At 38.2% G+C, this 70,109-nt stretch overlaps 7 protein-coding genes across 22 annotated transcripts; 2 read left to right on the top strand and 5 right to left on the bottom strand.

Moving 5' to 3' along the window:
- Positions 1-2,496: 2,496 nt before the first annotated feature.
- Positions 2,497-3,351, bottom strand: LOC131327841 (NAC domain-containing protein 41-like). Its single transcript, XM_058360969.1, has one exon. It carries the CDS (start codon positions 3,349-3,351, stop codon positions 2,497-2,499), a length of 855 nt encoding a protein of 284 aa, XP_058216952.1.
- Positions 3,352-17,317: 13,966 nt separating this feature from the next.
- On the bottom strand, positions 17,318-18,104 carry LOC131325898 (uncharacterized). Its single transcript, XM_058358377.1, has 2 exons — positions 17,665-18,104; positions 17,318-17,631 (listed from the first exon to the last, which is right to left on the bottom strand). The coding sequence occupies exons 1-2, from the start codon at positions 18,013-18,015 to the stop codon at positions 17,602-17,604; spliced, it is 381 nt and encodes a 126-aa protein (XP_058214360.1). The 5' UTR covers positions 18,016-18,104; the 3' UTR covers positions 17,318-17,601.
- A 5,749-nt stretch (positions 18,105-23,853) lies between these two features.
- LOC131325895 (tubulin-folding cofactor B) lies at positions 23,854-34,673 on the top strand. Its single transcript, XM_058358375.1, has 9 exons — positions 23,854-23,986; positions 24,900-25,091; positions 25,349-25,500; positions 26,509-26,627; positions 29,203-29,264; positions 29,543-29,584; positions 30,497-30,630; positions 33,034-33,103; positions 34,365-34,673. Exons 2-9 carry the CDS (start codon positions 24,990-24,992, stop codon positions 34,410-34,412), a joined length of 729 nt encoding a protein of 242 aa, XP_058214358.1. The 5' UTR covers positions 23,854-23,986; positions 24,900-24,989; the 3' UTR covers positions 34,413-34,673.
- Positions 34,674-36,135: 1,462 nt separating this feature from the next.
- LOC131325209 (putative lysine-specific demethylase JMJ16) lies at positions 36,136-47,388 on the bottom strand. 9 transcript variants are annotated; one of them, XM_058357330.1, is made up of 13 exons: positions 47,253-47,388; positions 46,540-46,607; positions 45,003-45,298; positions 44,798-44,869; positions 44,370-44,447; positions 43,662-44,189; positions 43,334-43,558; positions 42,368-42,529; positions 40,773-41,141; positions 38,917-40,279; positions 38,707-38,810; positions 37,532-37,729; positions 36,136-37,232 (listed from the first exon to the last, which is right to left on the bottom strand). In XM_058357330.1, the coding sequence occupies exons 3-13, from the start codon at positions 45,294-45,296 to the stop codon at positions 36,948-36,950; spliced, it is 3,678 nt and encodes a 1,225-aa protein (XP_058213313.1). In that variant the 5' UTR covers positions 45,297-45,298; positions 46,540-46,607; positions 47,253-47,388; the 3' UTR covers positions 36,136-36,947. The 9 variants fall into 9 exon arrangements, with proteins under 9 accessions (XP_058213313.1, XP_058213317.1, XP_058213319.1 ...); XM_058357334.1 differs by having other exon boundaries at positions 47,277-47,355; XM_058357336.1 differs by lacking the exon at positions 47,253-47,388 and adding an exon at positions 47,069-47,191 and having other exon boundaries at positions 46,523-46,607.
- Positions 47,389-52,126: 4,738 nt separating this feature from the next.
- LOC131326576 (uncharacterized) lies at positions 52,127-58,753 on the bottom strand. 7 transcript variants are annotated; one of them, XR_009200055.1, is made up of 6 exons: positions 58,256-58,728; positions 57,268-57,346; positions 55,479-55,547; positions 53,252-53,425; positions 52,985-53,050; positions 52,127-52,778 (listed from the first exon to the last, which is right to left on the bottom strand). XR_009200055.1 is itself a non-coding variant. In XM_058359408.1 (4 exons), exons 1-4 carry the CDS (start codon positions 58,621-58,623, stop codon positions 53,318-53,320), a joined length of 624 nt encoding a protein of 207 aa, XP_058215391.1. In that variant the 5' UTR covers positions 58,624-58,728; the 3' UTR covers positions 52,797-53,317. The 7 variants fall into 7 exon arrangements, 2 of the variants coding, with proteins under 2 accessions (XP_058215391.1, XP_058215390.1); XR_009200054.1 differs by lacking the exon at positions 52,127-52,778 and having other exon boundaries at positions 52,797-53,050; positions 53,134-53,425; positions 58,256-58,753; XR_009200053.1 differs by lacking the exon at positions 52,127-52,778 and having other exon boundaries at positions 52,797-53,050; positions 58,256-58,740.
- LOC131326577 (uncharacterized) lies at positions 55,497-56,293 on the top strand. Its single transcript, XM_058359409.1, has 2 exons — positions 55,497-55,628; positions 55,768-56,293. The coding sequence occupies exon 2, from the start codon at positions 55,808-55,810 to the stop codon at positions 56,198-56,200; it is 393 nt and encodes a 130-aa protein (XP_058215392.1). The 5' UTR covers positions 55,497-55,628; positions 55,768-55,807; the 3' UTR covers positions 56,201-56,293.
- Positions 58,754-60,380: 1,627 nt separating the features above from the next.
- LOC131326788 (probable sodium/metabolite cotransporter BASS6, chloroplastic) lies at positions 60,381-66,696 on the bottom strand. Of its 2 annotated transcripts, XM_058359667.1 has the most exons (9): positions 66,429-66,696; positions 66,275-66,322; positions 65,875-65,975; positions 63,854-63,984; positions 62,802-62,995; positions 62,478-62,730; positions 61,978-62,231; positions 61,809-61,891; positions 60,381-60,850 (listed from the first exon to the last, which is right to left on the bottom strand). In XM_058359667.1, the coding sequence occupies exons 1-9, from the start codon at positions 66,544-66,546 to the stop codon at positions 60,785-60,787; spliced, it is 1,248 nt and encodes a 415-aa protein (XP_058215650.1). In that variant the 5' UTR covers positions 66,547-66,696; the 3' UTR covers positions 60,381-60,784. The 2 variants fall into 2 exon arrangements, with proteins under 2 accessions (XP_058215650.1, XP_058215651.1); XM_058359668.1 differs by lacking the exons at positions 66,275-66,322; positions 66,429-66,696 and having other exon boundaries at positions 63,906-63,984; positions 65,875-65,937.
- Between the last annotated feature and the right edge of the window lie 3,413 nt (positions 66,697-70,109).

The following is a 70,109-nucleotide window of genomic DNA, read 5'->3' as shown; positions in this document are numbered from 1 at the left end:
ACACATATATTCACACAAAAACATGCATATAAATCTTGTTGTAGGCACGTGTTTTCATCTTAGGTTCAGCTGCACGATACTTGGTATGGGTTTCTGTAATTGAATATTGGAGTTAGAGCTGGCCTATGAAGCACCGACACACCTACGAGTCTCCATATCTGTATCGGACAGTTTGGGATCACGCAACACACTAGGGAGAAGCCAAAATACTTTTTTAATTTTAATTTTCTTTATGGTGGAACAATCTTGAGACATGGGGACACGGCGGGGTAGCTTTCGTAAATTTTAAAGCTTTTCCGGGAATACCTATTAGAACTTCAAAAGTGTGTTATTGTTACTTTTAAAGCTATTGTTATTTTGAACATCGTTAGTTTCATTAGAGCTTGTATAGAATCTGACACAAGGTTTTATCTTATGAGGAAAATAGGAGAATTTGGAAGCCTTTTCGAAACATCTACCAAGTTTCTGCTTTAGCTGTGGTGTTTTTGATATGTGTATGTGGTGAACCGTCAAGAATCCTGGCTGCAAATGCTGTAGGTTTGATATCTGTTTTTGTCGTCACGGGTCTATTTTTGTCTTGCTTGTTACTTGGTTTTGAGGAGCATTTAGGAAAAATTTTCCAGCCCCTATTAGTGAAATATTTGGCTTCAAGCTGCAATCTTTCTTCTTGTTAATACGGACCAGCATCTACGCATACATTGTTGCTGCCGCCCTCTCAACAGCCTCATTCCATTTATGTCATGATTGCCGCCAAATTCATCTGTAACCACATCTTGTTGGCATAAACTACCATGAAGAATTAACAGAAATCCTATTGGTACCGACGGTACCCATAGGGAAAATGCACCGACGGCCACCGGACGGCCGTCTCCGGTCACCGGACGGCCGATCCGAGCCGTCCAAAAATTTTAAAAAATAAAACCGAGTGGCCTTACGCGAGAATCAATGGCATCCGAGGTGTGTAGGGTACTTGATCCGAGTACCCCTTTTTCGTGTATATACACGTATATACAAATATACACGAAAAATGGGTGCTCGGATCAAGTACCCTACACACCTCGGATGCCATTGATTCTCGCGTAAGGCCACTCGGTTTTATTTTTTAAAATTTTTGGACGGCTCGGATCGGCCGTCCGGTGACCGGAGACGGCCGTCCGGTGGCCGTCGGTGCATTTTCCCTATGGGTACCGTCGGTACCCATAGCAGTACTCAAGAATTAAATTACACAGTGACTCCTTCCTATCCCTTTGCATCATCTGAACGTAAGTCAAAGATGTTCAACCTGAAATTGTGTCCAAGAATAAACTGACAGTGAACATTTCAGAAAGAGAAATTCAGTGGCTATTTTAAAATGTTGAATGCATGCCTCTATGCAGCGATTGTGTACCACATACCGTACAAAAGAAGCAAACCATCAAGCAAATAGAAGCAGCTCTACATTCCAAAGCAAAAACATAACTTCTAAAAAAATCGCATTATTCGAATTATCATATCAGCAGTTACTTGAAATTCTGATTAATTACAAATGAAATAGTGAATGGGCAAAATGAACTACTAATAAACTAACATCTATAGCTCCAATTTCTTTTGTTTTTCATTCCCCCTCCCAAAACACACGCAAGCCAAATGATCACCGAGATAAAGAGCGGGAATTCAGTCCCAAGGGGTCTACGTACAGGCTTCACAGGTGGGTGTCATCGATCAACTCTTAGCTTATGTTATGCAGAAAACAATAGATTCATAAGGCTGTAGCATTCATTTCTTAGAGGAAAAAGACGAACGCAAGCAGAATATCCTCATATCCTGAGATGAGATCTGTGAACGTAAGAGTAATGTGTGATGGGCATTAGACATGGATGGCTTGAATACAGGCTATAAAGTCTTCTTAACATAACTGGGTTGGCAACTTGTGCAGGAAAATGAGTTTGTGGGTCTTTAGACGCAAGTACAAGGAGAGGGGCAGAACATCTAGGAAATAAATGCTTCTAAGGTGTGTTTTTCGTGGAGAAAGGGTCGAGAGAGGCCAGGAGCTACTACGAAGAGGAACCCGTTGGCAAGCTGGTGATGGGTTCTCTACTAAATTCTAGGTGCACCCATGTTGGCATAAACCACAATGGTAAATATAAATGACACAGTGACCTCTTTGTATCATCTCATCTTAAGTTAAAATACCTTTACATTTCACTAACCTAAAGCTGAAATTATGTCCAGCAATAGCTTTATGAACCATACTTTCCAAACTAAATAGATGGCAAACATTTAACAAGGAGAAAATCAGTTGATATTTCAAATGTCGAATGCGTGCCTCCATGGAGAGATTGTGTAGTACACGACGTACAACAGAAGCAAACCAATAGGCTGATGGAAGAGGCCCTTACATTCAAAGGTATAGAAAACTCTTAATTGATAAATAAATAAAAAAACAATCAACATTTAAACTATCATTTCTGCAGTTTGTTGAAATTTAGAGTACTTAAAAATGAACAACGAATCGTTTCAATGAACTAGTGCAGAATTATCACAATGCCAAGGTGAACAACTTTCTTGCTCCTCCTGTTCCCAAATAGCTTCAAGTTCTTCAATGGTTAACTCATTCGCATCATCACTCATTAGAAAATTCTGATCTTGCACAAATTGTTGATCTTTTGAGAAGGGAACAACTTCTGTATCCGGTGTCGCAGTAATAACACACTCCATCTTCTTTTCTTGCATAACCTCAGGTCTAACACGCTTTGCAGATTTCGGACGCTTTGCGGATTTCGGAACTACAAGGTCATTATCAGTAGTGGCAGCCTCAACAATCTTTCTTTTTCTCGGAGAAATCTTGGTGTACTTTGCATCAAATCTTTTTATCCTGCAAAGAACATATTTGCCTTTACTTTTATCAGTATTGCTATCACGGAGAGAATACTCTTGCATGATCCAGTGGCCTTTTTTCACAGGCCCGTCCATTGCAATAGGTTCGTCGGCGGCAATCTCAAAGTACAACGTTGTCTTGTACCCTATTGCACATTTACCGTTCTTAACTTCTTCACGAGCCGTCTCTCCGTGCCATGAGCCACAACCGGCTTTTCTGGCAATCCTGTTTTGGCTGGCCTTGATCAAGGTCGTGAAAACGTAGATTGTACCTTCTGTCTTCCATAAATCTGTCTTCTTGTCTTTGGTTTTGGATATCTCCCATGGGTCTTCTTCTTCGTCCATAAAAATCTGCCACGGGGCTTTGTCGCCGTAAATCTCACGATCGATAACGACGTCACAAGGCAGGGCTTCGTTCGTACACTTCTTGTCGAGATATTTTAGAAGGAGTTCTTGATCTGTAGGCGTAAAGTGATAGCCTTTTGGTACAGTCATGTTGCTGTTCCTCTCTCTCTCTCTCTCTCTCTCTCTCTCTCTCTCTCTCTCTCTCTCTCTCTCTCTCTCTCTCTCTCTCTCTCTCTGTGACTGTGTGATACTACGTTCGAAAATTGACAAAGGAGGTTATAGGGATATATATATGCGCAACAGAAGCTAGGGCGGCGGGACTTAATTGAATGGGAAAATCATTGAATGCACCAAGTTTACACAGGTGGGACGCGCATCGAGATTCTACACAATTGATCCGAGCAATTCAATTTGTCCAAAATATTATTTTAAGGGTTCTAAGTCGATTTTTGGTTTCTGAATTTACAGGAGTCAAAAGTTAAAAAAATTGATAAGATCTTACCGGTACTCAATTTGAACTAAATTTTTTTTACAACAACATCCTAAAAGCTATTTTAATAAAATGCAAGGTTCAAATCATTGGTATGGAAGTCCGAGGTGGATCCCACTCAACTCAGTGTACATTTGATCCCACACAATCTGTTTTGGACCTATCACGAGTCTTCAAAAATGATCAGGGTCGCTCATTTTGTTTAAAATATTTTGACAAGCTTTATATAAAAGATTAGCTTAGTCGGATATCGGTAAGACTGTTTACAATCCATTCAACTTTGCAAGTCCAGACCTGAATTTTGAGTCAAAGTTGGATGCTGCGTAAACGTCGTTATTGATATTTGACTAAGCTGATATTTTACGGGAATCCTAAAAAAAATATTTTAAATTAAATGAACGGCTCCACTTACCCGACAAAAAATGAACGGGTCCGGTCATCTTTAGAGGGTCCGAAACGTATATGTAGGGTCATAGGATTGATGGGAATCTAACAAAGAGTTTTAAATGAATACATACAAATATTACTTTTTCGATTCCTCTTTTTAAGATAAATGAATACAACCTCGAACCCAAGTGGTTCGTTCATCAACCCTTGTTATGACAAGATTTTCATTTTATTCTATGCCGGCTTGAAAATATGGAATTCACGCTAACTTTGGCTCTTTTTAGTGTTTTCAACAATGTAGAATGATTCACATATATTCCAGTAAGCACTGAATTAAATTGGTGACGAAAATCCGGTGTTGTAAAGCTTTTCAAATTTGAGATAAAATTTGAAAACATATGCAGAAAGTCCACCTCACAGCTCGAGATAAAATTTGAGAAGCTAAGAAGCATGGGGAGTTAGACATTAGACATGGATAGCTTGAATACAGGCTATGGAGTCCTCTAAACAAAACTTGGCGACTTGATTCTGTTCTTGTAAATACCCTGTGGATGCCAACATTACCTGCCTCATGTAAATACCCTTAACTCCTGGGGAGTGGCTAGGGGCCTTGTGATAGGATCCTTTTGTTTCGGTAATGTTTATCGTTATTTTGCCTCATGTAAATACCCTTAAATACCCTTATCGTTGTTTCTTGTAAATACCCTTGTGATAGGATCCTTTTGTTGCAGCTATGGTATCTGTTTTGTGTTCCGATCTTAAATTCATGACGCGGGTTCAGTAAAAGGCGAAAATAATTCGCTCTTTGGTCACCGCATGGCTGCGTTGCAGCTTTGGTGCTTTAGCAAAGACTCATTCTACTATTGGAGCATAGCATTACATGTTCAGTAACTCATTCTACTATTGGAGCATAGCATTACAAGTTGGGTTGACATTCCAGTAAGGTTTCCTTCTTTTAGTCCCTCGATCGGCAGTTTGTTTCCTTCATTATTTTTATCGTCGAGTGTTGGAAATGTTTTGAATTGCCTACTTATCTCTTGAGTTTGGAAAGTTGCATGGTTGTGTTGCCCATTGGAGAGGATTATAGGCCATCTTTGCTATTTTGAGCAGGTTCGTTTATTCCTTTCATACATTTATCCCTTGTAAGCCTCTTTAAGCCTCTTGCATAATAACCATTCTCTTGTTGAGCTCCGCCATCCATATTGTGTCTTGAAAAGGGCTAGTTAATGATGTGAAGGTGAGTTATTGAGAAAAAAAGGAGATGAGTGGAGTTGAGAATTATGCTTGACTAGTGGTGATCTTTCCCATTCAAAAATAGAAAGAAAAAAAAACAACAAAAGAATGGGCTTGTAAGGAATAAAAACAAAACTAAAAGGGAAGACACCAATTTATTGTGAAAATGAGAAACACTTGTTCTTAATGTGGGATTGTGTTAAAGGTAGAAAAGAGAGATGTGGTGGAGTTGATAAGAAGGAAAAAAATTAAAGAAAAAAAGAGGGCACGCATCGTTATATTTGCCCTATATGAGCAGTTGTTGGCCTATTCTCGGACACTTGAATATTTTACCCTAACCTTGAAATACTTTCCCTTACCTAACGTTATCACCAGAATTGAAGTCCTATTTGATCCTGGGGGCAATGGGCTGTGAATTGGTGGATCGAGAGAGTTTTCAACACTTGATATTCCTTTCATGAGATCGTGTGTCCACTTTATAGAGCGTTCTTTTTGTGTCATTATGTGCAGAAGTATTTTGCTTTCATTTATATAACGTCTGCCCGCACATATTGAGTGTAATATGAACTTTGTTTCGAGTGATTTCATTTGTTGAGTGCATGACACGGTGAGATTTTAAGTCGAGACTCGGTCCGGAGAGAATTTTTGGTTATTTTTCACTTGTGTATAGGTGTCGTGACTCATTTTTATGACTTGATAGTTTCTAGAACTGCTTATGTCGTTATCTCTTTGCGATGGCTTCATATTCTTTGCTTGAGATATCATTGAGTTGTCTTACATGTTTTCAAATTTCATGTGAAGAGGATTCACGATGTTTTGTGAGTGATCACTGTTGAAAACCCTCACGAGACTTTACTCGTCCTACCGGGGCCGCCTGGGGGTTTAAAAGAACTATCGATTTTTGTTTGTGTTCTTTAGTTGCATTTTATTTTCTGTGCTCAGGACTAGCAAAGTGTAAGTTGAGGGGTGTGATAGGCACGTAAATGTTCACATACGCGCCCTCTAATTTATCATTGTTACGTTTATTTATATTGTTATTTGGAGTTTTATGGGTTTATTTTGTGTTATAGGTATTTGGAGGGTTATCATTGTAATGGGCGTTACTATGGCAAAATTGACATATGAGTTGGCAGATTGGTACGTGGAGTTTCAGCATGGCCAATGATACTAATTTAATTGAGGGGTCTATTCATATTTTATGGGTTTAACTCCCTTGGGAATAAATCGGTTATGTCTTGGCAAGCCAATGGAACTTGCAACATGTACTGCTGAAGTAAAGAGGGAATTGGGTCAAGCCCCAATTGGGTAGAAATTAGTTGCCCAGTTATTGAAGGAATTGAATGGGATGATGTCGGCTACATGGCTTATAAAAGGGGACTTCGGCGGGCTTTTAAAAAAGGGGGGTTTTTTTTTTCCACAGTAGAAACGAAGAACGGGGCTGCCGCGAGATTCAATATTGTTTAGTTTTCAAATTTTGTTTCATTACTTACACTTTGGTAACTCGTTTTAATTTCAGTTTTTTATAAAAGTTATTCATTGATATTTAATTAGTTGATATTTCTTGTTTATTTTTCATCTCGCGTAATAGAAGCATGTCTCTAATTAGGGTTTCTTTTGCTTCTTATTTAATAATGAGTGAGTAGACGTCGAGGTGAGGTTGCGGGGTGATTAGCACACCGTGACTAGGTCGGACACGTTCTGCTCCTGTTTTCTGACATAAAAATTGAAAGATCAATTTTAGGTTAATTAAGAACATTCGTAAGACGAACCTGGACATTGTTGGAGCCCATGTGAACGGGAGAATGAGGGTCCAAAACTCATTCTCCGTTGCTAATGGGTAAACGGGGACCATAAGGCCGGGTTCACATCTTGCGGGGTATCTTTTTCAATCTAAAATCAAACGTTTTAAAGAACACTGAACGGAGCAGGTTAATCCGGACTGGTTACGAGTGCTATGACCCCTACGACCGTACGCACCTCCTTTAAATTATTCAAAGAGAACAATCAATTTCTTAGGTTTTAGTTAATCTCAATCAAATTGATAAGAGATGGCTACCTAAGAGCCCGTTTCTAATAGTAATAGCCCGAGTTTTTAAGGAACACACATCACCGTCTCTATGGATTCGACTCCGGACTCACCGGATATTATGCTACGTCGGTCTCAGCCCTACGCTTGGGATAACCCATTAATTTAGGACTAGGAAATCGTTAACCAGCAACCGCTCAATAAGCGTGAGATCATCTCTGTGATCTTGTGGTAGAGCTGGCCTTGCGTCTGATCTCCTTCGGTGGTTGAGATGGGATTGATTGATTCCAGAAGACTGTATAGGCTTCACAAGCAACCTGGGTAAAGCATCACAATTATCTATGGCCAGAAGAGCTACTATGGTCCTATCTATACAAGTAACTATATAGAAGCCTATGTATGCAGATCAGAGCAAATTCCGCAGGCTTCAGTGGTGTAAAAGGCAAAAATAATTCGCTCCTTGGTGCAAATTCCGCATGGCTGCGTTTCAGCTTTGGTGCTTTAGCAAAGACTCATTCTACTATTGGAGTATAGCATTCCATGTTCAGTAACTAATTCCCTGTTATGTTGGGTTGACATTCCAGTAAGGTTTCCTTCTTTTAGTCCCTCGATCGGCAGTTTGTTTTGTACCCCTGAACTTGTCATATGATAGAGAACAAGTTTGTTCCTAAAGCTTTCCTCCAACGGTATCCTTTGGCTAAAAAATGTACGCTTGGCTATAAAACTGATTTCGGGAAAGAAAGAGGATAGCATTGTATGTGCACGACACATGATTTTGAACTTGTCATTGTATCGGCAATGATGGCACTAAGCAGTATGAAAATGTATTTCCTTTGCACGCGTTGCTTCTTGTCAGGTATTCAACACTTCTGGATTCGAAATCTCCTGCATGATAATACGATGTGTGATCGAGTGTGGTAGCAGTTGTTGGGTCACCATTACGACTTACAATCCATTCTGATTCACAGTCGATTTTCCTCCGTTCTCACCTGGTCGATCTCCAGATTGTCCATGGTAGCACATCCTTGACTTAAAACTAGCAAATTCAATTTGCCCCAAGTATGAAGCATCCCCACTAAAATTAAGAACAAATTGTTCTTCTCCAAACTAAGGAGGGCAAACAAAGAAAAATCCCCAAACTTTAAGCACGCATACACCGATTGTTCTTCTCGCTCTGCACCAAGATGGAATCGCCATGGATTGTTCTTCTCTCTCTCTCTCTCTGCACAAATGGATCCAGAGGCCGTACGTCCAGACTTTTCTTTCTTTATTTTTGGCTTCAAATACTCTTTTAGCTAGGGACTTTTGTAAATCTGAAATGGAGATTTCAGTTATGAGATTTCGTAATTATCATTCTCCTGTTCTTCGTTGAAATGATTTGCTCTTGTGAGTGTAGGTTTCCTCCTGTGTGTGAATATGCGTGGGTGAGTGGAGTCGAGGGCGGACCTACACTTCAAGTCACCTCCACATGTACCTGTTAATTTGGCAAAAGAATTTGACTCCACAATTCTAATAAATTTGCCCCAAGTATGAAGCATCTAGGCGTTAGATCACCTCCTAGCGCCTAGGCGGCCAACTTTTAGAATTCTAGCCTTCGTATACAAGTAAATGATAATGTAGTGGGTCGTGCATTCACAAAGTTTTTTTTTTTAAAAAAAAACGAATTGTTCAAGTCTGAAAACAACCTCTCTGCTTGTAGAGGTAAGGTTGCCTACATCAACCATTCCCCAGACCCAGTAATGGCAGGAGTCTCATGCACTGGTTTTGCTCTTTATTGTTCATCAGAAGGTGTTGCACGCATGGAAGGTGTTGAAACGGGTCATGAAAATAACCACTTTTTCACCAACGTCCGTAACAGTTTCGCGCCCGTTCTAACTAACTTGGAGTAGTTTTTTTTCCCGTTAAAAATTAATAAAGCTATCATATCTCTCTCTCGTCAAGACCCCTCTTTTCATGTTCTAATTGGTTTATCACATGATTTGTTAATGTTTTGAATTCCAAATGCTCTGTTTTCATCTGTTCTTGAAGACCCCTCTCAGCATTTAAATTGTTTCTTTCGGTTCCCTCCATAAATTACTCGACCCAAACACAGCCTTAAACAAGAAAGATAGTAAATTCGAAAGAGAGAAATGGTTGGAGATACTAACTGGTGGCGAAATGTCATCGTGCTTGTGCTCGCGGAGAAACTGCATCATCAGGAGGATGAACGACGTCGTGATCTCCTCGTTTCTTGTTGAATCGCCTCATCGTAGACCTGGTAATTGTTTCCACAGAAAAATGCTTCCCTTAAACATTAGAAGTCAAAAACACCTTTTTCCGTTGTTCAAGATTCTTCGGAATGTATCGAAATTGACGGATTATGTGTGGAAAACTCAGAAGTCAGAACACATGATTAAAAGTTAGGGTGTGACAAATATATATAGCTAATTCTACACACGTTTAGCGGAAAAGTGAGTGGCTATAGGAATGAAGTGGCCTTTTAAGATGTAGTTTGGTCTGAAATTTAAAGATGTTGATGCGGATAGTCTACCCCCAATGCTTATTTCCACCGCTCCACCCACTGCTCGCCTACATGGCGTTGGGCCTCTCCTATTTTAAATAAAAATACTCCAAGAAAAAGGCAGAAAAGGGAAGAACGAAATCCTCCCAATTGCAAGTGAGGCGGAATGCAGTTGGTGCCTACTTTATACTCTCATGCATATGGGCAGAGTTCAATTCCCATAAACACCCAACCCTTCCCCAAGTCTCTAGTGGTTGGATCTAGACACTAGTTTTTGCGACTGTTTGTCATTGCCCCTTTGTCACCTTTTTTCTTGTTTTTCTTTCGGTGATGGTTTGCTATAGGTTCTCTTTCTCTGTTCTAGGATGGATTCGCTGTTTTAGCCTATTTTGGTTGTTATGAAATGGGTTTTGGATCAAAAAAAAAAATTTCATTTGACCGGCCATCGTGTCGTTTCAACACCAAGTAAACTTCAACTTTGCCTCTTTTTTCTACAACATCATCCAAATACCTATAACACAAAAATCAAGCATCAGACCCCGAGTAACGATATAAATGAACCTAGCGGGAATAAATTACGGGGCATTTTTGTGAATATTTACGCAACCATCAGAGCTAGGGGTCCAAACCACCACCATCATCAGCACCTCCCAGATATCAAGGGGGTTGGTATCCCCTCGGGTCCGTTTCTCATTTTTTGGCCATTTTCTGATCACATTTTGATGATCGGCTCCATTCATTTTGTAGAGTTCGGTGAGAACCATATTCATACCAAAAATTCTATTCATCGGACTTTATTTGATATATGATCGGCACATATGAAAATTGCAAAAAAACCAAAATTGGGTTTCTATTTAGTGTATTTTTTGACCAAGTTTTGGTTTTCTTCAATTTTCATGTGTGCCGATCATATACCTACTAAAATTCGATAAGCACATTTTTTGGTATGATTAAGGTTATCACTGAACTCTACAAAATAAACGGAGCCGATCATCCAAATGTGATCGGAAAATGCATGGCCAGAAAATGCAAAACGGACCGGAGGGGATATCAATGTCCTTGGTATCCCCGGTATACATAAAAGTTTCTCTCGTATTGAATCCTCCAAAGATGACCGGATCCGTTCAATTTTTTTTTTGGGGTAAGTCGACCCATTCGTTTTATGTTTAAAATATTTTGTTTAGACTTTCCGTAAAAAATCAGCTCATTTGAATATCAACAAGGACGTTTACGTAACATCCAACTTTATCTCTGAGAAGCAAAGTTGGATGTATCGTAAACAATATTACCGACATCCGAATGAGGCTAATCTTTTATATGAAGCCTGAACAAAATATTTTAAACAAAATGAGCGGCCCTTGTCATTTTTTGAGTCTCAGGATAGATTCAAAACGGATTTTGAGGGATCAAATGTACACCGGGTTATGTGGGATCTACCTCGGGCTCTCATACAAATGATTTGAGCCCTTAAATTTTATTAAAATAGCTTCTAGGATGTTGCCGTAAAAAAAAATTAGTTCCAATTGAGCATTGGTAACATCTTATCACTTCATTTAACTTTTGGTTCATGTGAATTCAGAAACCAAAAATCAAATTAGGACCCTTAAAATAATACTCCTATTTACACAAATTGAATTGATCGGATCAACTGTGTGGGACCTCAATGCACATCGATCCCACTTAACCGGTTGCAAACTTGGTGCACACATTTTGGCGTACCCATGGTACTTTAGATAAATTTTAGGGCAAATTTTCATAGTCGTCCCTCTAGTTTTACAGTTATCTCAATTTCGTCCATCTAGTTTCAATTGCTACCAAATAAACCCTGTAGTTTGTTTTCTATTCCGAATTGGTAAAATCGTTAACACCGTTTATGAAACTAATGGAAAAATATGATTAAAAAATTATGTGCTCAAATTTTCAATTCAGTTGAACCAGTGTGAAGATCTTATTTTTTTGATCATTTTATCCTAAATGGTCGTAATGAATTTTTGGCTTTAAGGCCTTTCAATGAGCACCCGAAGACTACTTATTTAGTTTTAGGGCTCTTTTAGGGTGCTCATTGAAAGGTCTTATAGCTAAAAATTCATTATAACCATTTAAGATAAAATAATCAGAAAAATAAGATCTTCGCACCGTTTCAAACAGATTAAAAATTGGAACACTTAATTTTTTAACTATATTTTTTACTCCCTCCGTCCCTTTTTAAGTGTCCTACTTCGTAACTCCAACTTATTAAAAAGATATCATCATTATACCTTTCACATCAACTTTTTCCTCCACTTTCCCTACTTACCCATCATCATTACACTTTTACTCACTAACTTTTCAAAATGGAATCTACTTTTAGGGCAAAATGAAAAATTCACCAACTTTTACCCACTTACTTTACAAAATGGACACTTATTAAGGGACAGCCCAAAATGGAATACTGGACTCTAAAATAGGGACGGAGGGAGTAATATATAAATGGTATAAAAAATAAGTGTTCCAATTTTCAATCCGTTTGAACCGGTGTGAAGATCTTATTTTTCTGATCATTTTATCTTAGATGATCATAATGAATTTTTGGCTCTAAAGCCTTTCAATTAGTACCCTAAGAGAGCCCTGAAACTAAATAAGGAGTCTTCGGGTGAAAGGCCTTAGAGCCAAAAATTCATTACGACCATCTACGATAAAATGATCAAAAAATAAGATCTTCGCACCGGTTCAACCGAATTGAAAATTGGAGCACTTAATTTTTTAATCATATTTTTCTGTTAATTTCATTAACAGTGTTAACGATTTACCAATTTAGAACGTAAAACAAACTACACAGTTTATTTGGTAGCAATTGAAAGAAGATGGACGAAATTAAGACAACCATAAAACTAGAGGGACGACTACGAAAATTTGCCCTAAATTTTAATTTCTTATCATCTTATGATGTAAATCCTTTAGTCCGACATTTTGTCAACAAACAAGGAGTGAGTTAAGAGTCCAAGACTTTTAACTCAAAGGACACCAAGATATCACCGAGGAAAGCAAAGAATGTAGATCAGGCTGTTACAACTGATGATGACCTTAGAGTTCCGAAACCTGCAAAGCATATTCGAACGAATTTGATGGAAGAAAAGAATATGGATTGCCATATTGTTGTGGCACCAGAAACACAAACAGAAGTCGCTCCTTTCTTGGAAGAACTACTTGTGCAAGAACAGAGTTTTGTGATGAGTAATGATCCAAATGAGCTTACAGTTGAAGAATTTGAAGCCATTTGGGAGGAACAAGAGAATGCAAAAACTTGGTTGAGTGCGGAGCTTCTTCCAAGCGATCACGAGAGTGAAGGCTTCTTGTCTCCAAACTTCATGTTTCATGCCACAGTGGAACCATCATCGATATTCTCTTTTTCCAATGATTTGTTTTTGGATTAACAGAAAAATAACATGTCAGAACATCTTCCCTCAATATGGTGGTGAGATTGATCATTCCTGAAGAACGAGAAATGGAGCTAGCAACATCAAGAGCAAGAGAGTGCACATTATGGTATGTTTGTTGTGTGTCCGTCCAAGGGGGAATGAAGAACGAAAGAAAATGGATCCGTAGATGATAGCTTAATTAGTAGTTCATGGAGCCCATTCATCATTTGGTTGTAAGTAATCAAAATTTCCACAAGCTGCAGATATTATAGATTAAAGATAGTATGTTTTTTTATCAGTTTTATGATTATTCTAGGTTGTGGAATGTGAATCTTATTCTATTTGCCTAATGGTTTGTTTCTCCTATTTGCCTATTGGTTTGCTTCTTTTGTATGACACGTAGCCCAAAATAGCTACATACCAAAGGGATAGGAAGCAGTCACTGTTTTATTTATTTCACTCTTTGTAGTTTATGACAACAAGTTTTTGTTATATGCCCGTAAAAAATAAAATTTAATTCGATCAGGTGGCAGTGTGATGAATGGAATAAGGTTGTTGAGTGGGCGAAAACAACGTTTGCATAGATGTTGATTCTAGATTAAACAGCTGACTAGTCCCACCTAGGTGCTAGGCGCACCTGTTCCGCCCGATTCGCGCCTAGCGATTTTTAGAACATTGACTAACAGGATTCACTCACTACTGATTTGACTAACTGTGAACTTATAACACGTAAACTCAAGAAGGATAAAGTCCCTAACAGCTTCAGTCTTTAGAAATCCATCCTTCTCAATATGGGCTTGATACTCAATTTTTTTGGGTCTCATCTTTCAATCAAGAACCTCATATCCCTCATTAATTGATTGGTTGCCTCTTGTTACCTTTTCCAAAAAAACATAAGTTGTTGTCAAGAGAATCTCAAATCCGGATTGAAATCCATCAGCATATGTTGATTTAGAATCTCTAACCTTTTCCAGTTGGATTGTTCTTTACGGGACACGGACAAAGGCAAAGGTTTGATCAGAAATGTAGCAATATATCAAACTCAAACATCACAAATAGGAACCAAATTTTTGTGCAGTGGCAATATGTTGAATGGCATGATATTTCTGGATATTCCATATGGAAACTTGTTATGGGGAAAAGAAAGTTCAGTAAGCATGGAACCTACTGTCATTGAAATTTTCAATTAATGCTGCCTATAAGAGTTTTAATTCTCCAATGAAACATGGAGCTGCTGATTATGTGCAGTTTTAGAAGTTTTTTTGCAGGTTTCCATTGCTCTGTGATCGACATGATTGTTTCGCTTGGAATACTTTAGCCAATTGCCATGGGAAAGACACCAGAGAGAAGCAATAAGCATCATGTTGGACTTCTAGTCACGCGATCCAAGCAACCAAGATTTTGTCAACTTGAAACTAAACGCTACTCAGCCAAGTTCTTTTTCATGTTACTAATAGTACTTAGGAAGATATCTGAAGACCAATAGACAATACAAGAGAAAGGACATTAAACACTAATAACATCCCAAAAAAGTACAACAGAGCAAAGAAAAACGGTTACGCCAAAAGGACGAGGATACTCTTCAGACAAATGAATCTATAAAATTCGTTAGACTATCAAAAAGAAGCATCTATCTCACATAAATCGCACTATACAGCATTACCAAAAAAATAACTTCTCAATCTGCTCACCAACAATTCTATCCCTGTAAAAGTCCCTCTGTCGCGTTACTTTTCACTAAGGAGGTGAGAGTAGCTTAGCCTTTCTTCTAGCCTAATACACTCTTCCAAATAAAACATCAGCCCATATTCTCCGGTAACACCAAACTCACCCCAAAACAAGCAAGAATCAGAACAAAGATCCCTTGACAATTCACAATGCACGATAGAGTGCAAGACTACTCTCCCCCCTCCCCCCGACACATGCAACACCAATTGACAACCCTCCTCCTTGTAATCAAATCGTCTTCCATAAGAAGACTAGCTAATTAGCGGTCCTAAAATAGAATGCAGCAGGATACGGGCCCCCCACCTTCCAGATACCTTTCCATGGGAATCCATTCTCCCTACTTCCCAACGGAGTCCCCTAAAAGACTTCACATGAAAACTGCCACTACTTACTTAGCAAAGCCTCTATTCCACAGCTCGTGGATTGGTTTACTACGAAGTACATGCCGTCAAAATCTAGAGTGTAAGGTTATTCATTCCACAAACTCAGGTATCGTGCCTATTTCTGAACCAATGCCAGGCCTATAACCCGCATCTTTCATCTTTAAGGCTAATTGTTCTAATGTTTCATATATTTCATCACACTGAGGATGCTTTTGATTTTTTAGACACAAAAGAGTTAACACAACCCACATTAACCCAACGGCAGCCAACATCCTTTGTCAAACCCTTTTCCCGCATCCCTTTTCTCACTTTCAATGTCTGAGCGTCTGTGTTCCAAACATTTTCCTTATTTAATTACCTACTTTTGTGATTAGCTATATAATTACCTGCTTAACAAGCCCCAAGTTGAGAATGCCCCAAGAAGTCCGAGGCCATGGCCTCTCTTTGGCTTTCATGAGGACTCTATCCCAAGCAATCCACAACCTTCCCATGACATTCTCTTGTCCCAAGGGCTGCCCCACTCTAAGTTTCTAACAGTGTCACCCTTACACAGCTTCCCTCTCTCCTTTCTCAAACCCAGCACTACAATTGATAGCTACCCAATACATATCCCTAGAAACCATGCTGCCCTTCAAAAAAAACAAAAAACATTTGGATCATGTCCATACTAATGAGAGCATGGGCACAAGCACAAAACATATTACTTATTCATTCGGATAAGTACATAGCTAATCATAATTCTCCCGTACCCTAATTTTAGCCCTTTATAAAAATATTCATGCCAGTTTTCGAATAAGAAAATAAAACACTTCTGTGCATTAACCTTTTTTCATTCCAATTTAAAAATCACAATTAATTTTTAAATTGATGAAAAATAATGACAAACAAACTATACACAAAAGTGCTTTATGTTTTGATCCAATAAATAACACAGTTCATTTTTAAAAACGACAATGACAAATTATAGAAAGGATTGAGCTTTTTTCTTCTTTTTTTCAACAAATGTATGAACATCATTGATATAAGGTAAAGTATATTCCTTCTAAAGTCTTTCCTATTGTTCTTCTTCTTTCCACTTATGGGACTTGAGCAATAATGATGTTTAATCTTTGAGATAAAGGGAATTGGGGGTACCATTTCTTTTGATATTTCTCAGTCATGGGGTAAAATGCACTACCAAGTTCTGAGATAGGCCCAGAACAAGTACGAATACCAAGTTCTGTTCATTAAGTATTAACGAAATTTGAGCTGTAAGTACTTCCTAATTTCCAAAAACTTCATTCCCAAGTGCCATCTGATTTCTTCTTACTATATAACTACTTTCAAGCATATATATATCTAAGAATCCCACATATTTTACCAAGATTTCTCATTGGTCACAAAACCGAAAAAACCGAACCTTTCCTTTCGCTTGTTTGTGCTTCAAAAGATCTGTGCACAATCTGTCATTTGGTTGTGCTTCTCTTACTGTCAAATCTTGTATTCTTTTTTTCCCTTTTGGAAAGCAAAGTTTTCATTTGGAATTGAGCTAAAAGGTTATTTCGTGACAAAAAAGTTTGTATTTTGCTGATGCTGCTCTTTTGATTCAGTACTAATGATAGACCTTGACTATGATCATTCTCTGTACCTATCTGTATATTTATTTTATACAATGACTTGAGCTTGTCCATAACACCAACAGCAAATAAACCCTTCAGCAGATCAGATGATAGTAACGATTGTTGTTTCTGAACTTGTCCATAACTAAAAGTGTTGAACACTAGGCATATATCTGTATTAGAGAACAATGTCTAACCATATGAGGAGAAAACATAACGGGCATACCAGAAACCATGCCTAGCAGTATAAATAACTGGTATAGGAAAGGGCATAATGAAGTATGGAGCCAATTCCCTCCAATACCGGAGGCATTCTTAACTAGATAGGGGAGCTACCCAATCACATTTGAGGCACAACTGAATACTCACTTCCTAACATTTCAAAGCCTCTATTTCAATATCCTCGATCAAAATATGTTCCATTTACCAGAGCCAAACTAATGAAATTGCTACCGACAGCTTGTTGGAAGCTCATGTAATATATGACATGTATATACAACTAATCAATTATTAGAAGGGACAGAGTGGTTTCTATGTTGAAAATATACCTGATAAGGCTTTGAACTTTCACCTAAAGAAGCTTCACTGTGTCTCCGAATCTGTCCTCCGTAATTAGGAGAGACGAGGGTCTCGAGGTACAGGTCCCCAATATAAAAATCAGTTGGAATGCCAGAAACAACTATGATCCTCAGTGTTTTTTTTTTCCGAATTGTATAGAACCAGTTTGTTTCCCACAGACTCATCCGCTATCTCTTTGTAAAAATAAAATATCTTTCCCCTTATTGCCAACACAAATTTGTCTTCAGCTGATAAATACGACACATAGAATATTCCCGACCAAGGATTAGAAATCGTAAATTTGGTCCACGAGTCTCTTACTCCGTACTTCTTCATCATCCAAACTTCAACTCCGTAGTCATGACTCGGCCACAACAACAAAGAGAAAGAACCCCCAATAACCGCCATTTGATGATCAGTGAACTCACCAAAATACCTATACTTATCAAAAGAAGCAGGCAGCTTGATTTCCCTTAAAATCTCACCCGACATATCAAAACCAGCAACAGTCATAGGGGTACCCACAGTAAGCCAATGGAGACGTTCATTAAAATAAAATCCGTCCGGAACCTCTGGATACTTGTAATCTGTAACTTGACTTACCCCCAAGCATCAGATTTCAATGAATACACAGCACGTAGAAGGTAAAGGAGCACCACAACCTTGTAATCATCTGTCGACGAGTCATAACCCACTCCAAATAGAATAAATTGTATAGTAAACAGATTCCAAGAGATTGGGTATTTGGTCAGGGATTCCACAAGAAGTTGGAATCGTTACCTGGGCCGGAAACCAGAACCAAGCCATGGCAAGATCCCAAAACCTTGGGCCACTCGGTGAAAGGAAAATCAAGCTTCTCCGCGGTGGGATTCGCGGCGGCGAGATCGACGGAGTAGAGCGCGAGAGGAGGGGGGAACGAGAATGATTTTTTGGGGTTTGTTGGTGGTATGGTTGGTTAAGTGAAGTGGGTTTGGCCGTTTGGGCCAATTGTGGGGAAGAGAAATACAAGATTCATTTCTTGGCTATAACTAATTTTTTGGGTGAGGCAGTTATTATTGTGATTTTACTGTTTTGCCCCTACAATTTTTGCAAATACTCCTATATTGAAAGAGAGAAACTTATTCATGGAGCGGCGCAATCCCAACCATCCATTCGAGCAATCAATGGCTGAGATTCGTTTTCAATTTTGACCAATCACAATTCAATTCAATCCGGATCGTCAAAAATACTTTGGAAATACGTGATTGGCTATATAAAGCGTTCTTTACGGAATGGTCTGCAAATAAGATTTTTGGATTATGAAAATCAGTTTCTATATACAAGGCAATTTCTAAAGAGGAGAAAAGTACATTCAACTTCATTATGGAACAAAATCTATTAGAGCATCCGTAATGGAATAATCAAAATGAAATGGATGAGAGCATCCGCAGTGGAATAATCAAAAGTTGTACATCATCCTTTGGTTATTCATATAAGGGTTGCTAAGGTTAGCAATGTAGAGGTCTACAATAATACAATTAAAATTGAATAACCAAAACTTGACACAATACTTTTTCAACTTATAAAAATCTAAAAATTGTGATATAGAAAACAAACTTTTTAAAATAGTTTTCTAACTAATAAAAACAGGTTATTAGAAAAAGAGAAAATAATTTTTTAAAAACTTTCATTTCTAAAAAAGGTTTTTGGGAAAAAGATTTTGAAAAAAAAAAAAGAACAGTTTATGAAAATAAAAATGTTTTAATTAAAAAATTATTTTGAAATAAACTATTTTTGCAAAAAAAAAAAAAAAAGTTTTTGGGAAAAACGGTTTTAATAAAAAAAAGTTTTCACAAAAAAAAAACAGTTTTGAAAAAAAAACAAGTTTTTGCAAAAAAATAAAAAAGTATTTTTAAAAGTATTTTTCTTAGAAACATGTTGAAAATAGAAGAGAGAGTTTTTGTATTCTATGAACCTTTCTCGGTGAGCTAGTTGTTTTGCTACCCATTTACCAATTCACCCATTTTTTTCAATCCTCATATTTCAGGGCCAAGAAGTAATCGATCATGAACAACTTGATTTTTACATAAATTAACCCAAATTAAAAACCAAAACAAAAGGAAAGGGGAAAAAAATTATTATCAATCAATGGTGTTGTTTTGGCATACCTTTAGAATGTGGGAGAAGGAGATTTAGCTTTCAGCGATGGAGAAGTGGAGAAGCACCCGAAGTCCATAAGGGAGGAGGAGGAACGATTTTGGCGGGAGAAATAGGAGTCGATGAAGGGTTTATTGTCCCAAAAATCTGAAACGGGAATAAAGGGGCAGCACCAAGGATTGGGAGATGCTGCCAAGCAGAGGTGCTTGGCAGCGGTGCCGAGCGCATCTCGGCCGTCCAAAAGTGTTTTGGATGGCCCGGATGTAAAGGTACCGAACGGATTTAAAAAAAAAGAAAAAGAAAAGGAAAAAGATGTTTCGATTCGGGCCGTTGATTCCGAGATGAACGGCCGGATTGGCCGCTCGGCACCCGCTCGGCAGGGGTGCCGCTCGGCAGGGTCCCCGGGTCCGCAGCACCAAACAGAGTGTTCTACGTGGCTTTGTGGTGGCGCGTGGTGATCTAGTGTTGTGCATAGGGATTTTGAAGATGTTCTACGCACTGGAAAGAGTTCTTAGTTTAATAATTTTGATACCAATTGCAATATTGATTTCGGAATAAATATTGATTTTGGACTGATATGAGTACATGTTCTTTATACATGATTTAATGGTGAACAAAGGTGAGTAATTTAAAGGGGTAGCAGGTGGTGTCATGGTATTGTTCTTGGAAAACAAAGAAATCCTTGGAGTTTCCGTGGATGGATTTTGGTGGCTGCTATGGGTATAGTTAATTAGGGTTTTGGGTTCTTAGTTGTCTAGCGACTTGGGTAATTAATCTAGGTTAGTTAAATATTCTTCTAGACAGTCCTTCATTGTTATAGACAATATTATACACGATACAGTTAGTGATAATATTGTTAAATGATTCTTTGTTCAGGTTAGGCTTGTTCCGCATTATTCGATTGCATTAGCTTTGGACCCAAGTGAGTAGTTAAGCATGTTATGTACTTGCGAACTTCCCCGTATCCCTTAAATTATTGTTTTAGAAAATTAATGATTGAAATTGGAAACATGTATTTGTTTTATTTGGTTCTTGAAATTGGCATACAGATTGGTGAAACTATTTATTGTTCGGATAATCTTTTGGTGAGAACTTTGTGGATATTTGATAGGCGCGCGGAATTCATGAATTTAAGCGCCTAAGTAAGAGAAATTAGCGCGTTAGACGTGCTATTAATTCTCATTTTCCATTTAATACGTGCACATGGTTGGATTTTGTGTTTGAGCTTGATTTGCAGGAAATTGAGATGTTTTGGCGCTAATGAGAAGTATTCGGAAAGACCATGATGGAGTTAGAGCGCTAGGAAGGCTTTGGAGACTAAGTGTTGAAGTAGAACTCGAGAGGAAGTGATCAGAATCTCCGTGAGCTCTACAGGGGAATGAGTTCAGCGCTCAGAAGTGGCATAGCGTGTTGCACAAAGTGATCAGAGAGTTGGCTAGCGCTACACCCTTTTTGGTGTAGCGCTACCTAAAGGTTAAGAGAGAACAACAGCCAAAGCTAGGTCAACGGAGTCAACGCCTCAAACAAGTTCGCGAGCGCTATACCATTTGTTGTATAGCGCTACCGAGGGGCTTAAAAAGGGCCTAAAACGTTGACGTTTTGGGTTAAGCCGGTTCCAATTCCGATTAATTTTAGGATTTTTATTGTTTTTAACGGGGATTAATATAAATACCTCGTTTTAAGTTAGTTTTAGGGTAGATTTTTCATTCCAGACTTTTACGTAGCAGCTTTTTCACTAACGTTGTTTTGTTTTCTCTCAGTTCTTAAGTTTTCTGCACTATTTCTTTCAATCGCTTGGATTCTGGTAACGTTTGTCGAATTTCTTCGTTAATTAAAGTTGTTCGTTATTATCTATTCTACGTGGATCTTTCTTTTATTTTTTTTCCGTCTCTTCTGCAATAGATGATCATGTTTCGATCTAGGGTTTTATTTTCTGTTATTTCAAGCATGCGTGAGTAGTTCCCCAGGGTGCAGCCACGGGACGAAGGCGTCCTGTGACTAGTTTAATCAATGTTTTACCTCGGGTACGAATTAATTCGTTTTTCCAACAGTTTTGGGATATGAAAGAAAATCCCTTTCTAATAAACAAAACCCAGGCATCATCAGATTTTAAATGCGCATGAGAGCTGGTGACAAGTGGTGGGCATTTATTAGGAACCCCTTTTTTTCTTATTCTAAAATCAGTGAATTGAATAATTGTGTCCCGAGTAAATATTGGTTAGGCTAGTTGCAGACGCTGGGTTCCCACGGCTGTACTCTCCTTTAAATTTATAGTTAATTAAATCAATTCAGTGATTTAGGTAGTAAATCAATCAATCAAACAAAGGGTGGCTACCTAAGAGCCAGATTAAACTAAAGTTCATCACAATTGAGTCAACACCGTCCGTCCGTCTCTGTGGTTCGACTCCGGTACTTCCGGAATTATTGTGCTACATTGGTCGAGAGTCCTACGCTTGGGACGCGTTTTTAGTCTTTATTTATTAACACCCGGTCGGTCAAGCAATATTATTGGAAACATATTTTGGAAGTCCAGAGAAATTAATCATCTGTGTGCATGTGACTCTGGCCATTAGGGAAGAGACCGGATTAGGCCGGTGACCCTAATGCTCAACGGTTGTTATTGACCGGATCATTCTTAGGGAAAAATTCTACGAGCTGCCTACTCGTGGTGACTCTAAGTTTCGATATTGGATCCAATTTAGAGATATTTATTCACTGGCACTTGGTACTATTGATTTTGGTTGTGGTTTCCCATTGTTGTTGGAGATTGGATTGATAACACCATTAAGACTTATCGAATGAATCGTTAATTGGATTAATGGATTATTTTGTTGTTCACTGCATATGCCAAATTATGTTGACTGGTAAATTATTTAAATCCCTGTTTCAGAACATTATTCTAATATACATGCTTTGCTACTCACTGAACTCGTCAGCTGACGGATTTATTCCAACTTTTTTTCAGGCAAGTTGGGCCATTAGGAAGACTCTGGTGGTATCTCAGGGTGTTCTGTTGTTTGGCCTCCTTAGGGTGTCTCATCATAATTTAGTATTTTATTTATCGCTTCCGCAATTGAAATATTTTGTCAGATGTTTGGATCTTTTTGAGATTGTTTGGTTCATGGGATGTTTGTGCCCCATGCTTATGATTGGAATTTATTTAATGACAAAAAAATATTTATTGATCAACGACTTATTTTATTTTAGGCTGCGTGTTTCATGAGCTGGCCTTGTGGTTCACGGCCGGTCACTTCTCATTTTGGGGTGTGACAAGGCCGTCATGGGCTAACATGCAGCTTGTATCCTCCCAGCCCCAAAAACGACGTTGTTTTGGAGCACAACACGGAAGACAACGCGCTTGGGGCAGCACCTCCCCCGAGTCCTCTTTCCATCAACCCCCCATCACAAATGTTTAGCCATGTTTCCTCTACTGCTTGCCATTAATGTTAGAGGAAAATCCGTATTAGAGACACAAGGTAGGTTATAATCCTTATTGATATTAATGAATTTCTAATGTGTTTTGAAAAAAAAAAAAAAGAAAGAAAATTATTTGTGTTTCGGGAGCAATGCTTCTTCTTCTCACAAAAGTGTTTGGCGCATGGACTTCACATACTTTTGTGTGGAAGAGGATCATTGCTCCTGGAATACAGAATAATCTCTTGTAAAAGTACCCCTCTTATACATGAATTAAAAGAACGAACCGTCTTGGTAGGGCTCTTTGTGATATCTTTTCGTGTCTGTTTTGATTATCAGAAATTTTTATTCTTAAAGCTCGATTCGAGTTCGACAAAAATCATGCCTATTTGATAGTTGAAAAATATGATTTCTGTGGAACAAAGTTAGAGTATCTTGTAAAACAATATGGGGTCTCAAGAGTTATGTGTTGAGATTTATTAGACCGACATGATTTTTTGGCGTGCTTAAAGTCATTTTCCCTTCTATTAACGAAATGAAGTAATGAACCCGACATAATTTTTGGCGTGCTCAAGGAGTCCAAAACGGTGGGTTTAATTCAACGTGGCCAAACCAATTTTTACGAAGTTAAATTCACCTCGATGAGATATTATTTGGTATCCGATTAACATAATTTTTTGTAAAATCAAAAATTTCTACCCGTTCTAAAAAATGAACAGATCCGATTATGCTAGGCCCTAAAAACGTCCGTACATTCCCCAGGGGTTCTTAAACCCAAAAAACGACGCTGTTTTTTTTTAAAAAAAAACCGTCTTTTTTTTTTCTTTTTTCTTTTTTTCCCTTTCCTGCTCCCACTTCCCACCAAAAGCAGGGAAAGAATTTCAAAGAGATCTCACGAATCCGAATGGCTCGAAGCTAATCAAAATCCCAACAGGTCCCCTCTCTCTCTCTCTCTCTCTCTCTCTCTCTCTCTCTCAAGATCTATAATTACTTAATTAGGGTTTTTTTCTTCATAATTTCTGCAAAATTTCGTGATATTTGTTTGGCATTTTATTAATCATTCATTTTGCTTTCCTTCTACCTTTGTACTACCAATTCTCATCTAACCGACGCGATACAGATTTGTCTACTATTTTTCCTTTTGGATGAGCTTGAGGGCAAAGTCATTCATTGATCTCGTGTCTTGCTTTGCATTTATAAATGTGCTAAATGGGTTGGTTTCAAAATTCAGCCTTCCATATCAGTAATATCGCTTTTCATCTTTAAAGCCATTGCAAACTAGTTTGGCTTGAATCCAAGGGGTTGGCCTAGTGGTCAAACCCAGGACTTAGGGTTTGCTCTCCTAAGGTGCCATCAACTCCTTTGGGGTGAGTCCACACGGAGTTGTGCCTTGGTTTTAACTGGCTCCTGCTAGCAGCCAGTGGGATTTAATTGGCCCCCGCTAATAGACGGTGGGATTGGTCCATAGGATTAGTTGAAGTATGCTTAAGCTGGCTCGAACACCTGAGCTGTCAAAAAAAGAAAAGTTGTTTGGCTTCAAAATCAGGTTAGTTATCCTTGTTAATTTTAGCTTGTATTAATTCCCTTTTTGGACTGGGAGATCGTACTCGTTAATTTTATGTGCTGCTGTTGTTGCTGTGCTCCAAACACCTGAAAGTTTGTGACATTCAACCAAGCACTAAAAGATGATGGGATGTTTATTCAATTGCACTTTTGATATCTTTCACGTGGAAATAACTTCCACGTAAAACCTCAACAATCATGTACTGAGAAGAATATGCAGTTGTTCAATTTTAGTCAACCAGTTAGTCATTGTAGATAATATGCATATGTGTATGTATGACCAGATAAAACGATAAAGGGCCCAATTACGTGACAAGAAAACGTCACTTGCTATAGAAGTTGGGGAGAACACACGGAGGTTGAGTTTCAAGGCCATGGGGTCTCGCTTACAGATTCAAGGGGACGAGTCAGTTCTTTTACGCATTACACATTCCAACCTCAAGAGCTTCTCTACTGATGTTCGCTTTTCTCTTCAGGTACTGAACATAACCGATTTTCAATGTTGAAATGTGCATTGTTCTTCAAGTCCACTGGCTTTAGTTTGCTAGGTTGCATTTTGCTCATATGCTGCATTAACTTGTAGTGTTTTCATAGTGTATTTGGCATTTAGCAATTTGTTTGAATATGCTCTTTGATTTACTTTTGAGGGGGGGTTTTGTTTGACACACGAAACTAGCTTACTTGCTCTACTTGCAATGTGTTCTGTGACCAAGTTTTGTTACTTCTCTGACAGTTGACAGTCAAAGCCGTGAAGGAAAAGATGTGGAAAAAATGTGGTACTTCTGTTAATTCAATGGGACTTGAGCTATATGATGACATGGGTGCCAAAATTTCAGAATTAAGTGATAACTCGAGGCCTCTTGGTTTTTATTCTCCACAGGACGGGTTAGTTGACTATGCTTTTGTAGTGTTCTTTTGATCTGTAATAGAAGCATTATGTTGTGAGAAGTGACTCTGCATATTTTGATTTATGCAGTGCTAGTTGCTTTGCTCTATTACTGTTATGAGGCACTTATGGATGTTCTATGTTGTTAACATCAGTAGGAAGTTTGCATTCCAGCATCTACAACGATATGGGACTTATTAAATGCCAACCCTATGCGATGCTCGTTTCGTTAAATATGCAGGAAGTTTATGGAACCTCCGATTTGCCCTAATTTAATTTTGCAGTATTCGAACCAGTTCTCTCTATTGTTGTCTTCGTTTGGTTTACGCATTCTACGTGATCTTTAGATTTGTGTTCACAGGTTTCACATATAGACATAGATATGCAGAAAAGATGATAGGCATTTTGGATTTATGGATACACTCATATAAATGTACATACGTATGGATATATATATGTATATTTATATATATTTAGAGAGAGAGAGAGAGAGAGAGAGAGAGAGAGAGAGAGAGAGAGAGAGAAATTGAGGGGAGTGTGAAAATCATTTCCAAAATTGAAAATCCATTTAAGGAATATATCTTTAATTGCTCTTGCGTTCATTTTTCCTGTTTCTTTTCAAAGCTGTTTTCCCCAGCTTTTTTGTTGATCGGCTGTTTTCCCCTGCTTTCCTCGCTGTGTCAAGCTGTTTTTTATGCTGCTTGGATAAATTCTCAACGCTGAAGTTGTGATATGCCCAACACACGGGTGGAATAGTTTTATTTTCATTGAAGTGTGTGTTCCTTGTTTACTATCGTTGCTTAAGTTGCATTACAATGAAATATTAGGTCGTGCCTTGAAATTTGTTGTGTTAACCAATAGCACTCATTACTTTGTGTTGCATTATTTGATTTCTTTCTTTCTTCTTTGTTTTTTTGTTGTTTTCTTAGAAGTATACTTGTGGCAGATCGTATGCAAATAGGTCCATGGTTTCATTAGATAACTGGCTTATCTCTATTATGCTATAGGTATCGATTGCATGTTATTGATTTCGATCCATCATCAGTTACCTCTGGCGGCTGGCTAGAAGACACGTCGCTTGTAGAGAAATACAAAATATCTGAAGAAGCCTACGATAAACTTGATGGCAAGTATTGATAAACTCTATTTTGCATGGTCAAAGACTGAAACTTGTGTACACATATCTCCTTTTGGCTCATCAAGATGCAGAATGCAATATTTTGGAGATTGCTTGGTTTCGAGCCAAGCCCAACATGGGGTTAGGAACAAAAGTGGGGATTTGCTTTTTAGTTATTCGGTTGTAGGCTGTAGGAGTAGCCCGTCAGTTGTCATGCAAGTCATCTATTGGGATTTATGTTCGAGGTCGTAGATAGAGTTGCGACTTGTGAGTCAAAACTTCACTATCCAAATAGGAAATCAAAGTTCTATTTGGACTTCCAATTATCTACATTGTTTGAGCAGTGATGTGGCAGATCAAATAGACATTAGTCAATTGATTGCAGGTGTGCATCATTAGCCACGTGGCATGTGAATCGTGATAATTGCCTGACTGAATTGCTCTGTTAACCTTGTTTAGCTTAGTAGAAAAAATTATCAGTTCTTGTGAGATTGAACAGATGGCAGATGGCAACATTTGTTGGTACAGGATTTACCTAATTATACTAAGTTGAACACCAAAAGACCTTTCTCTGGTAACTGAAAAGGAAGTTGAATCTCAATAGCAATGAAAGGCATGACAACCTAATTTTGTCACATAGGTTGTCCGTGTTTTCACAGGTGTAAATGAATGATGACACAATTTCTTGGCCAAGCACACTAGCTGGCAATTTTAGGTTTCTGTGGATTGCAAGGAGTTCCAACAGCCAAGCTGTTTAGTTTTTCAACTGGTTAATTTAAAATGTATTACCACCTGCTGAATTAAAAGAAAATGGAATTATATGAGCATTTTTTTTTTTATCTTACTGAATAGATTCTTTGCAAGCGAGGACCATCGTTAGGTTACCTTGTTACCATTGGCTTGGTATTAGAGGCTACGATGGACATGGACTATATGTGGACATTTAGATAGGTTGCAGTTTATCCAGAATTCTCAGTCTGAGGTAAAGGTTCTTCTTGTTATTGTTTGTGTGGACTTCGTGATTGTAGTGGCGACGTTTTGGAGATGAATGAATTCTCAGAAAGCTGTTTGCGGAGATGATTTGGAACTTAGCTAAAGAGAGTGAAAACAAAAGTGCAGATGCATATAACGTTCACACTAACTGTTGAGGTCTGTAGATGGAAGAACCATGTCCCCCATTTATTAGGATTGTCTTTGATCTATCCCTTTGGTAGTCGTTATGCCTTTGATCTCATAGGAGAACTTGACACATTGGCCTATAAATCTTATAAAGTTCTGTTAACTCAATGTTGTGTAAAGTGAAGATGGAGTCCAACTGTTTTGAAAAGGTCTATTAGTTGGCGGTGGATGGTAGATTCCCTAACCTGTAATGAACTTCATGACTGATCTGTTTGTGCAAGTTAATCAGTGATCCATTCTCCTTAAGGATTTGCTAGCCTTAGGCTACAAACAGAGCTTTACGAACTCATCTTCACTAGTTGAGGAAATTCTGCTTGGTAAATAAGTGAAGCCTTCTAATCATAAGCAAAAAATGCCTTGTAACAATGTGCGTACTTTAGTCTCTCTCTCTCTCTCTCTCTCTCTCTCTCTCTCTCTCTCTCTCTCTCTCTCTCTCTCTCTCTCTCTCTCTCTCTCTATATATATATATATATATATATATATATATATATATATATATATATATATATATATATATAGACACACACACACACACACATTCACACAAAAACATGCATATAAATCTTGTTGTAGGCAGGTGTTTTCATCTTAGGTTCAGCTGCACGATACTTGGTATGGGTTTCTGTAATTGAATATTGGAGTTAGAGCTGACCTATGAAGCACCGACACACCTACGAGTCTCCATATCTGTATTGGACAGTTTGGGATCACACAACACACTAGGGAGAAGCCAAAATACTTATTTAATTTTAATTTTCTTTATGGTGGAACAAGCTTGAGACACGGGGTGACATGGCGGGGACACATATGGAGACACGGCGGGGTAGCTTTCGTAAATTTTAAAGCTTTTCCGCAAGTACATATTAGAACTTCAAAAGTGTAGGGCCAAAAGTGTAATGCATGATGTACTTCAACGTATATGGGCATACACCGTCGGTTGATAATGCATGCGATAGGAGCCCTAACGTAATAACTTAAAAATTATATAAAAAAGAATTGACATGTCTCTGTCGTGTCTGTGTCCCCTTTTTTTTGAGAATTGCGGTGTTGGTGTCCGCATCTGTGCTAAATAGGACCTGGTGATAAATGACTTACCTTCAACTGACGAGAAAGGCAACTTGCTTGTTATTTTGGAGTAATTATTGATAGGCTTTGGTTGGTTGGGCCTTGTGCATTTCAGATTCGGTCCTGCTCTATTTCTAGATGGACAATGCAGCATGTGTTGATTTCTCGATTTGTAAAACACTGCAACTATTCATATGCTTAGAACACACTTGAGAAAGTTTATCAGGATTACTCTTATTTTACGAATAGCAGCAGAATTTACATCTGTATCATGTCAGTGGTTACTGGTTGGTGAAGCAGAGGAAACCGTGCATTAATCAAAAACTCATTATTCTTGCAGGCACTTTTAGGAGGTTTAAGGGTAAATTGGCTCATCAAAATCCTTCTGCTCATGAGACCAAAGTAAGCTTTTGATGTTATACTATCTTTAAGTTGAGAATGCTGTCTGTTATGTTTAGATTATCTCCAAAACTCCTTTGTTCACCTACCTTTAAGAAACTGGTATTTTATTTGTATGCCAAAATACATGTATACATTGTTTTGTGTCCTTGATTTGTTCAACTTGGCCTACTTCTACTTGATTAAGTTATTTGGACATCTATTGCTGTCTATAGTCTTTGTTTGAGTTGTTCTATCTGTGTGGAAATGAGCTTACTTTCTAATTTCTATTTCCTCCGTAGATACCAGACAATTACGTGGAGGAACTCTGTGCAAAAATCAAGGTTAGTTGAGCTTAATGGTTTGTTTTCTTGATCCTTGTCATTTCTGTTAAATTTCTGCAGCAGTTGAAATTGCAATTTGGTGTCATAGACGAGAAAAGAAGAGGAAAAACAATAAATCAACAGAAAAAAAATGACAAATGATAAACACGGTACAAAATTACTTTTTGTTGCTTGTCAGCATAGTATTATGCGAGAAACTCGGGAATGCCTTTGCAAAGGAACGAATTTCACAGGTTCAGGCACTTACTGAAACAAATCCCTCTCTTTGGTTGTCATGTTGCTGAGTAAGAACACTACGTTAGTACTTAAGCAGGACTTTTGCAGTCTTCAATATGATTGGTGTATTTGAGCAATCATGTAAAACTGCATGAGACTCAGGAACAGCGCTATCCTATTTGATGGCTACATAAAAGCAGATTTAAAAATCTTAGGGATTAGTTTTTCATATATTTGAAGTGCGCGCATGGTCCACCTCAAATAAGAAATTGGCTTGCATTTGTAGGGTGTGAAGAAATAAGTGGTCAGTGGTCAGATCCTTGGACAGATCAACCATGTGGTTATGGTGATATTTATTGAGTGGCCTTGTGCGGCGAAAGTACTTGTGGCACCAATGCCCAACATGGCCCACAATTGCATGGATACCAAAACTGAAAGTGACCATACCTAAAGTGTTCATATGGAACCAGACAAATGAGTTTCTTTCATGCCCTTTACATGTCTAAAACTTTAAAGGAGAGCAAGTTTTTTTATTTTGCAGTTGCCCGATATATTTCCTCTTTTTCCAGAGTAAGTGTTTTTTATTTTTACTTCCTTTATCCTGTGTGTATAATCTCTTCTGAAAGAGTTATGTGCGCCAGTATTAGTGATTATTACTGTGTTTTTACACTCTCTTTTTTCTTGTTGGCTATCAAGGTAGGAGATAGATGTCAGGTTGAACCAGGAGAGAAGAGGGGTGTTGTCAAGTTTGTTGGCCAAGCAGAAACTCTAGGACCTGGTTTCTGGATTGGTGTCCAATATGATGAACCACTGGGAAAACATGACGGAATGTATGTCAACTCTTTACTTTCGTTTCCTAGCGAAATTCATTTTATTAAGGTTTTCAGTTCCTCATCTGTTGTTTTGGCAAATTTCCCCCTTAGGGTTTGGTAATTGCCATCTTATTACGCAATTACATCAAGGGATGAGAACGAAATGTCTGGGTGGGGGACAAATGTACAGAGCTATTCTAAAGTGTTTGAAAAGCTTAAACGACTAACGTAACACAGTCTCTTCTCAGATCATTCGTTTAGCCACTGGTTGGAAATTTTACAGCTTGTTCTCAATTATAGGCCAAAAGCATGTCCAGCATTAGTGAACAGCCTTCATGTTCTCTGTTAATTTTTTCCTAGTAACAGGAAGGCTCATCGAGCTGTAGTAAAGCTCATTTTTTGGGTAGCCTAGGTACTTTTAACTCACTTCCTGTCGCTTAAGTGCATTCATTTTCATTCCATGTTTATAGAGAGGAATTTGTATGTACCTTGATTAAATATCTATAAATAGCAGAAAAATCATGATATGATCATTCTCTATACAACATAGCAAACTTTTCACAATAAGTTATTCTTATTTTACATTTTCACTTTCGGCTATTGACATTTTCAGTTTTAGGAAGGGCTAATAATGGCTCTAGTTGAGTAGAGCAGCGAGAATCGTTGTACTTGCTAGTAGGTGTTGGGCAGAAGAAGTTGAAAACCTGCCAGACATCTAAACCAGGGAATGAGAAGTCCATAGAAGACATACCTGCCAGATTTTTTTGAGGTAGTTGATGTTGGTTTAGGTCATCAATGGCAAGTAACCTATCAAAGATTACATCAACAGAAAAAGTAATATGATAATAAGAACGTGATTACAAGCTCCAGAATGCTGAGAAAACAAGTCAAATTGACATCAGCAAAAGTGAGTGGAAAAGTCGGAAAAATTGTTGGATTTCAGCCTTTTTTTTAAGAGAGAGAGAGAGAGAGAGAGAGAGAGAGATGCCATGGGGAAGAGATGGGTCCTTTTGGTTTTTTTTTTTTTTTTTTTTTTTGGGGGGTGGGGGTGGGCGTGGTCAGAGAGAGAGAGAGGTTTGCTATACAAGTGGGTGCTGTCAGCATAGGTTCATGACAAAAGCTAGAAAACTAGTTGGATCTTGTAAAACGTAATGTGGCGGTCAAGGATAACACCCATGGATGCAATGTTAGAGTAGAATTGGAGTTTGATAAATGGATGGCATGATGGAAATTGGGTAGGCTCAGGGATAACCGAGGTTTGCTGTAGAGTGGTGATTGTGTGTGTACCCGATAGTGGCAATACAGGACTTTACGGTGGTTGTTGGGTGTGGAGGTGGAGTGGATAGTGATGGTGGGTGTAGGTGGTGGTGGTGTTTGGTTTTTTTTTTTTTTTTTTGCTGGTGAGGTGGGTGTATGGTGACAGAAGATTTTTCGATTATTTGTGGTGCTTATGGCAACTTCATGAAGAACAACGATGGTCACTTAGTTGTGGTGATGATAGAAAAGAGTAAGTGAAAAATCCAGGGAGAGAAATAAATTGCGAGGGAGGGAGGGAGGGGGAGAGAGAGAGACTTTTAAGTCAATCTCCACATATGCCCTCCATTCCATAATTTCTGTCCCGCTTGGAATTCCATGGTTTTTCTAAATGCAAAAGAGATGTATTTCCATCAATAACTTCTTTTTTACACTGTTAAAAAATTTCTCGATGAGATCTTCTATCAGTTCTGTGCGGTTGAAAAAAAATTGGAAAATTATTCCAGGAAGGAATACATTTGTTGGGGTTGAAAATGGAACGAAATCCCAGGTGGGACGAAAATTATGGGTTGGCATGAGTAATTATTGAAGGCTCAAAGTTGCATGTAGCTAGTAGTATGTATCTAGTGCAACTACATATTTGATTCATGCATTATGGGGTTGCTATAATGATAAATCTAATGTAACTACATGGTATTTGATTCCTGCCTTACGGGTTTGCTATAATGTAACCGGACAGGGACATCCCTCATTTGTGACTGACATGTATTGACCTGACAGGTCCTTTCATATTTCCCAAACTAGGGTGATCCCTGACCTAGTTCCCTGATTACAAAACCTCAAAGGGTCCTGCAATTTTTCGTTTTTTATTTTTTTGCTTTTGGACTTTTTGGGTACTTACAAGTTTGCACTCATATTCTTTTTTATCAACTCGAATTTGGTGGACGGTCTTGACCATGCATCACTGAGCTGTCTTATTGATCGAGTCATTTTCACCAAAGCTCCTCTAATATCTACATCTGTAGATTCTGTACCATACATAAAAGTCTATACATTCCTTACAGCAGTTTCCCTTTTCTTAGATGTTGGTTAAATTGCTTTCTTCTCTTATGCGTCATCGTTATAAGTTGTCCATCACTACAGATTTTCCTTTGATCACAACTGCAGGGTGAAAGGAACACGCTTCTTTGATTGCCCGCTGCTTCATGGTGCAATGGTGAGACCAGACAAAGTACAGGTATGTTTGCAACATTATACATCATACGAACTCATACTCACCTACTGAGATTTGGAGGATTTCAGACATTGATGGCCTCTGCATTTATAAGGGCACAAACTCAAGTAGCCACTTAGATGATGCACTACATTGATGCAGTTTGCTATTTGTTTGAAACTAAAAGGATGATGGGTGGGTATTGGGTACATATTGGTCAACTACAACGGCTATTTTTGTATTCATTATATTAAATTGTGTTGTAACTGGTGATGGAAGGGTATTGGCACGAAGTTAAGAAAGAACTCTTGCTCTAGAATGTGTAGAAATGGACGTTATGAATAAAATGTTGAAGGCTAGAACAATAGACAGAGGCTGGATGGTTGGATCACTGACGAGGATGTTAGTAGTTTTTCATCCATCTTCAACCTGACACAATAACCACTAAATCTTCGTGAAGGATAAGTTATCTTCCACTTGATCATAGCCTTTGTCCAAGGAGCACAACCAAGTCAGATCCGCACATCACCTTTTACGAGATAGCGGCTTTATTTGGCAACCTTTAACTTTCTGTTAAGACTCAAGAACTTGCCCAAAAATTCAAATTCCTAGTTGCATTTCTGGGGTAGGATTGTCGAGGCCCGGATGATGTGCTGAGAGCCTTAGACCAACTTGATGGCGATAGTATTTTGAGGTTGCTGTTTTAATATCATGGGATGTTATGGTGTTTTAGTCAAACTCTGACATGAATTCAAACTACATGTAGCTCGTTTCCTTCTGACAAAATCTTTCAATATTAATTTTTACATTGATGCTGCTTTTTTGTTATGCACTGGCACTAAAATCCACTTTTCATTTGTTGCTGTGATATTTGCTGATCTCAACTTGCGTTGTGTCAGGAGAAAGTAAAAAAAAATTCTGGCAGTAGAGAAACTTGGAAATGTGAGAATATACTGATAGGTCTAACTCATCTGAGTGCCGAAACTTTTGGCTACAGGGAAAAATTAGCGGTCCTTATTATCAGATATGCTTCTGTAGACTTGCTTTATTGTTTTCTCTGGTACCGCAAAGAGTAAAAAACTTTGTGTGTACGCGTGCGACTTCCTTTGATTGTGGCAAGTTAAGAATAGCCTTTGAAGCGCAAAAGAAATTGTTGGCCTCTTAGACCTTTTATTTGTGAACACCATGTTGTGGCTCTTCAACGCCCAAGTGATTGGTGCTAACATGCTACATGGCCTCCTATTTCTAAGGGCTTTGGGTGGTTTACAATCTTTATTTTTCCCAGGTTGGTGACTACCCAGAACGAGATCTGTTCGAGGAAGAGGAAATATGAGAAACGATGAAGAGGATATTTGGTACTCTCTGTTCCAGATAGCTACTCGTATTGTTGGAAGATCTGGAGTGAATGATACCACCATTTGTCATAATTCTCTACATATCACATTTGAAGCCTTCGAATTATATTCCCAGTCGTGTTGTTTGATTATGAGATAGTTCGACAAGCAGCTCATATTCGTTCATCTGTTTTTGCTGTGAAAAAAATTGAGAGAATGATTGGATGGTGTCTGTTTATTAGATCATTTCTTTACCATAAGATTTAGACAGTCCCTTTGGATTTTTCTTTTTATCAGCTGGAAGAGTGTTTTTTTGGCATCAGCTAGAAGAGTTTATTAATCTTTGGTAAACTGCTTCAAGATGTAAAATATCATTGCCCAAAAGCTTACTATTGCAGCCAACAGAAAAGTTTAGTCTCTATATACCTAGAAATGCACTTGTATGGGACTTGGGGATCATGTTGCGCGGTGATGCTTTACAGGGATGTCGAGAGGAAAATCAAAAAAACATATGGGAGACAAAAAAATGAACACTTAAAATGGATATTTAGAGGATTTCATTGGCGTTGAGAAGCCGGTCCAGTGCTCTTCAAAAGAGCACCAAAACCACGCATCTTTTCTGCATGTTATCCCAGTAGAGCACTACAGTAACTATGATTAGGGTTGTAGATGAACTGAGTAGCTTGCAAGCTCGGTCCGACTCGTTAACTCTCGGCTCGGCACTAAACAAACCAAGCTCGAGCTCGAGTTTTCAACTTGTTTAGTAAACGAGGCAAGGGTAACTCAGCTCGTTCGACAAAAGCTCGGCTCGATAAAAGTTCATTTAGTAAATGAGTAAACTTGGCTAGTTGAGGGCTTGGTTTGTTTAGTAAATGACTAAGTTTGGTTCATTAAGGTTCGAACCGAGCTCGAGCTTAAGTTTTTGACTTGTTTAGCAAACGAGCCGAGCTCGACAAAGCTCAACTTGGCTTGTTTGCTGCCCTACTTCTATGATTTAAGTTGCACCAAAATCTGGTAGCAAAAAATTGAAAATCAATTTTCTTAATGCTTAAAATCTAAAATCTGGTCTGACAAGGACCCCAAACCCATCTTCTCTAAAAAAAAAAATTAGACCCATCTTATCTACAAAAAAAAAATTTAGACCTTTTTCAGCTTCTAAGAATCCTTCGAACCCCAAAAATTTGTTGGTAAGAATTTTGTACGCACCAAAAATTTGTTGACAAAAGACGGCATCACTCATTCACCCCTTAGTTTTTGACCAACCAAACAGGCTTTATGGTAACCCTTACCAGTGCAAGAATCAACACATCCATAATTGAGTAATTTGAATACGAACCATACGGTATTCCTACATACCGGATTCGAATCTGGGCTAAACATAGGACATAAAAAAAAAAAATTCCGACGGAAATTAAGCAGCATGTAACATTTCCTTTTGGTTCACCAGCACATCCTAATTAACTTAGAGCAAGAATTAGTAGTACAAATCAAATAATCACACTCCTATAATGTTCGGTAATAGAGGATTGACAGGCCTGGCTTGCTCCCTACAAGTAACTAGAAATGCAGTGGTAAAGAACCTGATGGCATCGAGGTGAGCACACTCAAGAACCCAAAAATCTGTTGCGGGAATTTCCAGTTTTCGTGGCTGATACTGCTATAGCACTCAAATTGGAAGAAACATGACAAGGTCGATGTGCAAAACCCATAACAAGAATGTCATTGAGCTAAATCAACAGCTAAACTGGCCATCATATATACCAAATTTTGCATCTAAGCATTGTTGTACATCGTCAACGCTCAGATAAATTCATATTTCCAATCTATGTCGGACAGACCAGATTATTCACTGTTAATAAGACTCGGTACAGTTGAGGCTCGTATAACTGCCAGACAAAAATAAAAAAATGGGACCTATTTTTTTTTACCGCCTCTGCCAAAAGAATGTGGACAAGAAAAACAAAAAAAAAGTACAAAAACCGGACTATCCACCATTAAGTTTCCAGCTTCTCCACCAAAAGAGTGGGTTCAAAAATTCAGAGTAACTAAAGTTTGCACCCGCAAAATATTACTTTGCCCCTTCAATTTTCCCAGCTCTTATCCTTGTACGAGAGAAGTTTTGTTCTATATGTGATCCAATTTCTAATTGTCATCCAGTTCTCTAATGGAAAAGGCCTTGACGCACTGACTCGAGCCAAAGTGGGACAACTGGGTCAAAATACGAAAATGCATGTCCATCGAAGGGTCAACATGGGAAATGTTTCAGCACCCATATGGCATTTTCTGTCAGAGAACTGAACAACGCGTACCAATTGGACCACACTGATAATTTGAGTAAGACTCAATTGAGAACACATAGTTCAAGCGTCAAGGTGAGCATTGGGTAATATTTTGAGGGCATGAAGTTTAATTTACCCTAATTATTTGCGAACCAGGCAACAGAGAAAAAAATGTGTTGACCTTGAGCTGGGATGTCAGCATTTACGAATTTATGGCAAGTCCGGTGACACCGGCACATGAGCCTGGAAATGGCATCATCTGGGGCGCTTGTGAATCTCTTGGTTAAGAAGCTGGGTCACTAGGCCTTGATCTGTGGCGGGCCGGTTATCAGTCAGAATGCCATACAAGGTGTGTAGTTCTTCCCGATTTGCCTTCTTGAATAGGCCACAGAGTATTGTGTCCACTCCATGAGGCTCATTCGCTATGTCAGTTTGCGGTAAGTGATTCCCACTCTTAACTTCAGATTGAGGAATCTGCATGAGGGGACGGGATTTCCAGTACTCTGTACTAACTTGATTTCGGTCCATCGCCTGAATAACCTGTGAATGCAGTCAAAAAGATAAGTTTCTTATGAGTTATTCAGAACAATAGTTAACATAGGAATCAAATTCTTTTTGTAAGAACACTTCAACATAAGATAAATGCATGTGAACACACACACACACACACAAAGTACTAAAAGTAAAATCTTTAGAAGGTTATTAATTACTAAGTGACAAAATATAAAAGATCTAGAGGTCTGGGATTCAAACAAGAGTCGCTCTACTCCATATCAATATTAGAGGTGTACACACACCATCTTCAGAAAAAGGAAAAGTAGCTTCAGCACCAAGTTTACCTGGACAATTGCTGGGGTAGAAAAGCCAAACATTTCCATGCCATCAAGACTCCCTGGAGGCTGTAGAGGGGGAAGATTCATCCTTCCCAATTTATGCTGCTTCGTGATCTCTTGATTCACTCTCTCCCTCACCATTTCCCAGCATTTTGCAGCTGAAACATGAACAAATACCTCACTTGGACAATGCTCCAAGGAAACCTGAAAAATATCAGAATTCAAATCTTAAAAGCAGCGCCATTGTATCTGCTCTTCTTTGACAGCAGTTCATGTTAACAAGATCATAACAATAAATCTACAAAATATAATCTGAGCCCCGACCATTTCAGTCAGAATTATTTTCCTTTCTTTTCTTGTACGTTTTGTTGTCTTTTGGTAGAAACTGAACTCTTATCACGCACTCAAAACATTGTTACAAGTAAACAAAAGGGCACAATAACTCTGGCATTTGAAATTCTTGTAGGACTACCATGCTTGACATTCCGGCACATATCCTATCTTGAAGAATCTAAAGTTTCACAATCAAAACTATTTGTTTTAAAACACATACACGTCTTGAAATGCCGGATAGGCGGATATACATTTTATGCAACAATAAGCTATGACCAAATTCTAATATTCGAATTTACCACAATAAGCCAATTTAAAGTCTAAAGCTATGCCCTCATTCAGGCATATGCACCTAGTACTTCCATATATTTCTAGGAAATAAAAGCTTGATCTGATTTACGTTTAGCAGCTTATATACAACTAGAAGGGAGTTCCAAAAATACAGAGTGAAGCTACATCTACAACATTCTGCATCTATGATTGAATCTCATTGACACTATTGGAGCACAAAGCAACTTGCTTGAATCAACATATATAAACAAGAAGACAAGAGAATTTCGAGACGACCTCTTTGGTCACTATGATATTCTTCTAGGAGTCAACACTATGCATGCGGTTCGGAACTAATATGAATAGAAGGATAGTGAGAATTATCATAATTGGGTGTAATCAAGACAGCATCACAAATGAATCATCAAAATTAAAGTGCTATTTTGTGAGGGTTCGATGGGATTAGGAAAAGAGGATTATAAAACAGAAAGAAGAAACCAGTGCAGGGAAGACAGAGACCGTGGTCCATAAAGTGGCATTACATCAAATATTTTAATCCAAAGCGAAGTTCACATTACCATAAAAAGAGGTCCATCACGTCCGGCATCCAGAATTTCGGAAACATAGCAACACATATTTGCTGGATCTAAAACACTTATGTACCTTACACGGCTTCTGAAGCCTGCACAACGAAAAAGAAAAGATTAAGAGAAAATTAGAAACATGCTTTAGCTAATATGTATGACTAAGGAACGGTGATCAATGTGGACTGTAGACATAACACATACCCTTGGGAAAAATGGCCCGACTATCACACCATAACTTCTCGGAACGCACAATGCCATAGTCCACAGGCTCAACATTGCAGTTGATTCTTCTCACTACCTTTGCAATTCGAGGACCCTTCTGGCGAAAATATCTATCCAGATTATTTTGACTGCTAGATGGGCTTCCTGATGCACTTTGCACATCACCACCCAACCTCATGTTGGCATTCATTCCCATCTTATTACTACCCTCAGTGGTACGTATTTCATTGTTACTCCCCAAAATACTCATCTTGCAATCACCATTCCCCACTGCATTTGACGAGTCCCGAACATTTTGATTAACATCTGGCCCGGAAGAATCTCCACCTTTTGCAAAGTCTGATGAGTGAATTCCTTTTGTTACCCCATCAGGTAACAATTTTGCATCCATTTCACACATCACTGCTGCACTCGTCACACGGTGGGTCAATATTGGATCTTTACTATGATTACTGCCACTTGCTGTACTAGTACTGGACAGCCTCTGAGAATGTTCTGTAGGTATGGCAGAACTTTTCTTCACTCTTTCTGGAAGTGGCGCATTTGATTCCTCTCCCTCATCATCGCTAAGAACTATAACATTACCACTGCCTGAAAATGAAGGCTTCCTTACTTCAAGTTTCTCTTCAGCCAAGTTGTCAGCGAATGAGGTATCTTCTTGAGAAAGCTGACAGACTGGAGTCCTTAAATTAGGAAATGCCCCTTCTTTCTTGATTTGAGAACCTTTATTTGAGACCTTCACTTCATGTAATGACTTTGGCAACTTAGATGACGCTTTTACAGCTTCCAACCCCAATACAGCCTGAAATGGCATTTCTCTTTTAAGTATGCATGTCCCACCACTGATCCCAGCCAAATTCGGTTTTTCATCTATCGTTTCCTCCCCTTTTATCTCTTTAACAGATGTCACGAAGGGTTGAATATTCATTTCCCTCTTTACTGTTCCTTCTAGCGAATGAGATAAATTACTACCAAGCCCAGGGACATGTGTACTGTCTTTTGAGACAGAAGAACTCAAAGCCAGACCAAGATCAAGTTTTGCCCATCTGTACACTGCACTCAATTTTCCCTCCACAGCTTCAACCAGAATGTTTAGTTCATTGATGTCGTAGCGAAAGAGGAAAAATTTGGCACTCCATGAGCATAAACACAATTGCTTTGTATGATTCAGGCATGTGTATCTATCCGGCGAACATCTGCATCCAGCGGCAGACAAGTGTAAATCAAAAAGGCATACACTGCATTCCCTCTCACTCGTGGCATCAAAATTGCTCTCCATCTTCACTGCATGAGAAGAATTGCAGAGAAATTCCCTCCTCACCCGCTCCATATCAACACGAGTCTGGGCATAAGATGCGCAAAAACAAGTCAGCATCGTACAATAATTGCACCCCTAAAACATGCAAATTAAGCTCTAAGCTCAAATCTTACTGCACTAAGTATTTATGCTAGCACTATGAGTTCACGACAATAGATCCCAACTTCCAATCCACTCTCATTTTGTATTACAAGTAAAAACTGACTGACTACATATATTTTGATTTTCGTAATTTGATCATATAGACAATTATAACATCTGATTGTAATTCAGGATTTTCTTTTGTGGATACCAAAAATTATTTACTGGTGTTCTCATCCTCTCATTTCTTATACCCTTATTCAAGATTGCAAAGTAGCAATTCCTCCCAAAAATATTGGCAAAATATGTCACCATCTTAACTTCCAATCAAACCAGATCCAGATTAGGAATAAGTACTGCATCAAATAGACTTTAAATTAAGTATTCACGTTAGCAAAAAGACATCATCAGAAGGAGCAATATTTGAGAGCATTACCTTGAGTGCTTTTAATAATATTCCATCCTTCCCACATACATCCTTCCATCTTAAGTTATCTGCATTATTTTTCCTCAGTAAACTAATTTCCCAATGAGCTTTGACTGCATCTCTTGCTGCCCCAAGCAAGAGTTTATCATGGGAAATCGAAGTTTTTCTACATTGCTCTCGATAGAGCTCAATAGCATTCTGCCCATGAGGCAACCAGTCAACAGGAGCTCCGTTTACTGCTTCGGCACAGTTGAAGCCACAGTTGAACCCAGAGTGATATGCTCTAGGTAAGGTCAGAACAAACTCTCCAGGGTTTTGAACACACCGATAGACACGTACTCCCTCAGCCTTTAGTACAGAGGGAGAAAGTTGTGTGACCTGCACAAGGAAAACGAGTTCAGGGATATAAAGCAACATAATAAATTATATCAATAAGGGTAAGAAACGGATTCGGTAGTTGATCCAGAAAACTTATGGCTTTCAATCACGATTCACTCCACAGATCAATTCAGGGATACTACGAGATCTTGCAAAGGCACAGATGAGGAACCAAGAAATAATTCAGAGAAATAACTTGAGTTTTCAAGTTTTGGTTACGGAGAACTAGTGATCAAGGACCTGACTCCAGCTTTACTTTGTAAATTCCTCTTCAAAAGTACCTGACAATTTTTCATTTATGGCAAATTTGCCCATTTAATATTTGATCATCACATTCTCTTTCTTTGGAGTATATTCCAAGATCACAAGAAAGCAACTTCTTTCATTTACTCATTGATAGAAAGAGAAAGGCATCAATCTATGACACAAATTTAGCTTATGGAAGTTCCAACATTCAAGGACCTGACTTAAGTAGTCAAATCACAAACCAGGCACTTATATTGGATAACAATTTATAGGCGCTAAAAGAAAGCGGAAATACGTTATTTCTCATCCATCAGTTATCACTACAGAAATGAGGACACAAAGGTCCACCATTATTGACAGTTACTTACAAGCCCTGAATAATTGGCAACAACAGAGTGGGGATCGGTTGTATCAGGATGATAAAATGATCAAAATAAGGAAAAAATCTAGTGACAGATCATCAAATTCGAACAAACTTTGGGCGATATTTAGATCAATCAATACCAGCTAATGGTGGACTTCAACACCTAAAAGTAAATTTACTAGTTCTTAGTAGACAAACCAAAGTAGTTGCAATTGCTTCTTTTCTGGGCCCAAAGCTGTGAGCCTGACCAGAGGATGTACCTGATCAGGCGAATCGAATGGCTATTAAAGCTGCGACTGTTATAATCGTAGACTCTTAGTATGTAAAGATCAGATGAGTATAAAAACTTCACATAGTCGACCGTTCTTATGGTACTAAGGTCATGAATATACTAGAGCTACATAATGAGTTGCTAATAGTGATTCAAACTTATGTTTTTTCACCAGAACTAAGCGATGAATGTAGTTTTCTAGCTGCAGCTACGAACTGGGAGCAGAATTTGAGGTTTGTCTTGTTGTACAATCCACCATGCCCACAAAAATGGATGGAAAGAAAATGTCACAAGATTACCAAAACATATAAAGCTACATTTCAACAAAAGCATGAATGGGTGTACCAGCTTATGAAGCAAGTCGGGTTGTTCTTCAAAAAGGTCTGGCAAATGCTTTCTCATAGCTGCTTCCAACTTAGCTGCATCTTCCCCTGGCACACCGTACCATATTTTTGGAGCTCCCCAGTGTGCGTAATTCAATGAATACAAGTGATGATCTTCAACGTGCTGTCCCCAAAATTTAAAAGGAAAAAATGAAGCAATACAATCAGACAACATAAAAAAACAACAATATCCCAGTATATGTGATAGAAAGCATCACCAGTAACATTGTTTTACCACTTTTCTTTCTTTCTTACACTTGGTAATGTGTGCGCATGCGGGTGTGAGGGAGAGCAAGGGAGAGAAGAGAGAGGAGAGAGGAGAGAGGCAGAATAAGCAATCAGCAATGCCTCTCCCAAGCTGTAGATGCTATCTGGTATATACAGCATTGCTCATGCAATCGTGTAACTTTATAAAGAGACACCTAAAATTTCCTTGAGTGTTCATGTTCGGATATATTCAGTTGCTCGTAAATAGATTCAGCCTAAATTTTGAGTTCTCAGACTCCATGCCAAGAGTGTAACCAGGGAACTCATGACCAGAACCCAGAACCATGAACATAAACTATGTAATCATTAGTTAAAATCCATCCAGAAATGTATGTCCTCTAGATGATCAAAATTTATGAACATGAAATAAATTGTCATGACTCGGTCTTTTATGGCATTCCGCAATACTCATATTACTATTTCCTTTATGGATTGTCGACTTCGCAGCTCTTAAAATTGCTTTCACAAAAGGCATGCCCATAAGGTCATTCTTCAAAAGCAAGCCAAATGACCACGGACACAAGCATACCGGCCCTTATTGCACATGCATTTACATATTATAACACGCATCCACAATAATTTGCCTATTTAAAATGATGTGAAGGCAACAAAGGTACAATAATAAATCTGGAACACCAGGAAAAGAGCCATTTGGTCATACCCAACAAAATGAGGAAAAGCACATTCCTACATACAACCATGGCACCAGAACACCGGATATATCGCTGCTTTCATATGCAAGGACAGAACCTGAAAGCCTAGGGAAGTTATTCAAGTTCCAGCCTGATTTCACATACTTCTCATCTGAAACAGAGTCATGTTGGCTGGACAGTTTAGGGAACCCGCTGCCAAAAACCCCAGTTTCCAAATCAGCGCCGTAAAGCACCTAGAATAGAATACACAAAGCCATTAAAGTTGAACGGCAATGAGTTGAGCCACCTCAGAAGAGAATAAAATATTCATAAACTCCTCAAGAACTCATATCCTACCTCAATTTCTTCAGTGGGTTTCTCTACCATCCGCCAATATTCACCCTCAATGTCCTCCAACGTAGGCTCCCACTGCTCTTGGAGTTTGGTAATGTTACTTCTTGAATCTGCAGCACTTCCATTCTTCCTAAAGTATTGCACCTTAAAATCATTTGCATATTTTTGAAAAGCATCTAGAGTGAACTCAGGCCCAGGTTCAAACCCAAAAGTCTCCTCCAAAATTCCAGCTTCACCACAACCCACAATATTTCCGGTACCAGTACCAGAGCCATAATTCACCCCATTTTTCATGCATCTTCTCTTTTTCCTCTTATCATTATGTGTCTTCAACATTCTTTTCCTCGAATTCCGATTCTGAAGTTTGTCAATTCTCTGGATGCGAGTAGGAAATTTAGATTTATCCCATATAGTTTTATCCATAATAGGGCAAGGAGGTTTCCATGAAGGAGGAGGTACGATACGACAAATTCCATATTTTTCGGCCCTATGGCGTACAGTTTCCATATATTTTAGAGTGTCTTTGAACTCCTGGACAAGAAAACATCAACTCTCAGCATTCAGAATTGTCCAACCAGGAAACAACTAATGTAAATGTAGGAACAAAAAAAGAAGAGAAGAAATATCACACTCCAAATAACATGGGTAACAACAAGGGCAGAGTTAAATGTGGGACAGAATAAATCTAGTCAAAATAATGAAAATATGTACCTCTTCATTTGGGTAGAAGACAGGAACCTCTTCAAGATCAGGCCTGCAAGCTTCTTCAGGACGCCATCTCGCAATTACCTGTTCCAAGAAGTCACAACCAAGTAAAACGTATTAAAAAGCAAAAGACATGAACAATATAGTCAATATATTAGGCTTATATTCTGCAGAAATTGATTAAACTACTTCAGATTGTGACAATCACTAGCCTGATTACTACCAAAATGCACAAAAGGCCTCTAGTTATTTCCAAAAAAATGATACTTGCTTCAGTATTCTCTGGCATCCAGTGCTGTAATGCACTTAATTATAAGTTTTGTGAATGCAACACCATCAAAATAAAGCAAGTCAAGAAGCCATTTCTGATCGGACCATTCCAGCAGTAAAGCTGTAAAGGGTATCCTAGAGAGAGAACTCAGTTGAAAGTTTACCTTTTGGCAGTTCATACACTCCATACACCCACGAATAACCCCTTTTGGAAGGCAGGCTCTATGAGAGGTTTTCTGAAAGTGCAAACAGAATGTAAGATAAGGTGTTCATATAAAAGTACAGGTCTAATCGAGGTATAAACTTCTATAATAAAACTAGGCCAAACTCAAAAACGAAAAGGCCAGAGGAAAAGAAAATTTGATCAACCTGCTCAGAGTCAGACTCATCTCCAGAACTGTCGTCCAATCGGCTGTAATTTATCCAAGGCCTACGCCTGAGGGACCTTGAAACGGTTGCATCATCACTACACTCGAACTCAGTTTCCATGTGTACTGTCTGCAATTCAGAAGCACTTGCAGAGGTAGAGCAACTACTCGCTACTTCTTTATCTTCAACCCTCTTGAGAGTGAAGGATGTACATGACTCGAAACCAGGTGGAACTGCTGGAATTTCCATATTCTCTTCTTTGAGACAAGGTCTAACGAGTTCTGTTCCCATCATTACTGTGAGTGAAAAGAAAAATTACTCCTGGGATTTTATCGAGTACTAAATCCTATTAGTCCTTCTAAACAGTAATGTCACCTGAAGCCCTACAATTTTCAGCAGAAGAGAAGATAAAATTAAGGATGCAAAACTTAGAGGAAGTGTCTAGGAAACTGATACTTTATAGTTCATCCCACAACCAACAGAGTCAAAGACCAAGTCTGTAAACACAACTGTAGATGCTTATGATCTATGTAGCACCGATACGGGGGCACATGGACACGGATATGGGACAAGGAAAATCTCAAAAAATAAGGACACGGCAATGGCTTTTTCAATAATTCTTGTAGTTATGCATACTAGATTGCAACAACTCCATATTTAGGTTTGGACTCCGACGAATAAATTATCAATCGATGGTGTACGCCTATAAAAACACACATGTTTCATATTACACTTTAACCCAATACTTTTGAACACACGTTTCATATTACACTTTCGCCCAATACTTTTGAGGTTATAAATATTTATCCCGGGAAAAGTTCTTTGATATTTACACAGCCACCTCTAGGGCTCTTGGTGCTTCAACGTATGGATCTGATATTATAAAATGGCAAGGGCAGAAGACAAAAGGGTTAAATGACATCCCCCAAGTTACTCCGTTATCTTCAGAATTCAAGTACCAACATGACAACTTCATAAACACAAACAAACTTATTAATCTTTAAACCAGTAGTAAGATGAGTGATTAAGGAGATATGATACAACAGTGATGCCTGCACTTTTCCCAGGTAACTTACTTTCAGAAAGTCACATGTAAAAGCAGATCTAGAATTAGGCTCCTGCTACAACTCAGGTTCATTGATAACCACATAATTACAATAACAAATGATAAAAAAAAATTAAAATTCATTTGTTAAATGACTTCAAATGGACCAGGTCCGACCATATACTTGTGTACTCGGACCCTTGAAGCCCACAGTTGACCAATTCGAGTTTTATTCTTTCCTCTAAAAAGCAAACACATCAATTGACAAATCTTTAACCATGAGGAAAAACTAGACAAACATTCATCAATTGCAGCAACTTAACAATTACCAGATTAATTCAAATTTACCAGATTAATTGAAAACAACTTTTTAAGTTCTAAAATAGAAGCTAATCCCAACCCCATAAATATTTCAAGCTGTTGCAGCCAAATTCTTAATCAAGAAAACAAAAAAAAAAACTGACAAAATACTTAAATAGTATATAAACTCACAAATTCTTGATCCACTAATCTGAGATGTCAATTGACCAAAAGCAGCTCAAAACTCCATCGACCACATCCTGATGGTGAAGAAATGAACAGTTTCAGTCAACACAGAACAGAAACCCTAGAAAAGACCAGATTTGTTATTCACAATAGATGGTAAAGAATTAGATATAATAAAATCAGATTCATCAGATCTACCCCTAAACCCAGATGACTACCTTGTACCCACAGCCAAACGGACAACAATCCACCAATCTTGTGGCTCCCAGAACTACTTTTCACTATAAAGCAAGTAACCCTCGAATTGAGGAGAAAATTAGGGCAAAGTAAAAACCCAGAAACTCATCACAAGAACTTCTGATAACAAGGGGTACTGCATTAAAATTACTGGATTTCAACAGGTAGTATATCTGATTATTTAAAAAAATAACACAAATCCAGAATTAGATATTGAAAAAAAAAAACCCTAACCCTACCAGATATACATGTATAAGTACAAAGGTAACCCTTCAATTTATGGCAGAAAATCACACACCTTTTTCTCTCCAAAACCATGTGCCCAATTTGTTGTAGTACTTGTTTGTGTTGCTCTCGGTCTATATCCTATAGTTTAATAAAGCCTTTTAATGCACAATCAAAGTTTTGTTTAGAAATTTTATTTTTCTTGGACCACCATCTATCCTTTTTCCCGACGGCCAGGATCGTCTAAACCAACTTACCCGCACCTCAACTTGCAAACACACCTCAATCTGCCTCTTTTCGGTTCGGTCAAAAACATGTCATCCGCGCCAGGACAACCATCTTTTTGGTCTGCAGTGTATAAAGAAATCAATAGTATGCAACTAAGGAGTATATGGACCAATAGGAAGAGAAGATTAACCTTACAGGATAAAGTGTTAGTGATAAAAATAATCTATACTGCTTACCCAAAAAAATATCTATAATTAGGAAAGAGAAATTGGGAAGGAAAGGTACGCGAGAAATTGGGGATATTTTGAACGGTTCTTCTTACCATTCTACCCGCTTTGCGAGAGAGAGAGAGAGAGGGGTTGGGGAAGTCGCCCGCATGTAAAATTTTTATGATTTTAAAATGCTTTCTTTACAACAAAACTATGGGTACACCATTAGGTATACACCTTCTACGGTAGGATCCACTTTGGAGCTTCACACAAATAAACGGAGTCGTTTAATTTTTTTAAAATACTTTTTTAAAGGTCTCAACAAAAAATTAGCTGATTCTAATATCGGTAAGGGTTTGATCGATTTTACGCTTAGGCTACGTTCTGCTAAGGTTGATGTATTGTGAGAGAATGACATGTCTTGTAAAACGAGAAAAATAAGTACTTAAAAAATAAGAATCTTGGCAAAACGGGGACTCAATTTGCTGACACGATATTAGCAAATAATTGATCAAGCTCTTAATGAGATCTGACTAAGCTTATTTTTTACAAGGGCCCTTTAAGAAACATTTTTAGAATATTGAGCTGCTCCGAATTATTTATGTGAGATCCTGCAGTGGATCATACCGGCAGAGACAGAGCCAAGAATTTCACTACACAAGAACGATCATGTATACAAGCAAAGAATTTCCTATATATTGTCATAGAATTTTTTTTTATATAATACTAGTAGAGGTTTTTTTTTTTCTTACAAGAGCGACGACCGCCCCTCTCTAGTGTCATCCTTGCCTATCGGACACGGTGTACACCATTTATCCATAGCAGGGCTCCTTTCTTTGTTACTAGTATTATTTAAGACTAGAGTTTGCCCGAAGGTACGGCGCAACGCGTTTTGAACATAACTAAAATGAATTGCGAAACTATTGACCCCCCTAGCCAACAAAACTAATTTATACATGAAAATTTTTTCTTAAATTAGGATCAAACAGATTTTTTTTTCTTACCCTTTTGTAGTTTCCAAAAAAAAAATACACATTAAAAAAATTAAAATTGATCAACCGATAAACAAAAATATTTATTACCCTTTTGTCTAGTTTACGATCTACCTTGCACTAATTTGTACATGAAATTTTATTACTTTCTATCTTCCCATAACAAAGGAGGGTAGGGATAGGAAAAGTTAGAGAAGATTTCGCCTTGTTTCGGAGAGAGAGAGTGCTAAAGGTTTCAAAAATTATTTTCCTTTTTTATTTCAAAATCTGGCTCTTTTTTTGGCAATGAAATTTTATTGTTTTCTATCTTTCCATAACAAAAGAGAGCTGGGATAAAAAAAAGTTAGAGAAGATTTTGCATTGCTTCGGAGAGAGAGAGAGTGCTAAGGTCTCAAAAATTACTTCCCTTTTCTTATTTCAAAATTCGGCTCTTTTTTTAGCAATGAAATTTTATTGCTTTCTATCTTTCCATAACAAAAGAGAGTTGGAATAGAAAAAGTTAGAGAATATTGAAAATAAGATTTTCCAGCCCTAAGACTCTTTTCAGTCATAGGATTTATGAGGGATAAGTTTGAGCGTTAAATTTATATACATATGATTTAAATACTGAACTATTTTATTATCGGGACGGTTCTGCGGACAACCAATTAAACACCTAAAAAAACACTCCAAATCTCAATCTCATAGGTCCCGATCAAATTTTTATGATCCGAACAGTTCAATGTTTGCAGAATGTGATTTTAATGGTACCCGCGAGAAATTAGCAAAAGAAATGACCGGTAAAGGCTTGGTTTGAGCAATTTTTATCTGAACCGTTCAATAAAATACTGTTCAGAACTGTTCGGATCAAACCCTTCCCGGTCATTTTTTTTGCTGATTTTTCGCAGGTACCCTTAAAATCACGTTTTGATCACATTGAGCAGCTCGGATCATTAAAATTTGATCGAAAACTATAAGGTGTTTTTTTAGGTGTCTAATTAGTTGTCCATGGAACCGCCCCGTTTTATTATATATAGATATAGATATGTTGGAGTAGTTTTGATGTGTGGGTGAGTCTCACGGTTGTTATCATGAGCGTAGTTTTAATTGGTTCGCCTGGGAAAAAAAAGTAAGATGAGCGGTGGGGTTTTTTTGTTTTTGATCCGCACGGTGGGGTTTGATGCACGGGAGTTTTGCTGTGAAAAAAGTGCTCCTTTATCAACATAATTTTGTTCACCCTCTATATTTGGAGAAGATATTCAAGTTCCGTTTTTACTAACAAAAAATACTAAAAACCTAACATATTTTATCATCTCATTTTTACTAATAAAAAATTTTCAGTATTTTATCATCTTGTTTCCACCAACAAAAAAGTTGCCAGCAAAAACAGCTATAGTAATTCTACTCACAAATCTATCAACAACTTATTCACCGCCGGAAACAACTTAAATATTTTTTAACAACTTATTCACCATCAGAAACACCTAACAATTTCTCAACCACAAATAAAAATTTACAAATTTTTCATTACCAAAAACACCCCCTCAATGCTCGGGGCAATGTTGAGCATGAATTTGGACCACACATTGGCGCGAATCCACCCACCAATGTCTATCCTCAATTATGGTGGATGGATCCGCGCCAATGTAATGTGCGGTCCAAATTCGTGGCATACAATAATTTCTCCTATATTTTGGGTTCCTTCAAGGTAGTACCATGTAGTGTCCTCAATTATGAGCCCTCTAGAATCTCCATGTATGATTTGAATCATTTATATTTTTTTGAGAAAGTTGAGCATATCATATTTTTAAAAAAATCATATTAACCAGATATTGTACAAATGATTGAGACACATTTGTCTTACAATTGATTCTCTAATCATATGGGTCATTCACTTTTGTAAAACAAAATGGTATCCAACTATACGACTACTAATATCCAATCATTTTTGAGTTTTTCATAAATGATCCACTCACCATTTCTGACAAATTAAATGGCTCAGATCACAACTAAAAATTATAAAGGACCCACAATTGAAAAAAAGTGCAAAACAAATATGTGGTACTCCCAAAAAAAAGGGCCCACAACTACAATTGATTGAGCTCAATTAGTTTTTTTTTTGGATCAATCGATAGAGATCATTTTATATCAAATGACTCGAACTCCTGACCTCATAATGAGATGCAAGAGTTCTAGCCAACTGAACTCAATTAGTTCTATTAGACGTTTTTCAAGATCACATAAAACACTATACATTACGAGATATAAGCTATTAAAAAGTGGAACGAACTCTAAAAAAAAGATTGTTAAATGAGGACGAAGGAGTACTATTTTAAAAATTCATACAAACCGAGATACAAATGCGAAGGTCCTAAAAAATATCGAGAAATGAAGTCTTATTGGCTTTAGTTTAAAATGCCACCAGCCTGGCTAAACAATTCGATGCAGAGCTCGAGATACAATAGCACCGAGGCAATCTGGTCCCCAAATGACAAGTATTAATAGAATTTTCTGGAGAGCTTGAACCTATTTTCACAAGGCTAAACATTGGTATTCTAAAAGCCATTTCTGAACTCACCAAAAATAGAGATTCTTTGGAAACCTTGCTTAACAAATCACAATGATAGAAACCCACTTCTTTTTTTCTTCCATCATACTACCATAGAATGTAATCCGTGATTCGGTGCTACACCGATTAATCGCCAATTACTACTTGATATGCGCTAATTAATCGCCGATTACTAATTGATATAGGTCGATTAATCGCCGATTACTAGTTGATATAGGCCGATTACTAGGCCTCAAAGCTTGAAAATGGCCGACTATCCGACTAGCGCCTAGCAACTTTTAGAACATTGAACAAGGTAATACAACATAACATATACTTTCATACCAACAACAATTACCAAAATAAAAGTTCCTTTCTTGATACGCCAAAAGAAACATCAACTTGTCGCTAAGAGTATCATTACATGCCAATGAATCAAAATTTACATGCTAAACAAAGATGGCATACTAGGCCTAACAGAAAAATACGAAGAAAGGAGGCGTCTAAATACAAAAGTTAGTTCCACAACCGAGTCCATCAAAGTTTGTCCTTGCCATTAGAACCCGTAAGGTAGGGGCGAGCAAGACTGCTGACATATAATCTACTTAGAAACTAAAATATGAAAGTAAAAATGGTTTGAGATGTACACAAATTCTATGGACTCAAAAGTTAGATCAATTCAACAGAATTACTAATAAATCAAGTCCTTAAACCATTACACAAGTCAAATCCTCAAACTCAAATAGCTGAAAATAAAACCGAGGGTCCAAGTTTGACTCGGTCCAGTCTAACTCATCTGTGCACCAATCCTCTCGAGTCCCTAAATCATCCAAATTTATGAGTGACTAACCCAAGGCTTATGTGATGCTTATCCCGCGCGCATTACGGGCTATACACCGAAGCACAACTTATTATATACTATATGTTTCTGGTCACACAACCCACGCAAAGTAGCCAAGGCACTTAGGCACCCTTCAATAGTAGCCCAAATACTAGTATCAATTCAAAATCAATCCAAGTAATCCCACCATGTAACTAATGTATCGAATTTCAAATTCTAACCCCTACTTTAGAAATCAAGAAAACCCAAATATAAAAATCCAAATTTCTAGACTTCACATGTAATTCCCTTTCCTACCCCCCCCCCCCCCCCCCCCCCCCCCCAAAATCAACTTTTCAACTGCTTACCACATCAGAGATAAACCTGTTAGATTTCTTGGAGGGTTTCAACCTAAAACCAATTGGCAATAAGTGGAGTAGCCTTAAGATTATATTAAACAAGATTGGGTGACTTAGGTAAGCGATGTGGAATAAAGTCTAACACTACCCCTCGGGTGCAGCCGGATTGCACGTGGAGGTATGTATTGACGAGGTGAGGAATTGAATCAGGCGGAAACTCAACCACTTGAGCTAAGGCCACCCAAGACCTAGCTCTCAACGGGATAGCAATGTGGATAAAGTCTAACATGCCCTCCACTAGGCATTAGATGCCTCCCATTTTCTTGATTTGAGGGTACACTGCCATTTTTTCTCAGGCATAGTCTATATAAAGAGCTACATTGGTGATAATTAGTTTATCATGATTTTGTTTTTGGGACAACCTCCGAATTTTTTCCTTTGTACTTATCATCATTGTAATTTGTAACAGCATTCAAATACCAATTATAACATTTCAGAAAGAATCAAAACAACAAATTCAAACCTTTCTCAACAACCAAGCAAGTGAATCCGGATCCTTCGCCACCTTCTCTTTCACATTCAACTATGATCAGATAGATCAAATATAGTTTTGCAGTGAAAGAGCAATTATAGTAAGCATAAAAGGGCCTGCAAAGGGAGGTGCTATTGTTGACAAATGGTGAAATGTCATTCAAATTACTCAAGTGACATAATAGGGCCGTGAAGATTTTAAACAATATGCGAGTTTTACAACCAATTGAACCCAGAAGTCTAAAGATGTGGTAATCTTATCATGGTATGAAATTTATTTGCAACTAGGGAGGCTATGATCAATCACTTGCTTGAAATCTCACCAGCAGTGAGAAGGAGAACTCCTTGCCTCTTAATACAAGCTTAAAAGACCTGCTTTCCACTCCAATCTTCTCCAACCATGCATCAAAAATCGAATATAAGAGAGGTAAAAGCAATTCATTTGGAATGGAAATAGTGTAGGAAAGCTTACCGGTTTTTTTTAGTTTCCTGCATCCAAAAACAACCATAGTATTCCAAAGTGGGGGCTGCGGCCTAGAGCTCAAAAACTTAAGTAACGCAGTAATGTCAGAACAACAGAATAGCTTTACCTAACAGAATGAGAAACAAGTTGGATGGGCATTGTAGTCCACAAGGTTATGAAAGCTAGGGAAGGCCTACAACTTCTTTGAGCTTCCCTCTGATGATTTGTATATCCGGAATGCGGCGATGCACATGGTGGCGTTTCCTATTACTGTCAATGCTGCTTGGAGAGCCACCAGTATCTACAATCCCACCAAAACCAGGGCCATTTACGATGTCAACTTAGAAACAACAAGAGCATCTCCAACGGGAAACTTCAAATCCCACGTGGCAAAGCAACAACCATTTTTGAAGCCAACAACGACTCCAAGCCTCCAACTCAACTGCCAGTTGAAAGGCCAAATCGCACGTGGATTTGGCATGACCTTCACTCAGGCCATTTTTAAGGCAATGTCAAATCTCTTTTTGCTAGAAAAGTTGACCATTTAAGAACAAAACCTCTAAAAAAATATTGAAAACCCTAAATTTGAAGCTAAGGTTGGAGAGGGAGGACTTTGTTGATGTCAAATTTGGAGATGTCAATATGCCACACAAGCCTTCAAAATAATTGACACAACTAGAAGCCAAGGTTGGAGATGCTCTAACAGCACAGAGTGCCAAACAATCTTCAATAGATGCACAAGCATAGAAACATAATCACACAATTAACCAGAAACCCCATTGAAGCTACTGAATTGTGAATGGAGTTTCTTTTGGGATCCCACCTAAACGGTCCATAATTTAAGTGTTCAGATAACATAGGTGGCTAATGCACAAATATTTAAGTTTTTTAAGGGAAGGAAATTGCCGAGACGGCATGCACACCTACTTCAAAATCATTAACATGGAGGGTTTCACAGGGGTTGGGCCAAAGGGAATCATAACATATGCCTATTCCAACTTGAATTTGAGCACCAAGCCTCACACGATCTGTCCACGAAATGGAAATTCATGCAACTTGAGGAAATGGTTCCTCAAGCCCAAAATTAATGTTTTCGTATAGGTCTATTGAACTTGTCTCTTTTGCTACAGAAGTTGAGGATAAGACATATATGGATTGGAACCAAAATGTTTTCATATAGGCATTAAACTTGTGTCATTTAAGAACTGCCTTTGATTGGTTGAAATATTTCGGATTGAGATTGCAAAAGGACTTGATGTACTATCAAACTACTAGGAATGTGGACCGGATTGATTCTAATTGAAGGATGAACATAGCATGGGTCATAGGTACTCCAGGTGAATTTCAAAAAATATATAAATAACAATGGGGAAGAAAATTGACCAAGTCAATGAAGAAGAGAAAAGAAGTGAAATGCTATACTTTTTGCAAATTTACTGACTCTCTAATGAATGAAAACACGAACCCCCATCTTTCTAAGAAGAATATGAAACTTGTTCAAGGTTGAAGTAGGCCAAAATGCTTTTGTTTCTTGCCATGTATTCCAGAACTCTGACAGGTTGACTCCCACGGTCGCAGGAGTTCCTCAAAATCCTTCTATCTTCCATGCTGTACCATTTTTTTTTGGACTGGATTGTGTTTAAGATTGCTGGATGTGGTGACTGGGTTGTAGGTTTGTGGCTTGGGCCTAGTTTCACTAATACTCATCGGGCCTGCTGTGAAGGGTTCCAGGTTGTGGGCTGGGTTAATAAGGGTGTGGCTTGGGCTTTTCATTTTCCGGGCTAGTTGTTGGTTAGGAATTTGGGGCTTTGATATTTTCTTGGGGTTTTTGTTGTGGCAGGATTGAATGGGTTGGAGGTTAACTGGGCTGAGCTAAGAAGCACGGATATGGACACGTGAACATGTCATTTCTTAAAAATTAGTATGCAGAAAAGTTGTGGACACATCAAACAAAAAATCTTTATTTGTAATGAGCACAGAACCTGAATCGGGTCTCTCCTGCCATCTCTGATGCTTGCTAGCATTAATTTGGGGGCATGGTACCATGGCATGAAGTCCCTTGTGTTCCTCCAATTTCGGAGGTACAGGGGGTCCGCCCTTTCATTGGTAAAACTTGCTAAGAGTACCAATTTGTGCATAGATTGCCAAATCTTATGACTGTCTCCAGCCCTCCACCGCCCGTACCCCCATCGTTTGCGGATGTTATTACCGCATATAAACCCAGGTGCTTATTTTTCAAGTAAATTTGTCTGCCAAAGGTTTGAAAGGAACATAGATGTCTAAATTGGCTTTGTTACCAAATGACAACGTAAACATGTTCTAATAATCCAGCAACCACGATGGAGACTTTGTACCTGAAGAGCCTCGGAGTTATAAAAGAAATGCCATGTGCATGCACAAAATGCTCCGCCAAGCAATGGTACCTGAATCAATGAACCAAACATAAGAAATGAGCTTTCGATCAAGATGGACTTAATGAAAGCCTTTGATTCAGTGGATTGGGAGTTTCTGCTGGAAATGATGAGGGTTATGGAATTTCCTAGTCAGTTCATTCAGTGGTTTCATACTTGCATTACATGTCCTATTTCTCAGTGGTAATCAAAGGGGAGCTAGTGGTGATTTTCGAGGGGAAAGAGCACTGAGGTAGGGGGACCCTCTGTCTCCATACCTTTTCGTGTTAGTCATGGAGGGGATTCCCTCCCTTCTCCAGCACACTAGTGGTCAGAATGAGGACTTTGTTTTACATCCCAACTTCAGAAGTTTGAATATCACCCATTTGATTTTTGCATATGGCTTGTTTGTTCTGTCTGGGGGTGAGTTTAAATCCTCTCAGTTAATTGCAGATGCCTTATCTGACTTCCATTTGTTTTATGGCCTAAAGCCTAACATACAGAAAAGCTCCATCTTCTTCTCAAGGGTTGATGATGCTACTAAAGTTTGTCTAGGAAGCACTCTGCCAACTCCTGAAGGAAGCCTTCTAGTGAAATATCTAGGGGTACCTCTAATCTCATCTATACTCAAAGCTGCAGACTGTTATCAAGAGACAGAGAAGATTCTGGGTAGGATTCAGTCTTAGTCTAATAAGACCCTATCTAATGGGGCAGAGCTTAACTAGTGAGGTCAATACTCTTTAGTATTCAGGTCTACTGTTCCACCATTTTCATTCTGCCTCAAAGAGTTATCCACGATATTGAAAAGTTGATATTTGATAAGGTCTTTCCTCTGGAATGGTCCCGATCTCAAGACTTCTAGTGCTAAAGTGGCTTGGCAGTTTGCGTGTGCTCCCGAGAGAGAAGGTGTCCATCAGTTATTAAATATATATGAGTTAAAAAAAAAACCCATTACATATCCTCTGTAAGGATGACAAAGAAACCTCTATTATATTGAACCGAAATGAAGTTTTAATAATAATTCTCCAAATAATATGACACTACCTTAATGCATGTTTGGGTTTAAAAAAGAAGAAGATTCATAGTTTCAATGTAATTTCGATGAATTTTATTATTTTTCTTGTTTATCACACTTAAATTAATATGATATGCAAATACTAGTAAGCTATTAGGTGGAGAAACTTCATATAGTATGTGTAGAAAGTTTATATCCAAATCAAAAGCTTGCGTAATTAGGTGGAGAAGTCCCAACATTAGAATAACTATTAAGTGAACACCCATTCCTTCCCCAAGCAATGTGGGATTGTATTCCTTAACATCCCCCTAATGTACAACCGCATTTGAGGTCTGTCACGTGTAGCCTCATTTTGGATCTTTCATTGTGCAGCCTTTTTGTTGGGTCTATCATCATAGAGAGTGGATTATAAAGCTTTTTAAAATGAGGAGCGAAATAGGCCCTGCTCTAATACCATGTAGAAATTTTATATCCAACCCACAAGATTAAGCTATTAGGTGGAGAGGTAAAACATTATATTAAGTGATTATCCATTCCATACCCAGGCAATCTAAGATTGCATTAACAATATGGCTCTAAATTCCTCTTATGGCTACGATTTACTCACACACAAAAAACCCTTTCCAAATAAGTTTGCCTGATACAACTAATACAACCATGAATGAACAAATTAAAACAACCAAAACGAATCAGAAACATGATCACGAAATAAATTGAACGAAGAGGCAATTAACTCACCATACCCCAAGATAGCCCCTTCCACGATTCATTCCCAGATTTCTCCCCATATTGCCACACCAATGCCATTGCCGTAATCCTTTTCAAGTAGAAAAAAATTAGTAACTACAGATCAATTTAAAAAACACACCGGATTTGTGTGAGTGTGTGTCCTGTGTGGGACTGCAAACGAGCCAAGCCGAGATTTAGAAAGTTCAGGTTTGTATGTTAATATCTTCACGAACTTGAGCTTGATATCGAGCCCAAGTAGAATTTGACAAGCCAAGCTTACCTAGTTTGAATCGAGCTCGAGCTTGTTCACAAGCCTTGACTAGCCAATAATATCGGATATTTATACTCACATACAAATCTAGAACATCAAATAATTTTTTTTTTACATTCATATCAACAATTACAAAAATATACTCTACATATACATATGTGCGTTTATGGTACTTGTAAGTGTTTACACACGGAAAAGTTAAAAAATTTACATTATTCACATATATGAATGTATACATATACAAGTTATCTAAGTTAATATACGAACTTTTAATGATATACATATATATGCTAAAAGTTCGTGAGCTTAATCGATTCCAGTCGCAGGAACAGGGAACACTGATGCAGGACCGAATACTGTCAGGTTCTGCCTCGGCTCAATCTGTCACTTTCATTAGCAGATTCATTTTCTTTGGTTTTCCTGATCAGTTACCAAAGAACCATGCATAGCACTGAATAGGGAGCCACCTAATACACCAGCTACACCTAACATGATGTGAAATGGGTGTGTAAGGATGTTGTGCTCAGCCTGGAATACAATCATTATTAAACAAGCTTAATTGAAGCTCATGTTCAGTTCATTTAATAGACGAATCAAACTCAAACCAACCATTACCAAATCGGGCCTCTAACAGTTCAAGAACCACTAAGTTCATTTGCACCCTAAGAGTGTGTGTGTGTGTGTGTGTGTGTGTGAGAGAGAGAGAGAGAGAGACGGCAGAGTCACCATTCGACGACACTGGAGACATGGATGGCCCAGGTGGGAAGCGAAAGGGCGTTTGATGGTTCGTTGAGCAGTTGCAAAGAAGAAGAACCCAACAACAACGGAAGGTCGGCGGCGGCGGCGGATGCCGGTCCCACGAAGGCAATGGCAAAAAACCCGGCTCCCAAAAGAGCCGCCATCGTGGCTTTTCCCTTGTTACTCCGAAATATGCTGCAAAAATTGATGGGTTTCAACAGCGACCGGGGTGCTACCGCTCGAACCGCCGAGGAGGAGGACGAGGGGGGTGAAGCAACGGGTGGTCGGTTTTGTGCGGGTTTCCGTGGAGAAATTGTTGTCGAAGGAGGACAGAGTAAGGTTGGAATCGACGCCATGGTCGAGACGTCCAAAGACGATAGGGGTATGAAAGCTCAGCTGTTGGGTACTTGGGTGAGAGATTCTACAAACAAACGTGCTGCCTGTAATTTCCGCAGTCTGTGCACACCCTTTGGAAAATAACTCATCAGAATAATCAGATCCGTTCCTTTCTTTCTTAACCTTTTTTTTTTAAAAATTTCAAATTTAAATATAATTTCAAATGAGAAATAATTTTTAAATTTTTTTCAATGAGATCTAGTATCAAATAAGATCTATATTGGTATAAAAATTATTTACGTAAATACATAATTTTTGAGCTTAAAATTATCCCTTTTTTCAAAAAATACTTTTTTTTAGGCAGTGGAACACCCCCTCAGGAAATATAAATCCGGCATTGTTCGTTTGGGGGTCTTAAAATCCCTGGACTATCCATCTCAAAATCAATTGGCAATGAGTGGAGAGATCCCAGATGTTATTAAGTGATCACTCATTCCACTCCCAAGCAATGTGGGTTTCATTTCCTTAACATCCCCCTCACTTGCAGTCGCATTTGAGGTCTGTCACGTGTGGCCACTTTTGAGTTCTATCATCGTGCAGCCTTTTTGCTGGTCTGCCATCGTAGGGTGTGGATTATGAATTTTATAAAATGTGGGATGAAACAGGCCCCACTCTAATACCATGTAAAAAATTTATATCCATTTCAAAATCAATTGACAATGAGTGGAGAGGTCCCAAATGTTATTAAATGATCTTGTATTTAGAACCATTCTGGATCCATATGCATCAAATGATTTTTGGACATAGTTGTGTCTAAAATTGTGTTTTAAAATTGTGTGTAGCATGCTTTTATTTCCATTGGGAGAGGGGACGGATTCTCTGCGGTACTGAACCGCGGTGCACAGTTCTACATTCCAAAATTTTGTTTCCCAATTTCATAATCCCATTTATCAATTTCTAATTGACCTTTGGATATGCAGATCCAAAAAAAAAATTTGACCTTTGGATAGAAAATCAGGAGAATCTATGTTTTTTTTCACTTCAGTCATTGAGAGGTAAAAGGTTTAATCCTTTCAAGAAATATAAAGTTTATGATCAGAATATGAATTAAACCAAAAAGACCCTTTAACTATTATATGGGGTTAATAGAACGAATCACATTTTAAACCACTAAATTATACCCACTACAATATCAAAGTTTCTTAATAGATGATTCGATCTATCCATCTTGTAGGGCTCAAATAGAATGTTTACGCAAATCTCTAGTAGATGATTCGGTTTGTCCATCTTGTAGGGCTCGTCGAATAAAATGTTTACCCAAAAAATCAATTTCATCGGACACTTGTAACTTCATTTAAATACTTTAGTCATGCAAATTATGATTTGACTCGTCCAATTTTCTGACAATAAGTGTTCTAATGGGGTGTTCGACCAATTAAAATATTTTTGTGTACATTCTATTCGACTAGTCCATATGAACGGATCAAATTATCAAGCACATAATTGGGCATGATCAACTGCGCGTTGCAGCCCAAAATGGAACTGCGGAGAAGCTGTGTCTCTGCAATTCGCCTTGCTCAGACAAAAATTTCTCAGAACCCATCACAAAATTAAACTCATTTTTTTGAAAACAGGCAATCAATTTATTTCACAATACCTGAAGGTAAAAGCCCGAAGGCTACAACTTATTCTAACACCACCATAACACCCCAAATCAACATCTCCAGTACCAATTTTGATGTATGAAATGTAACACACAAATACGTATACAGGTATGTAGATATATGCACAAATTATATATTCAACTATATGGGATACATATTACTTAATTTTTTAATAGATTCATATCATTTCAAACACCCGAAGGCAATACAAATTTCATTACAAGATACAGGAATGAACCAAAACTATCAAAACTTTGACGCAAGCACATGCAACAGAGACTCACAGGCTCAAAGGCACCTACTGCAGGGGGAAAAAAGAAAAGAAAAGAAAAGGAAGAGAGTCAAGCATACAACAGCAATTATTGGATCTTCAGTGAAATGTAACCTGTTCATCTGTAACCACCACCCTCCCAATCTCCATGCAAGTTTCTTGTCAAGTCTTTTTACACTTGGACAGCAGACGGAAAGAATATATACTCCTCCCGAATTACTTGCAGATCTTCCATTTTCACCACCCCTATTGATTCTTTTTCTTATTCCACAGCATGACAAGAGAAAAGCCCATTAAGGACATGATTACAACCTACAAATATCGGAAACAATGGTAAGTCACGTTTATACCAGAGATTTGGAAAGCCAGTTCTCAAATTAATGATTTCAAGCAACAGTTATATCTGCAATAGTACACCATCATTTTCTATCAGATAGCATTACAGATTGTGTTCCAAATAATAAAAAGATGTTGTACCTAACTACATAATGGAGTAGTTTCTTATTTTTTTGGGCAACATTACCATTTCAAGTACAGTTGCTGATTATAAAAAAACACTTGAATTCCAGGATGAAAGAAGCATAAGGATTAGGGACTAATCTTAAAACAACAACCCCCCTCCCTTTAAGCATGAGGGTTATGCATATGCTTCTCATTCAACCTATGCATGGATTTCTCTTAAGCTTTATTTTCACTAGCAGCATTGTGCACATTATCAATTTCCCAAATCAACTTTAGGAAACTAATGTGAGAGCCTTTCTACCTCAGTAACACCACTCCACGAAAACAGCATTTATCTTCGAAGCCTAGCACCATTTATTTACATAATTCAGCATATCTATTCAGTACCATAACTCAACCTATGCATTGAATAGATTTAGCAGATGCTAAAAGAACTATCTATAGTATGTTCTCAAAAAAACCAACAGAAATAGATTAGTCCCAATCCCTACAACAACTAGACTCATTATGCCCAAGTATCTATGACCTCTCGTATCAAAAGAAAAAGTCCTTATGACCTCCCTTTAAAAGAAGGTGGTGATTCTGGTGAAAAAAGAAACAAGAAAATAAAATAATATGGAGGAAAATAATTAATATGTCAACTGGCTGCAATAGCTAGATTGCGAGTCACCATATGGTATATTGTATTAACGAACATTTTGATGCCAAGTTGCCAACCACTGCTTTCCTTGGACGAAAGGCGACTAGTTTCTAAAAAATAATTCTGAAGCAATAATAGCGGGGAATTCCTGTAGTGCCATTTACTTACAGAGATTGCAGGAGGCACACCCACAAGTGGATCTTGGAAAAACCTATTTGCAAGTGCAAGGGCCAGAAGACTGCTTTGCATTCCTGTGCGAGAGAGGGGGTAATCAATGAGTCGAATATTAATATACTGTTCCTAATACCATACAGGGAACATCACACAACTGTGAGACCTGTCTCATAGGATAGTGTTCTTTGCAGTGCTTTCACATCAGGTGCGTTTTGGAAGACAAGTCCTGTTAGGGAATAACCAGCTATAAATGCTGATAGATGAAATGCAATGACGAGCAACAGGACTGAAGCTCCAAAAGGGGACATAACAGAATTTATGTTAATAGCAAGTGGTGCTCCAACACAGAGAGCAGTAACAAATACTGATAGTGGTGGCAAAAGTGGCCGAATTGCATTACATATCCGCGGAAAGAACCTGTAAGGACAAGAAACTATGAGACGAGGAAGAAGTCAATGATCAAATGTTAAATATATACAAACAGAACTTTCATAGCAGAATGATGTGGCAGAGTGTGAGCCTTCAACTTTGAAACAAAGCTACCATTAAGATGGGATTTGTTTACCAAAATGCCATCGCCACATCCATCTGCTAAAGATTTCCATATAAATTTTCTGTAAGAATATTACTTTCCAATAAGATCTGGTTAAAGCAGCTCATGACCTATTCAGAAGCAATCCAGCAGCAATGGGTGTGACTACAATCTGCATAATACTGGACACCATTCCTTTTACATCCACGGGTAACCTTTTTCCAATAAGCAAGAGTGATAAGATTGGGGTGACCAAAACAGCAGAAGCAGTGGAAAATGATGTCATCACAATGCTTAGAGGCGCCATTGAGGGGTCAGTCAGAAAAGTAGCATAATTTGAGAGCTGGGCCCCACTAACACAAGAAGTCAACATGATCCCAGCACCTGTTTCCTAACATTGCCAATATTAGCATGCGCTTGCAATTTTCTGTGCTATAAGACAGATTGACGGTTACCTAAAGAAGTTGGGAGACCAAATATTGTCATGGCAATGGTGCCAAAAGCACATCCCAGGAGAGGCTTCACAATGAACTGGCCTACATAACCAGCCAAAATTGCAGCTGGTCTGTTGAATGCTTCAAGAAAGTCTTTTTCACTTGAATTAACCCCAACGGCAAACATCAAAAACCCTAGCGCTGGAGCATAGTATCTGAAAATTGTTAAAAAGAGTATGAAGATCATGCAATGGTCTAAGTGGAACATAATTTGAAGAACCCTTACACGGTTGACTTAATCTCGCATGAAGCTATAAGCTATTCAATTAACAAAGTCACCTGTAGCTTAACCAGTCAGCAACATTCAATACTTCATTGTTGCACAGTGCTATTCTAAAGCAGTCAAAGATAGTTGCACTATTCCATAAATCTTGACCGACCCTTTTCGAAGATCTAGAGTCGACCACTTCTATCTTCTGTATTTAACATATGTTTTCTTTCCTTTTCTGTAAGCATGATGGAGACTTGTCATACAGCATTTTTATGTTTTTAGATTTTTGCCTTGATGTTTACCAGCTGTGACAAACCATATGTTCTGATACCGAAAATAGTGCATAGTTTCAAAAGTTCCATAGACATATTCTTTGCCTCCAACACTGATGACCGGCAACCAACTCATGGTATTATGAAGCTTTCAATTAAAGAAATCTCACAAGTATATAAGTTTCACCAAGAGGTAACAAGACCAAAATCTGAATTGATTTGTTTAAAGTGCACTTCAAAACAATACTTTATGTATTTTCGGGTTTAATTGTTGTTTCCGTTTATCCTAAAGATACATTGACAATTATGAAACACACGTTATTTATGACCAAGACAAGTTTGAGCGGAAATAATCCAAATTCCTAGCCATCTACCACATGGGTTTCTTTCACCCTTAAAAGATGTCATTTTGCAGATCCCATGAGAAGCAGGTGGCTCCAGCACTAAAAGGCATCCCCTTAGAAATGACATCCAGGCAATGCACTTAATGGTTCATAGCTCACTAAGTCATACAAAGAATGAAAAAAAACCTGCTAGTAAACCATGTGAAAGAAGGTGGATAGACAAGGGCCAAAATTGTACTAGCAAGGACAACTTGAGGCAGAATTGAATTTGCTCCCTTCAAAATATCTACAAAAGACATCTCCTTTTTGTCAAGAATCTGAAAAATGATTAAGATAAAAAGTTAGCAACCTGGAAGCCTTTGATCGGATACCTTGAAAGACCTTTTATGGCAATGAAAATAAGATCTGCAATTGCTGCAGTAAATATAAAAAAGAAATCAATAAAGGTGCATATTGCACCAAGGAAATGTCACTACTGATCCATTTACATGAGCTACTGGAACTCTTAACATCCAAAAAAAGAAGCATACACTCTTGTATTTGAGTTGCTATACTTTACAAGCAAATAAGTATGCAATGAAGAGTCAGAAGTAAAAAGAGTGACCCTGGAGATGCAAACCCGCCTTGGTTTTACTTCATGGCTATGTTAAGCATAGGGAATTCAGAATTATATATAGCTCTGTGTGTGTACAATGGAAAGATGGCAATACTATCACTTAAAAGGATTCCAAGGTAGCTTTTAATCTCCATATCAACCCCAACCAACCTTCCTTAGAGGAAGCTCCCCACAACAGAACAAGGTGAGTCAGTTGACTTCCATGTCTAAAGAATCGGGACAGAAATTTAATGGGCAAGGAGCAAAGACATGACTTTATCCAAAAGGCAATGTGAGATAGGCTTCGGTGTCTAGGAGATACCAAGAAACAAATGAACAAGAAGGGGCACCACTTGAAGGATAGGACATTCAGCATCATGGAGTATTTAATCTCCGTCCACTTTATTTTAAAAACGCACCCCAGTCAAAAGTATGAACTCAACCAAAGTTGCTCCCTTTTCTTAATTAGAACGTATAGATGTATGTCCATAGCCAAAGAATGTCTAGATGTCGAGGCATATTATCATCAGGGCAGTTTCGGGGACACCCAAAAAAACACCTACAAAAACACCTCGTAGTTTCCGATCAAATTTTGATAATCCGAGCCGCTCAATGTGATCAGAACGTGAGAAATCAAACCTTTCCCGATCATTTTTTTTGCTAATTTCTCGCTGGCACACTTAAAATCACATTCTGCACACATTGAACGGTTCGGATCATCAAAATTCAATCGGGAACTATGAGATTGAGATTTGGGGTGTTTTTTGAACGATTCGGATCATCAAAATTCAATCGGGAACTATGAGATTGAGATTTGGGGTGTTTTTTTGGGTGTCCCTTGAACCGTCCCGTATTATCATATGCTGAAGTTATCTTTTATTTTCTGAGAAGATAAATTTAAGTTAGTATATTGTTGCAAAAAGAAGATGAACGACTATGTGATTTCTATTATACAATGTGTAAGAACAATGATTACATTCTCTGAGCTCATTACTAGTTCCCCGAACATAAGTCGCCCCATAAGGAACACTCTACACATGTATGAACTCTATTGAAATGAGAAAAATTGACAACAGACAAATGCTTATCGACACCTTTTCGCCATTAATTATGTATAAAGGGCCACTTAGACCTCTCTCTTTTTGGGAACAGTCTTAAACCTGTTATAAATTGAAGTTAATGATATACGTACCGACCGTTTGTAGGGAAACCGTACCGACCGGCCGCGTCAGGCCGTCTCCGGCCACCGGACGGCCGATCCGAGCCGTCCAAAAATTTTATAAAAAAAAACCGAGGGGCCTGCGCGGGAATCAACGGCATCCGATGTGTGTATGGTGCTTGATCTAAACACCCTTTTTTCATGTATATGATTCCCGCGCAGGCCCCTCGGTTTTTTTAAAAAAAAATTTGGGACGGTTCGGATCGGCCGTCCGGTGGCCGGAGACGACCCGGCTCGGCCGGTCGGTACGGTTTCCCTACAAACCTGTCAGTACAGGTAGCATGACTCCTATCAAATTGACCAGTCTGACTGCGCAAAAGAGAATAGACAACAAAAAGAAGCATTTCAATCTCATGGTCTCCATCTAACCCGTTTTCAAAAAAAGGGAGTGACCTGAGTTGCTTCAGGTTCTGCATTTGGTGTTTGATTCAGCTCGAATTCTGTGAACAACTTCTCCGGTACACATCTACTGAGTGGGAATCTTGAAGTCCGGACTACAATTGATCCAAAAACAGACGTAAAATAACAGCCAGTAATGAGATAATACTACATAATAGGGGTGCAAACACTCGTCTACTAAATGAGCCTAAAACTCAGAGCTTGAACTCGGCTGATTTATTTACCGAACGAGCGACTATAAATGAGACGAGCTTTTTCGAGGCAAGCCGAGCTTTAGAGCCTTGAGCTTGGCTCAACTAAACCAAGCCCGAACAGCTCGATTCGTTTGCAGCCCTCTGTACAGAAATCCAAGAATCACCTGTGGCATCGAAATACGGAATGGACAACAAATTACCTGGGGAAACCGAGTCGATTGGTACTGGAAACCCTGACCAACTCAGTTCTGCAAAGAAATGAAACAATCACTAAACTGTAAAGCAACAACCCAAAAACACACTTATCAGAAAGAAAGAAAAAAAACCCAACAACGAACACACACACACAGAGACCTGGGACTGAGAGCCATTTTTGGCGGAGAACAAGAAGTGAAGTTTCTGGTTTGTGGGATAGTGAGGGTTGATGGATCTGGAAGCATTGTTGCGGAAGAAAGAGGGCTGTGGGAGTCATTTGCCAAACAGAAAACACTTGTAAATTGTCCTCCTTTGAGTTTGAATTTGATCGAAGTCAATGATGTGGTGTGGTGTGGTGTGGTGTGGGGCGGAAGAAGAAGGCTTGATTTATACATTTGGTAACGTTTCCGATTTTGTGTAATGGAGTAATGAAAAACTAGGGAAAATGACAGTTAAGTACGTGTTTTGATAATTAATACCCGTCAAAAACATTTTCAGTATTAACAAATGTTCTTAGTTTGTCCTTGGCGGGTATTAATCATCAAAACACGTTATGGGCCGTCATGTTCCTGAAAATCTAAGGAGAGCTGCCAACCAATGTCTATCCGAATCATTGCTGTAATAAATGGCTAGGATTCATTCAAATTTTTTTCTAAAAATGTTTCCTCCCGACAAATGCTGTACAAACAGCTCGTACAAATCGATTTGGACTCTTCTCGGGTCCCCGAAAAATTATCGGAGCTGATCATTCTGTTTAAATTATTTTGTTTAGAGTTCTCATAAAAAATCAGCTCAACCCAAAGGCTTCTACGATACATCGAACTTTGCTTCAGAATTTAGCCAAAATTCTGAAGCAAAGTTGGATATTTTGTGAATGCATTTACCGAAAATGGATTGAGCTAATTTTTTATACGGACCCTAAACAAAATATTTTTAACAAAAAGAATATCTTTTTGACACCCGTGACAGATCCAAAATTGATCCGTACGGCCCACTCATGTTCTTTCCGAAAACTAAAGGCTCTGTTTGAAACTTATAGAAAAGAAAAGAAAAGAAAGGAAAGGAAAGAAAAAGAAAAAAGGAGGAAAATGAGAGGAAAATAAAAGGGAAAATTTACTATTTACTGAACTTAAAACTTTTATTTTCTTCCCTCTTTTTCTCCCAATCAAACAATGGAAAGGAAAAAATTTTAATTTTCTTTTCCTTTCTTTTCCTTTCCAAAAGTTCCAAACAGAGCCTAAGCAACAGATAAACTGAACTTGATCAGGCAAGAAATCCATCGAAGGTCAGATAGATGGGAGTAACAAAATAGAGCAAAGATTCTGGAGAGTTGGTTTTGATCTGTATTTGGATCATGACCAGAAGAAGGGAACATTTCTGTCATGCTCTCAAATGGTATGGGAGTATGATGCTACCATTAAATATGGACCCTTAGATTAAAAAAAATATGTAAATCACGGCCGTTATATCAAAACCACCCTCAAAAAGTAAATGTGAATTCGCTAAAAATGAGATGGTTTCACTATTTTTCCCTTAATTTTTTCAATTTTGTTCCATGGGTCCTTCCCAATCCAAACACGACCTTACGGCATGGAAATTAGAGATGGGAGCACATCCGGTTATAACCCATCGATCAGAAAGTTTGGAACAAGCCCGCGCGCAGCGCGCTGCCTTTCACTACTAATTAGGTGCATAAATGAACAACTCGGTATATCCATGCTCGCTTGCCTAAAGGAGATCTGGCTCCTCTAGGATATGTAAACGACGACCATTTTTTGTGTTGTCTTCTCCCAAAAATACCCTCTTATGTCTTTCTTTAGTGGGCATTTTGGTAGCTTCCATGTTTGACTGTGAAGTGGGAGTTTAGGTAGTTACATAGCCTATCAATGGTGGCTCCCACAAAACTGTGCATGCCCTTTAGAGTTTTTTTTTCCTGCTTTGCTTTAATAGGTACTTAGAGGCTGAAGCACACGCGATGCATGTGCAAGTTGGATTTGTCAAAATTTTCCCAATAGCTTACTGTTTGATATTTGATCGAATTTTCACAAATTTTGACAAAATCTGATTTGCACACTCATCGCGTGTGGCCCGTTATTTGATTGAATTTTCACAAATTTTGATAAAATCTGATTTGCGTGTGCCCCGGCCTCTAATTAACCTATCGTTAAAGATAAACAACAATTAAATAAGCATCACACCAATGAATTGCTTATATATTATGATATCATTTGTATGATATCAATCTTGCACATAATTTTTCTTATTTTGTATTTATCCCTCTTAGATAACAAACTGAAAGTGCTTTAACATGCATAAAGTTAATTAACATGATAAGCATGTGCAAGTTGAAAAATAATCCGGAAAAAGTCATACTATATACTTCAACCTCTCTCATCGGTTCTTGGTCTCTTCTTTTCTAACAATATGTACCAAACAAATAGAAATATATGTAACATTCTATATGTTACATTTAAAGCAATTCCATGGTTTAAAATCAGATAAGTACAAATTGAACTTATTACTCTCGCAAACAAAACAAAATGCGTTGGTAAAAGGATTAAACAAATGAAGTCCACTTGTAAAAGTAGAGAATACAAAACCTATTTGTCTTGCTTGTTCTCATCTCTGTATCAATGGCCAACACCAATGCTGGATGCAACAGGAAAGCGTCCATTTTTGTGCAGAGTATATAGAGGAAGATGGGTAGTTTTTGTGATAGGAGTAGAAGTTATGGTGGGAGGGGAACTGACGTGGGGGTGGGTAGTTATTGGGTTTGGTGGTTATTGATGTTGGTTTTGTCTATTATGTCCTTACAATTAAGTCCTCGATGAATTCAATTGTGCTTGAATCTTTTTTTCCTTGGGTGTACAATTTTGGAAATGAAAAAACATGACAAAAAAAGGGAGACACCAAAGTGGTGCTCTCCCTTTATATATTAGAATAGATATTAGAATAGATTCCAACTTTTCAAAATTTTCCTCCATATCTTTTTTTTCCTTCATTGTTTCTTCCGTTATCGTCGTTTGCGCGGGGTTCGTTTGCTAAAATCATATCTGGCCTTTGTTCTCCTTCCCCAAACACTATCTGTTTCTCTCAGGAGAATCCTTACCAAATCTACCAAAATCAAAATTAGAATCTCGTCAAGATTCCCGTCTCTTCCCCGACCTGTTCCGCGTCATAGGTGTAGTCCTTACAAAATCTAGAGAGAGAAGATTCAGAATCCTGAATTTTCATCACAGCCTCGCTCTTCCTCAATCTCCAAATTATCGAGTAAGTTGTTTTTTAGTTTCCAGCTCTTAGTCTTCTATTGTTCTGTGTTACTCTCCGTAATATCTTTGTTTTCAGTGGTTTTTAAAAATATTAATGCATAAAATGTAACAACAATGTAACAAAATTGATTATATCCAACTTCCTACTTCAACAAATTGGTTTTGCTTGTACAAGCAGTCGAGATTGATCATGAATGGGAACCCAAGATTTGGAGAGAGAGAGAGAGAGAGAGCTTGGAAATTATTTTATTCTGATTTAAGAAGATCTTCTCGTTGAATGTGGGAGTGGCTGTGAGATCTTGTGAGAGAGAGAGAATGGAAATATTTTTATTCTGATTTAGGCAGATCTTCTCAGTGAATGTGGGAGTGGCTGTGAGATCTTGTGAGAGAAAGAGAATGGCTTAGATTTTGTGCGATCTCTGCATCCGAAAATCTTGCATTAATTCAGCACTAAGGAGAGATAATCAAATAAAGATTTGATTCTGGTTCTTCGCCCCACATGCAAAATTCAAACTAACACACACGCAGAGAGAGAGAGAGAGAGAGAGAGAGAGAGAGAGAGTAGTAAGCA

Source organism: Rhododendron vialii, chromosome 5a (assembly GCF_030253575.1).
Source record: "Rhododendron vialii isolate Sample 1 chromosome 5a, ASM3025357v1".
Taxonomy (NCBI): Eukaryota; Viridiplantae; Streptophyta; class Magnoliopsida; order Ericales; family Ericaceae; genus Rhododendron; species Rhododendron vialii.
This window is presented reverse-complemented; position numbering and strand designations above follow the sequence as displayed.

Excerpts from the sequence above, each read along its gene's own strand:
- LOC131327841 (XM_058360969.1), bottom strand. The coding sequence starts at position 3,351 with ATGACTGTACCAAAAGGCTATCACTTTACGCCTACAGATCAAGAACTC.
- LOC131325898 (XM_058358377.1), bottom strand. The coding sequence starts at position 18,015 with ATGACTGTTGCTGGTTTTGATATGTCGGGTGAGATTTTAAGGGAAATC. Across the intron at positions 17,632-17,664 it reads AGTCTGTGGGAAACAAACTG|GATCATAGTTGTTTCTGGCA; the intron begins GTTCTATACAAT and ends AAAAACACTGAG.
- LOC131325895 (XM_058358375.1), top strand. The coding sequence starts at position 24,990 with ATGGGGTCTCGCTTACAGATTCAAGGGGACGAGTCAGTTCTTTTACGC. Across the intron at positions 26,628-29,202 it reads AGCCTACGATAAACTTGATG|GCACTTTTAGGAGGTTTAAG; the intron begins GCAAGTATTGAT and ends TTATTCTTGCAG. Across the intron at positions 30,631-33,033 it reads CTGGGAAAACATGACGGAAT|GGTGAAAGGAACACGCTTCT; the intron begins GTATGTCAACTC and ends TCACAACTGCAG.
- LOC131325209 (XM_058357330.1), bottom strand. The coding sequence starts at position 45,296 with ATGATGGGAACAGAACTCGTTAGACCTTGTCTCAAAGAAGAGAATATG. Across the intron at positions 44,870-45,002 it reads ATGAGTCTGACTCTGAGCAG|AAAACCTCTCATAGAGCCTG; the intron begins GTTGATCAAATT and ends TTGCACTTTCAG. Across the intron at positions 40,280-40,772 it reads TATTATTAAAAGCACTCAAG|ACTCGTGTTGATATGGAGCG; the intron begins GTAATGCTCTCA and ends TCTTATGCCCAG.
- LOC131326577 (XM_058359409.1), top strand. The coding sequence starts at position 55,808 with ATGGAGGGGATTCCCTCCCTTCTCCAGCACACTAGTGGTCAGAATGAG.
- LOC131326576 (XM_058359407.1), bottom strand. The coding sequence starts at position 58,623 with ATGGCGTCGATTCCAACCTTACTCTGTCCTCCTTCGACAACAATTTCT. Across the intron at positions 57,347-58,255 it reads GTCTCCAGTGTCGTCGAATG|GATTACGGCAATGGCATTGG; the intron begins GTGACTCTGCCG and ends CTACTTGAAAAG. Across the intron at positions 53,609-55,478 it reads ATAACTCCGAGGCTCTTCAG|GTCATGCCAAATCCACGTGC; the intron begins GTACAAAGTCTC and ends GCCTGAGTGAAG.
- LOC131326788 (XM_058359667.1), bottom strand. The coding sequence starts at position 66,546 with ATGACTCCCACAGCCCTCTTTCTTCCGCAACAATGCTTCCAGATCCAT. Across the intron at positions 66,323-66,428 it reads AAAATGGCTCTCAGTCCCAG|AACTGAGTTGGTCAGGGTTT; the intron begins GTCTCTGTGTGT and ends ATTTCTTTGCAG. Across the intron at positions 62,232-62,477 it reads GCTGGATTGCTTCTGAATAG|GTTCTTTCCGCGGATATGTA; the intron begins GTCATGAGCTGC and ends TTGTCCTTACAG.